The 72,089-nt window shown below is 40.6% G+C and overlaps 3 protein-coding genes across 3 annotated transcripts; 2 read left to right on the top strand and 1 right to left on the bottom strand.

Moving 5' to 3' along the window:
* Window positions 1-16,892: 16,892 nt before the first annotated feature.
* LOC124269984 (zinc finger protein 43-like) lies at window positions 16,893-25,742 on the bottom strand. Its single transcript, XM_046704992.1, has 7 exons — window positions 25,648-25,742; window positions 24,501-24,772; window positions 22,428-23,758; window positions 21,585-21,884; window positions 20,622-20,752; window positions 19,156-19,340; window positions 16,893-17,606 (listed from the first exon to the last, which is right to left on the bottom strand). Exons 2-7 carry the CDS (start codon window positions 24,724-24,726, stop codon window positions 17,107-17,109), a joined length of 2,673 nt encoding a protein of 890 aa, XP_046560948.1. The 5' UTR covers window positions 24,727-24,772; window positions 25,648-25,742; the 3' UTR covers window positions 16,893-17,106.
* Window positions 25,743-28,642: 2,900 nt separating this feature from the next.
* On the top strand, window positions 28,643-43,453 carry LOC124269989 (60S ribosomal export protein NMD3-like). Its single transcript, XM_046704999.1, has 15 exons — window positions 28,643-28,838; window positions 30,559-30,693; window positions 31,268-31,361; window positions 31,959-32,039; window positions 33,449-33,577; window positions 34,339-34,429; window positions 35,384-35,462; window positions 36,475-36,571; window positions 37,143-37,260; window positions 37,698-37,840; window positions 38,222-38,337; window positions 39,190-39,262; window positions 41,661-41,767; window positions 42,029-42,099; window positions 42,530-43,453. Exons 1-15 carry the CDS (start codon window positions 28,795-28,797, stop codon window positions 42,664-42,666), a joined length of 1,515 nt encoding a protein of 504 aa, XP_046560955.1. The 5' UTR covers window positions 28,643-28,794; the 3' UTR covers window positions 42,667-43,453.
* Window positions 43,454-46,977: 3,524 nt separating this feature from the next.
* LOC124269988 (nucleoporin NUP42-like) lies at window positions 46,978-54,147 on the top strand. The gene is made up of 8 exons (XM_046704998.1): window positions 46,978-47,163; window positions 48,243-48,411; window positions 48,964-49,058; window positions 49,887-49,963; window positions 50,853-50,939; window positions 51,398-51,438; window positions 52,442-52,464; window positions 53,070-54,147. The coding sequence occupies exons 1-8, from the start codon at window positions 47,091-47,093 to the stop codon at window positions 54,029-54,031; spliced, it is 1,527 nt and encodes a 508-aa protein (XP_046560954.1). The 5' UTR covers window positions 46,978-47,090; the 3' UTR covers window positions 54,032-54,147.
* The last annotated feature ends 17,942 nt before the right edge of the window (window positions 54,148-72,089 follow it).

Below are 72,089 nucleotides of genomic sequence, written 5' to 3'. Positions count from 1 at the left end.
AAGGGAGGCCCTAGCGATAAGGGTGACTGAACCTGTGGAAATAAAGACTTGCTTCATTTAGGGCTTTTGCACTGTAGAAAGGGCTGAGTGGGTGGAAATATAATGCGGTTCAGGGACTGTGAGACAGACTATAGCCACATGCGGTTGCCTCCCTTACAGAGTTCGTTTACACCGTTGGAACGCCGTGCAATAAGCGCCGTAGACTATTCAGGGTCTCCATTTCATCACTGTAACACATTTTCAACACAGTTTATGAATTGAGTTTTTCGTTAGAAACATAACTAAATATAAGTGACAAGATAATGGTTATGTGTAAAACATATTTACATGAATGTCCTCTACATTTACCATTAGACCCGCCTGGTCCAACGGGCGGTGGGGTAGCCTAGGGGTTAAAGCGTTCCCTCGTCACGCCGAAGACCTGTGTTCGATTTCCTCACAATGTGTGAAGCCCATTTCTGGTGTCCCTCATCGTGATATTGCTGGAATATTGCTAAAAGCGGCATAAAACCATACTCACTCACTCACTCATGGCCCAACTGATGCAGTACTATAAGAAATCATACTATATACGGCTGCATGGTCGCCGTGGAATATAATTTTGGACCGAGGGCAAAATGTATTTATTTAAATACCTGACACTTGATCTTATAAATATTTTTATTGGTCAGCAACCCTTTAACGACATTTTAAGTGATATTTCTGAAACATGATAAAATATTCGGTTAAACAATATTTGTTCTATCACTTAATCTGGCTTTTGTGTAACTCACTTACTATTGAGTGAAAAGTGTGAGTCGATTTTTTGCGAAGAGAGAATGAAGTTAACGGAAAGAGAACTTTCATGTCGACAACCCGTCACGTGTACCTCTTCAGTTCAATACACTCTATAGCGACTAACGGGATCGGGTGGTCAGGCTCGCCGCCATATGGCTGGAATATTGCTGAGTGCGGCGTAAAACTAAACTCACTCACTCAATACACTCTACAAAATAACTGGGTGCCGTTGTAGGAAGCGATCTTAACGCATTGGTGAAAGACTTTCTGCACTGGTAGGGCTGAAGTTGCTATGTATACAACGGCACATTTGTCTTACATTCTAGTATGTATTTCTTTATTATGATGAATAGTAATTATTTTATTAGTGTAACGTCTAGAAACGGCAGCAACCGTGTCTCTGTGTACGATTATGTTACACGGAACTGCAGACTGTCCCATATTTTCCTTATGAATAAATTGCCGAAACGGAACATATCACAATGTCAACCTATCCGAATAGAAACGTATAGATGGCAGAACCTTCCGCCGGAACAGAGGTTAACACTTTGCGTTTCTTAAAATTCACTTGAATATCAATAAATGTTTAGATGTCCACAGTGTTGGTACTAAACTACTTTAGTTAGTAGGTACTAAAAGGCGTTGAAAGATGATATTTGCTGTCACTTTGGTGACTATTGTAAACGGCCAAAATGGCCTATGTTACTGATATCACCATTCTTGTCTGTTTATGTAATATATGTATATTTGTATTCTTTTGTACCACCGTGGGTGGTTTTTGAGAAAGAAACTTTGATTGATAATTTGACATGAGAGAAGGTGCAGTGATTAAGTTAATCCTACCTTTGAGATGATAATCTGCACAACTAAATAAATATGTTAACTGTTTCTGAAAAAACCCACCCCAAACAATACCATTGAACGTGTCTTTATGTATCTTAATGGATTATAAGGTTCAAAATATGCCATACGTGTACATGTAGATACACAGACCAACCTCAGCTTTGAAACTTGCCTCTCAGTATCACCAATATCATCATGTGGTGTAACTGCACTGACAGGAGACTAACCGACAAGATGTAAGAAATGGGCGTTCTAACTTCAGGGGCTTGTAACGCAAAAAACTGTCATTGATGGGGTCTTAGTAACACTCCGTCAGTGACAGTATATACCTTAATTGATGTGAGATGTTTGCGGTTCAAGTCCCTGTGGTACTAAATATAACAACCCAATTAACATGTCAATACCGGGTTTGACCAACATATGTGTCGATACTGCAGGAGAGGCATGGAAGACACCATGTAACAGCCAAGAGGGTGTTCCAAATGTCAACGGCAGATATTCTAAACTGAGCTAGCGTTAACCGGCTGGTTCTGTTCCTATTGTAGGCGTCCACCCATTTCATCCCGGACTCGGACTATGTTCGGCACTGAAAGGGTCGGAGGTGCAGATACAGCCGACCATGCAGTGCAGCACTGTTATTGTTTGATCGGCATTCTAGAAGTTGGCGAGTCAGCAATGCAACATACAACTTTATGGATGACAACGTTTTATTTATTGCATCATCGAGTGACCTTTCGATGTCGATTGATAACGATGTAAGAATCTACATCGAAACGTCGCTCTCTGCAATGAACAAGAAGTTATCATCCATAAAGTTTTCTTTATGCACTATAATGTTTCAACATGTACAACCCCAAGGAGGTCATAATCTTGCTGCAAATTGAATTTACATCTATGCATTTGCCTAAATGCTGGAACATGATCTTTAACTGAAACGTCTCAGAAGCTATGCAAGTTGCCATAAACAACGAAACTGAGATGCCAACTCAAAACCATACAATTCCATCCTGGGGCTGGTGACTTTGTTTAACTTAAGTGTTGCTTGAACGTTGTCCTGAACATCCGTGGACCCTTGAAACCTTGCACGACCATCTGGGTTGTCCAGACGAAACCTGGCCTAATCTGGGAACAGTTAACAGCCCTAGTCTTTTCTCCTGAACTACAGATCTACATCAAGCTATGCCTGTTACCTTGAAGGGCCATTGGTGGGACATTGCTGGAGGTGGGACGTGTTGTGCTCCCACAAACATTCTGGTTATGCCACAAATCAGTCTCAACCCAGGAACTGTCCGAGCTGTTAATATGGCAGTTTGGTATGGATTCTGACCAACTGTATATGGTCACGTGGCCAGCCATGAGTGTGGCCCTGTCATAGATGGCGTGTAAGAGATGCTAGTGTGTTCCGAGGAACATAGACACGATATCGCAAAATTAAAACCCGGTGAGCATTAGCATATTCAGGCCACATACCAGACCGTCGCTTGAACCCTGAATATATATATATATATATAATTTTGATAAAGAACAAACAAGTCCTGGTAAGCCAAAGGGAGCCCTAGCGGTAGAATTTGACTGAACCTGTGGGAAATAAAGACTTGCTTCATTTAGGGCTTGCTGCACTGTAGAAGGGCTGAGTGGTTGGAAATATAATGCAGTTCAGGGACTGTAGGACAGACTATAGCCACATGCGGTTGCCTCCCTTACAGAGTTCGTTTGCACCGTTGGAACGCCGTGCAATAAGCGCCGCAGACTATTCAGGGTCTCCATTTCATCACTGTAACACATTTTTCAACACAGTTTATGAATTGGTTTTTCGTTAGAAACACTTAAACTAAATATAAGTGACAAGATAATGGTTATGTATAAAACATATTTACGCTTAGATGTCCTCTACATTTTACCATTAGACCAGCTGATCCAACGGGCGGTGGGGTAGCTTAGGGGGTTAAAGCGTTCCCTCGTCACGCTGAAGACCACCAATGTTCGATTTCCCTCACAATGTGTGAAGCCCATTTCTGGTGTCCCTCATCGTGATATTGCTGGAATATTGCTAAAGCGGCATAAAACCATACTCACTCACTCACTCCTCATCGCCGAACTGATGATGCAGTACTATAAGCATTCAGACTATATATTGCTGCATGGTCGCTTAGGAATATAATTTGTTTTGGACCGAGGAATGGTATTTATTTAAATACCTGACACTTGATCTTATAAATATTTTTATTGGTCAGCAACCCTTTAACGACATTTTAAGTGATATTTCTGAAACATGATAAAATATTCGGTTAAACAATATTTGTTCTATCACTTAATCTGGCTTTTGTGTAACTCACTTACTAGTAGGTGAAAAGTGTGATCCGATTTTTTGCGAAGAGAGAATGAAGTTAGCGGAAGAACTTTCATGTCGACAACCCGTCGTGTACCTCTTCCGGTTAATACACTCTATAGCGACTGTAACGGGATCGGGTGGTCAGGCTCGCCGCCATATATGGCTGGAATATTGCTGAGTGCAGCGTAAAACTAAACTCACTCACTCAATACACTCTACAAAATAACTAGGTGCCGTTGTAGGAAGCGATCTTAACGCATTGGTGAAGACTTTCACTGAGTAGGGCTGAAGTTGCTATGTATACAACGGCACGGTTGTCTTACATTCTGAGTATGTATTTCGTTATTATGATGAATAGTAATTATTTTTATTAGTGTAACACGTCTAGAAACAACGGCAGCAACCGTGTCTCTGTGTACGATTATGTTACGGAACTGCAGACTATCCCATATTTTCATATGAATAAATTGCCAGAGCAAGGACATATCACAATGTTAACCCTATCAGATAAAGCAATATGAATGTAGAACCTTCGTCGGAACAGAGGTTAACGTTTCTTAAAATTCACTTGAATATCAATAAATGTTTAGATGTCCACAGTATTGGTACTAAACCGCTTTAGTTGAAGAGTAGATTACTAAAGGCGTTGAAGATGATATTTGCTGTCACTTTGGTGACTATTGTAAACAGCCAAAGTGGCATATGTTACTGAAATATCACCATTCTTGTCTGTTTATGTAATATATGTATATTTGTATTCTTTTGTACCACCGTGGGTGGTTTTGAGAAAAGAAACTTTGATTGATAATTTGACATGAGAGAAGGTGCGGTGATTAAGTTAATCCTACCTTTGAGATGATGATGCAGCTAAATAAAATATGTTAACTGTTTCTGAAAAAACCCACTAAGGCAATACCATTGAACGTGTCTTTATGTATCTTAATGGATTATAAGGTTAAAATATGCCATACGTGTACATGTAGATACACAGACTGACCTAAGCTTTGACTTGCCTCCTCAATTATCACCAATATCATCATGTGGTGCTTAACTGCACTGACAGGAGACTAACCGACAAGATGTAAGAAATGGGCGTTGCTTCCAGGGGCTTGTAACGCAAAACTATCATTGATAGGTCTTAGTAACACTCCGTCAGTGACAGTATATATACCTTAATTGATGTGAGATGTTTGCGGGACAAGTCCCTGTGGTACTAAATATAACAACCCAATTAACGTAATGTCAATACCGGGTTTGACCCACAGCATGTCGATACTGCAGGAGGGCATAGGAAGACACCATGTAACAGCCAAGAGGGTGTTCCAAATGTACGGCGACGAGATATTCTAAACTAGGCTAGCGTTAACCGGCAGGTTTCTGTTCCTATTAGAGGCGTCCACCATTTCATCCCGGACTCGGACTATGTTCAGCACTGAAAGGGTCAGGTGCAGACAGCCGACCATGCAGTGCAGCACTGATATTGTTTGATCCGGCATTCCTAGAAGTTGGCGGAGTCAGCAATTACAACATACAACTTTATGGATGACAACGTTTTATTTATTGCATCATCGAAGGTGACCTTTCGATGTCGATTGATAACGATGTAAGTCCACATCAAAATCGCTCTCTGCAATAGACAAGAAGTTATCATCCATAAAGTTTTCTTTATACACTATAATGTTTCAACATGTAATACCAACCCAGGAGGTCCATAATCTTGCTGCAAATTGAATTTACATCTATACATTTGCCTAAATGCTGGAACAGCGATCTTTAGCACGGAAAATCATGGAAGCGGGATGCGAACAGTTGTCTGCGGACGGCGGTGACAAGACGTTGTCCTGAACGTCTTAGGACGCCGGAGGCAGAACCATCTGGGTTGTCGAATGACCAGAAACCTGGCCTAATCTGGGAACAGTTAACAGCCCTTGTCTTTTCTCCTGAACTACAGATCTACATCAAGCTATGCCTGTTACCTTGAAGGGGCCATTGAATTTGGGACATTGCTGGGAGGTGGGACGTGGTGTTGTCTCCACCGACATTCTGGTTATGCCACCAGTCTCAACCCAGGAACTGTCCGGGCTGTTAATATGGCAGTTTGGTATGGATTCTGACCAACTGTATATGGTCCGTGGCCAACCATGAGTGTAGCCCTGTCATAGATGGCGTGTAGAGATGCTAGTGTGTTCGAGGAACAGGCACTGTCACCGTGCATCGTTTAAGCGCCATTCCGCGCGACATAATCACTGAGTGGACGTTTTCTGCAAGTCGGTAAACCATGTGTGTGTGGATACCAGCGTTCCAGGTGCAAGTTTTCCTGCAAAGAAGTAAGCCCTCCCAAATGTTGTTGTTGTTCGAGTTTAGTTCAGACAGTCCGAAAATATGAGTGTATCTGCACTTTATACTCACCTATAATAACCTGTTTGCAGTGAGAGACAAATTGAATTTCTTTAAAGGTCACGTGCGTAACGTAAAACAATAACTTCTGTTAGATTCTGATACCTTCGGCATGGACTTACTGAAACAAATCATCAAAATGCAAATTCAACTTATAAAGTTGAAAATAACGCGATGAAAAAACCGAAATCGGAGTTCAAACGTTTCACTAATTTTCCCAGACTTTTCAAATTTTTCCCCGACTTTTCGGTGTGAAGGCTTTGGTGCGGAGCTTTATACTTCCTAATGTTTTGTTGATATCTCACAGGCGCCAGCTTTTATATGTTATGACAGTAAATTAACTGTTTATATAATTTCATTTGTCTATTTCACTACACGTTCTTCTTGGTATCGAGTCACTCTTCTCAGTTCGATACTTAAAAGTCATTATTTAGCGTTGACAGAAATTTAACTGCGATATAGATATGTTGCCGTCGCAGACAAAACTCATTGATTGCGAATGTTATACACAAAAAATGAGAATATATTTACAAAACCCAACATTTCTAGTATAAACAACCTTGACCAGCTATTAAGTTCGTGGTTTCATTCAAGAGAGACAACTCCGTCAATCCTTTTTCATTAGTTTGTGAAGAGTTATCCCCCTTTGTTTACTTGCTAGCAGACGACATTTTCAGTGAACCTCATTATGGATGATTTAGAGAAGAGGAAGTTGATTTTAGAGTATTATAACAAGGACGTCAGATCAGCTAACGTGATTTCTTAGATGCCTAGCAGTTAGAACAATTGAAAAAAATAATTATGAGACAATAAAGGTATAGTTTTTTGATGACGTAACAATTGAATGACGTTCTCCCGTCACTGCGCCATTCTAGTGTGCCCCCTCGTAATCGAATTATTTTACATTACGTCACAATGTAAGCGACGTCACGATGCATGTCAGTTGTCATCGCCTCGTACGGCCTCCTACAGTAAACTACTCCGTTGCATCTCGTTTCTTGGTTTGCAGTTGCTTCACGCAGCTAACATCACTGGTGGAAACATTACGTTTATGTTTTACGACGGTTAAAATGTGTCAATTCGACTCACAAGTTTTCAGCGACACGGTAACGTTCGCAATGTTTACTTTCCCACAATGCAATCGTGGAATGTCGCTTGACTACTCAGCTTCATCAGGATGTACTGATCTAAACTTACGTTGGTAGTAGAAATGCGACGTTCATATTGCCCCATATGGTTTACGTTAATGACAGATGTAATTAAAATAATTCAGAGAAGATATTTAATCCGAACGTAAACCGTCATCAAACTGTTATCATTTGTTTTTCTGGTAACGTTCGTCTTAACGTAGGGGGGCAGACACATCAATAGAACAGCGCACCAGTTAGCCCTGTGCGAGGATTCTTAATTTAGGTCACCGACACCGTCATTTGTTTTCTGCCTTAAATTAATCGTAATTATCCTTAGAAAGTATTAAATTTGGCATCTTAGAAAAGATGTAAAGTTCGTTCTACCCCAATGTGTTTGTAATAAAGTATAGTTTTGCCCTGAACTATTATAACATCAAATCACTCGGACTACCGTCCTCGTGCTTTAATTATAATAGTTCAGGGCTCTCACTTTATTACTAACACCTACGATAGTAAACAGGCCTATTTCCTAATTCCAAGTAGAACAGGCATCCCTTTGTCCACTGTTTATCGTGTTTTGAAAAATATTGGGCAAATGGATATGGCATTGAACACCAGGGAGGCGCAGGTAGGCCCAGAAAATTGATCACTGTCGGTGACAGGAGGCGGCTGGGTATTCTTGTTTCTAAAAACAAACGAAGGAGTTTAGAAAACTTAAGGCTGGATATGACTGACAGAGGAACTGTGACTGTCTGTAAGGAGACTATTCATACTGAGCTGCATGCAATGGGTTGGCAGAAAAGTCGAGGAATTCCATCACCGATCATGAAACCTGAACAAAAGGAGCAAAGGTTGAACTGGTGCTTACAGCATAGAAATTTTAACTGGGACAATGTGATTTTCTCAGATGAAAGTTCTATGTGGCTGTTTCCTAATACATGGAAATCTGGACCAAACAAACTGAAAAACCATTGTATCAGTCCGAAATTTAATGTGTGGGGTGGCATATCTGTGTTAGGGGCAACTCTCCTCTGTGTATTTGAAGGGAATATGAACAGTGAGCGGTACACAGATATTCTCGAGGGACATTTACTTCCATCTGCTCACGTGTTCTATAGAATTTTTTTGATTTTCCAGCAGGACAACGACCCAAAACATCGTTCAAAGCATTCACAGGCCTGGTTTCGGACCCAACATATGACATTATTAGATTGCCCAAGCTATAGCCCTGAACCTAAATCCAGTAAAAAATGTCTGGGGACTTATGAAGGAAAGTGTCAATAAGAAAATCTGACAAATATTGCTGAAATGAATGATATTGGGACAGCATGGACCACAACTTTCTAACTTCTTTGATCAATGGTATGCCCCGCCGCACTGAAGCCTGCATTGCTGCCCATGGTGACTTGACAAAATACTAACTGTTCACCTGTCTTTGAATCTGGAGTTATGTTCTGCGAATATTCACATTAATACGTGAGTAATGAGTGATAAAAATTACAATCTTTAAATTCTCAATAATTTCTGGTTGTACTGTAAGTGTTGCTTGAACGTTGTCCTGAACATCCGTGGACCCTTGAAACCTTGCACGACCATCTGGGTTGTCCAGACGAAACCTGGCCTAATCTGGGAACAGTTAACAGCCCTAGTCTTTTCCCTTGAACTACAGATCTACATCAAGCTAGGCCTGTTACCTTGAAGGGCCATTGGTGGGACATTGCTAGAGGTGGGACGTGTTGTGCTTCCACAAACATTCTGGTTATGCCACAAATCAGTCTCAACCCAGGAACTGTCCGAGCTGTTAATATGGCAGTTTGGTATCGATTCTGACCAACTGTATATGGTCACGTGGCCAGCCATGAGTGTGGCCCTGTCATAGATGGCGTGTAAGAGATGCTGGTGTGTTCAGAGGAACATTGAAATGTCTGGTAACATCATTTTGCGCCATTCCCACCTGCAGCATAATCACTGAGTGGACGTTTTCTGCAAGTCGTGGCAAAAACCATGTGTGTGGATACCAGCGTTCCAGGTGCCAAGTTTTTACTGCAAGAAATAGCCCCTCCCCCAAATGTTGTTGTTGTTCAGTGTATTTAGTTAAGACAGTCCGAAAATATGATGTATCTGCACTTTATGCTCACCCTATAACCTATTTGCAGTGAAAACGTACCGATGAATTTCACAAAAAAGTAAATCAAGTTAAGTGAAATTAAGATTGCGAATCCTCATAAGTTTACCTTGCCAAATGAACATTTAAATCTCAGAAATTTTTTCAACGTATGATAAAAGTTGTTTAACAAACGATCATAGATTCCAATCGCTATTATTGGTTTGTATTACAAGGGGGTCAGCGCAGTAGATGGAACAGTGAAACAAATCCACGTGCGGTACGTGATGAGCGTTAACTTAAACCAACACTACTTGTTCTCGATGTTTCATTTAAAGTGCATACCCCATTGTAATACAAACCAATAACAGCGATTTGAAACTATGATCATTTGTTAAACAACTTTAATCCTAAGTTGAATAAAATTCTGAGATTTGAATGTTCAATTGGCAAGGTAAAATTATGAGGATTCGCAATCTTAATTTCACTTTATTCGATTTACCTTTTTGTTTAGAGTGAAATTTATCCGTACGTTTTCACTGCAAACAGACTATAATTTCCACCGACAATTTACTTGATGTGAAACTAAAACCAGGGATAATCTACAGTCGTTATATAGTCTCCCCGCTAAAACAAACACAGAAATAACATCATTTTTGTTCTGTTTATTACTTGCTTACATGCATGACATTGGTGAAAAGCGCCATGCACGTGTAACGGATAAAATCACATTTTTCAGAATATATTCAGGAAGTAAAAAATCATACATTTATTTCCTGACAGCACTTGACCTGTTTTGAGAGCAAAACGTTCCAACAATCTCACCAGGTACATATATAACCCTGACCCATAACATCCAATGGAAACAATGACATATTGGAGTGTGACTGAACGCGAACGTGAGTATGGGTTTTACACCGACTTTAGAAAATATTCCAGCTATATCACAGCAGGCAACACCAGAAGTGGGCTTCACTCATTATTACCATGTGAGGAATCAAACCCAGACTTTCAGCAAATGCTTCAACCATAGGGCTTCCTCACCAACCCAGACTGTTGAACTCCTGCAGAATGTAATGACTGATGAATACATAGTTACTGTCACAGGATATGTGAAACTTGACTGAATCAAAATGTGGGATGGTTTGATTGATTGTTTGTTGTTTAAGGAAGCACTCAGCAATATTCCAGCTATATGGCGGTGGTCTGTAAATAAGTGAGTCTGGACCAGACAATCCAATGATCAACATCATGAGCATCGATCTACACAAATGGGATACAATGGCATGTGTCAACCATGCCAGCGAGCCTGACCACCCGATCCTGTTAGTCGCCTCTTACAACAAGCATAAACAACAAACAAACAGATTGGCTCTTACACAAATTCAATATGTAGGTGATCCAGTTGATGCATACTGTATATGAAGATAGGAATGTGAATATGGCTCTTGCTGACCTGTCTGTTAACTGGACTGAGGATTTATATAGGTTGGATCATCAGTTAACAACAATTTGAGGAGCCAGTCAAGATCCAATACAAACAATAATCCTTCACACACATTGTATACATTTGTAGTTATATTGTTTGCAGGAGAGGCACTTTAGTCTTGCTGGAAACTATCTGGCCCTTACCATGGTCAACAGAGGTAAATAAGAACAATTTAATTAAGCAAACACACATAAAACAAATTCCTGTTTAAATACTGTGTTAGACTGTCTGGTTATATCTGCTGTCCAGCTGCTAATACAAAGAGCTGACCAATGAAAGATAGCCTCATATTATATACCACAATTAATTATCTGATACTCTCAAGTGCCAAAACTTGGTATTCAACTCCAAGAACTTTTAGCACTGCATTTGATGCATTGCAGCCTTTTCCCTTGGTCTTCTGATAAATGACATGCAACTCAACTAAAACATAATAGGGTATCATTGAAGATTAACTAAATGATGAACTGAACTTGGAACATGTATATTCAAGCTTATCTGCCAGAAGGGAACATACATACCGGTACACTTAAACTGTGTGTATGGTTACGTCATATACAATGAAAGTAATTCTCTTCACAGACACATGCAAATATAGTTGGAATGATCAAATCCAAGTTTTGTACTGATACAACTTGTCTGCTAAATCAGGCCTTCTCTTCAGGCAATCTTGTTCTGGCAATATCATTTGTCACTGTTGACAAATGTTTAGAAATGACTTGGACATACCGGACACCAAACCCATACTCACAGGGATTTGTTGACATGAACACCTATTGGAGATGACAGTGAGCAGTATTCTGCATGAACAAACAAGCTGTGTAGTAACACTTTTACAGTAAATATAAACCTGTAAACAACAAAGAAACAATTCTGGGTTCTGAATAACCAAGTCCTCTCCTAGTTATACAAGGGACTATTCATAATTTATGGCTGGGGGAGTGGTGATGATTTTTATGGAGAAGCATGTACAACGTGAATGACCTCCCCCTAAAAAAAAATATGAACAAAGTAAGTCCCCCCCCTTGCATGTCATGTACAAAACCAATTACCCCCACCCCCTTCCCATAATTTTAAGCATAATTTTTTTATTTATTTTATGTACAAGACTGCTGACCCCCCTAGTACATGTTTACAGAGTTGATGACCCCTCCTACCTCCCAAGAACAAAATGGGTGACCCCCCCTTCAAAATCATCATCAACAACACCCCCATCCCCAAATCCATAACTTATGTACGGTCCCTAATCTTAGTATCCTATAAGTTGAAAATTGAGCAATGTATGGTTTCTTCATACTCTGGTCATGACCTTTACAATGTATAAAACATTAAATTAACAACAATAAATTAACTGTGTGTTAACAAATAACACTGTATCTCTAGATATTATTGACCTTGCTATCCTTTCATCATCCTCAATAATCTCCTGGGTATACGTTACGATCACTCTCCACTATACCCTGGATGCATCCACGGCTTAGCCCTATGATTTATTAACTCCCTTGGCTGGCTTTTTACCCAATCAGGTGTCTACGCTGGGAAGTTGAGCGAACCAATCACAACTCACTTTCGCTTCTTAAATTATCTAACCGTTTAAACTTGGCAACACAATTGATGCAGAGGTACTCTGAAAGAGGTAGAAGGAGTTCTTTCATATATTTTTTGTAAGTTTCAGATCTGTCAATTTGTCTGTAGGATTGACTCTGTAGGAGTGGCACTGCGAACAAACCTTCGCAACTGAGACCGCTATCTTTGTCGACACTGGCAAGACCGGATGTAACGGCAGCTTAGCTGATTGGCTACTGTGAGAATGTGGAGCCAGCAAAGGGAGGTAATATAATTAGTCGGCTGATTTTAATAAATGACATCTACACATTTGTTTGGAAGAGGCTGAAGATTACTTACTGTGAGTGTGGTGAAAATGGAAGGGAGAGAGACTATCACACTGTAATGGTAGGGTTATTTTGGTCTTTTTGTAATTAGGCTTGTTTTAGGGTGGGGACAGGTTATCATATAGGCTAGGCTAGTCAAAAATAACACCTGAAATTTTAGGCCTTCAGTGGGCTGGTCCATTTAGCTCTTGAGGTAAGGACCCATAGGCACAGTGCCTAGTATGCTTCTTCCCCATTGTTATGCAATGAGATGGGCCAGTGCATGAGCATCTCTCATGAGCAGAGGATCAGTCCACTGAACTTTTCTTTGTAGGCATTTATTGGGTAATTTTCAGAGCATAGTTTTTTATTGGGTAAGAGTTATAGGTTAGGGGTATAAAAGGGCAGATTATTTTTCCTCTGCACCTGGGGTTTTACAGAGAAATTCACTCATTGTTTCTGTAGACTAGTGCAAACAGAGTTTTAAGTTTTCTTAAGTTTTAGTTTAAAGAAGAAATAAAAGTTTTTGGTTAGATAATGTTAGGTGAGTTAATGGTTTTTGTTTTATTTTGCAGGGAACATTATTTTGGGGAATTAACCTGGTAATAAAGGGCAATAGTATAGGTATGGTATTTAATAGGGTTTTCACTTTCACAGGATCCTTGGAGGCATTATTATTTTTGTTGTTTATTTAACTTAGTTTATTGTTGATTTTATGATATATATTAATTGAGTTGGAAATAAATTTATTTGGTTTGCAAAATCTTGTGTTTGGTTGTCATTATGACTTTAAACCCCTGAATCCTCCGGACCTGAGGACCGGAAACAGCATCCTCCTGTTACAACACAGTAAATCACAGAAACAGAAGACTACAAAGTTTAATCATGCTAATCAGTCTCATCATTCTACTCCATCGGGTTCAGGGAACAATGCTGAACAGAATTTATCAGCTGATGGTCATTCTGGTGACACAGGAGCAAATCAACAGAATCTTACAGACACATCCACAGATTCACCGGATCAGTCACAATCTAACACCAGTGAGAAAGATGATATCCCATCAAGTTTGCCTAGTGGCAAAAGCTCACATACTGAACAACAGTCATCGGCAGTTGAGAAGCCAGGCCTTTCACAACGGAACCAGCCATTTGATACATGGATAGGAGGTCTAGTTGAGTTTACAGAGACAGAGTTGCCTTCAAATTTGAATAATATGTTCATTGCTGAGGCTCTATTTAAGTTGGAAGCCAGCAAAGACATTCCAGCTGTGACCCTGGGGATGTTTGATGGAAACCCTCTGGAGTATATGAACTTTATTGAGAAGTTCAAAATTCCTATTCATAATAAACCTCATCTGTCAGATGATATGAGGATGATGTAGCTGAGAATGCATGTATCAGGTGATGCAGAGAGGGCTATATCTGGACTCGGTTCAAGTGGAACAATGTATGCCACAGCCTTGCAACCCTACAATGCATAAAGTACTATGCAGATGTGAATGCCAATGATAATCTATGGAAGATTGTGATCCGGCTGCCATCACACCTCCTAGGGAAGTGGAAATTTATTGCTACAGATCTTAGAGAGAAGGGTGAAGTGCCTTCAGTGACTCATATTAGTGACTTTGTCAGAAAAAGGATCAAAGTTGAGTTTGATCCTGATTATGGTGACATTGAAAAGGGCAAGACAGATTGGAAATTAAATTTTCCAAACCCTAGGGATAGAAAAAGGGATGTATATTCACAGCAGCAAATTAAGAGAGCACCAAAGTGTTACATGTGTGAAGACGAACACCGAGTTTCTGAGTGTCGGAAATTTGTTAATTCATCTGTATCAGAACGTGTCCAAAAGGTCAAGGATCTCAGACTATGTTTCAGTTGTCTGGTGAGAGGACACTTAGCTAGAGAGTGCAAGTCAAGGAAACAGTGTGTTACAAATGGCTGCAAAAGGACTCACCATAAACTGCTCCACATGGATCCACCAATAGCAAGCTCAGTCACGATACCTCTGGATTGTGATAGCATATTACCAGTAGTGAGAGTAATGTTCAAAGCACAGAATGGCAGAACACGAGAAGGGAATGTCTTAGTGGATGGTGGTGCAGGGACCACAGTCATAAGAAAGGATTTTGCAAAGGCTCTTGGACTCCAAGGCAAACCCAAAAGAGACTTTATTTGTCATTATAGTCCATTTGGCTCAAAAGCGGACCGAAGAATTGCAATCTAACTGGAAAACTAATAAACATATAATACTCAATGAAACGCTGATCATAATCAAAACATCAGACCAACTCTGTGATTTGTTTGCAGAAATTTATGTTCTAAAATTAAAAAATTTGTTTAACAAACTATCATTAAATTTTGACACAGTTCACTATTTGTTACGAGGGAGGAGTGCAGAGAAAGGGACAGCCACGTGTTAGAGAGGCATGTGCACAAGTGCCGACAAAGTGATTCATTAACCTATGCTGTGCCGTCTGCATTCTATCGCACACCTTGAATTAATGCAAGCATCTTGTGTCAAGCAGGGAGATAGATATGAGATAGGTATTCCATGGAAAAGGGATCCATCATCATTGCCAAACAACCACTTTCTTGCCGAGAAGCGCCTCTGTTCTCTGGAACGCAGTCTCCAGAAAGACGAAGCAAAGGCGAAGATGTACAATGACGCCATTCATGAATATGAACAGAATGACTGGGCTGAGAAAGTTGATATGAGTAAATCACATTGTGATCAGGGACCTGGTGAGTGTATTATCTTGAATGTTGAAGTTTCAGAGACGGTCAGGATGCACTCTTCAGGTACAAATATCAGTCTTACAATATATCCATTTTTGTGGCAGTGTACTATACTATTTTCACATTATTTTTGCAATTACAGGAATGTTCAATTATTTGGTCACGTGCAAAAGTGTATCCTATTTTCGTGGTAATGGTGCGCTCTGATACATTGTGTTTTGTAACTATATGGCAGATTTCTGTTATAATGTCAGGATTTTAGAGTCAGTTTGTAGTTTTAGAATCAATATAAAGTCAACATGCTCAGTGTTAATTCATGGAATTTACTATATGTAGTTTTGCTAGACTTTTTCGTGAAACTAGGGAGCAGTCATTGCATGACAGTGTCATGTATTGTGAACTTATTGCTGCAGTTTCATTATAATGGGATATTTATAAATGTTGTTTCATGATAATAAGTGCTAGATACAAGTTGATACATTGTATCATTCTGTTATTTCAGAACCTGGAAGTAAACATCGTTGTTAGAAGAATATCTCGACCAGTGTTTTATGGTTCTTTCTATATAATTCCTACCAGGCCAAGCCGTGGATGCATCCAGGATATAGTGGAGAGTGATCGTAACGTATACCCTGGAGATTATCGAGGATGTCCTTTCATGGAAATCAGCATTTAAATACATATTTCATATCAGTTATATATAACATTGGTTATCACATATATATTTCACATGTATATATATATATATATGTTAATATATGTTATTTCATTATACTTCAATAGACTTGCAAAAATTAAACATTGAGCACAATAACACCGGTAGTATTTGGTGGATATTCTCTTGCTGGTTAAAGAGATACCAGAAAACAAAAACAAAAACATAACAGGGTTTAAGTCACTACAGTCACCTCAAATATCTCATCAGCCAAAGTATTGTTCCAAAAACAATCTGACTTATGTGAACTTTGTGTGTGTTAGAAGTCCTCCATTATCATCTGCATATTGCACGGGTGGACAAAATGTCACAAAGCCAAAATTCATTATGAAGAAATCTGTCACTCAGCAGAGCACTCATACTCAGTTACAGGAGCTACACCACAATAACAATGTCATTTACAGCTTTCCTCAACTCAAGTGAGGATACAGCCTTTTGGAAATGAAGGGATGTATTTTCTCACCCGGTAACAAAAAAATCACTTTGGTAGTCTTGTTATGTTACTTGAAAACATATCATGAGTGATATATAGTGTTGAAGTTAGTTTCAATTTGTAATCCTAATCAAATATGAAACTTCCAATTCAACAAATAGATGTGGTCCATCCCACCACCCCTTGTGTATGCAACAGTAAACCAACATGTCAGGCTAGTGGCATTTAAGCCAACTCACCAGGTGAAATTCTCCCGTGTCAAACTCACTCACTCCCTCACTGAGTCAAACCTATGTTTTTCAGGGGATCGGCTGCAGCTTCCTTCTTCCTCATGTCTTTCATGTATCCCAGAACCTCCAGGTTCTTCACGTACCTCACTTCCTGCGTGGGATGCTTCTTCTTCACGTGTTTGCGGGTATTGCCGCCTGTCGCACATGTGAACGGGCAGTAGGGACACTGGAACGGCTTCAGCCCCTTAAACATGTGCTGAATGGATATATGCTCTTGAAGCCGCTTTGACGTCTTGGTGATATATGGACACTGGTTGCAGGAGTACTTCGCTTCAGAGTGCAGCCACTCTTTGTGGCTACGCAGAGTGTCACAGTTGACAAAGGTCTTCCCGCACTCGTCACATGCATAGTTTCGAGTATTTGTATGTTTGTTGACGTGGGCCTTGAGTCTGCTCTTCATCAGCGTCTTGTAGTCACAGAAAGGACAGGCGAACTCCTTCCTCTTGTCGAAGTCAGCCCTGACGCCATGAATTCTGAACAGGTGAACTGGAATACAATACCATCCTTTGTAACAGCTGACATTCTCATTGCACTGACCACGCTCACTCCAATTAGACAATTGTAACACTTATGCTTTAAAACAGAATTAAAAGTCATAGCACTGAGATCGCTTCGTACAACAGCACCCTGGGCCCTGTTCCACAAAGACAATCGTAACTCACACTTTAATATAGACCTTAGACAGTCATAGCACAAGATCAATTTGCACAATAGCTTCATGGAACCCATTCCGCTAAGACAGTCACAGTGCTAAGATCACTTTGTGAAACAGAGGCCTTAATAATCTACATTAGTCCAGAGACAGTTCCTCTAACATTACTGCTACAGCTCCCAAACATGAGGGCTGGTAGAATTTCAAGCTTTCCAGATTGTGTCGTTATATGTCACCTAACCCAAGGGGTTTCTTGGTAAGAGTATATCACCAGAGCAACCTTTGTTTGATGTTTGATTAGTGAGTGAGTGAGTGAATGAATGAGTATGGTTTTACGCTGCTTTTAGCAATATTCCAGCATATATCATGGGGGACACAGGAAATGGGCTTCACAAATTGTACCCATGTGGGGAAATGAACGCAGGTCTATGCTGTGACAAGCAAATGCTTTAACCACTAGGCTACTCCACTTCCCCTGACGTTAAGAAGCAATGGGGTGGTCAGACTCAGTGAGTGAGTGAGTGAGTTTGGTTTTACGCCCTCTTTTCGCAATATTCCAGCAATATCACAGCGGGGGACACCAGAAATGAGCTTCACACATTTTACCCATGTGGGGAATCGAACCTGGGTCTTCGGTGTGACGAGCGAACGCTTTAACCACTAGGCTACCCTACCGCCCCCAGACTCAGTGACTTGGTGAAGTGTTAAATAACAACTACATGTCAATTATGTTAGTTATGGTTTCAGGTTAAGTATTTTCTGTTTCTGCCCAATTAATATTTATACACAGGCTGGATTGTGAAGTTACACAGAAGCAGACATGATGATCTGATATCCACATTAAATATAGGTCTAGATGTAATTAATGACATCTGAAACCACTAACATTAATAATTAATCCAAGACAAGTGAAATACATGTCCAATTAGTGTAAGTGAGAGTTTGTACATGTTTGATGCCTGCACATAACAAGTAAATAAAGAGATGTAAAGATATACAGGTACAGTAGTTGAAAAGGAAACATTGGTTATCATTGAGAGTGTTTTTGTAAGGGAGCGGTGGGGTAGCCTAGTGGTTAAAGCATTCACTTGTCATGACGAAGACCCTGGTTCAATTCCCCACATGGGTACAATGTGTGAAGCCCATTTCTGGTGTCCCCCACCGTGATATTCCTGGAATATTGCTAACATCGGCGTAAAACTAAACTCACTCCCCCTTATCAGTTTTTGTATGCTAGGTTTTTTTCAATTTGTCATACATATTTCTACGCAAACATTTGAAATTTCACCAAAGACAAATCAAAACCAAGTACACCTGGTAACTGGATGCAAAATAATTAGACAAACTATGAAGTAAACATCACTGCATGAAATATGACCTTACTGGCAAACTGGGCCTTGACATTGGTGCCATAGGGACAGTGTGTGCACTTGAACTCTTTCTCTGTCACATGCTTGTTAACGATGTGTGACTGAAGGTTGTGGTAGTCGCCAAATGAGTGGCCACACATCTGACACAGGTAGGGTCGGATGCCCAGGTGGACTTTGTTGATGTGGCGTTGAAGGGTTCTGGAACCAAACCATCAGCATTACACATTACGTACTCATGGATATATATGTACCTACTCAAGCAGATATTTCAGCCCCTCGTCTGCAGACAAAGTCATTAAAATTTCCAAATTGGAATTAAAAAGTCCTTTTTTATCTTATTACAGTAATAACATACCAATAATAATAATAATAATAATGTCATGGCTTAGACATCCATACTGTCAACAAATACAACATTAATATACAAGTCTCTGGTTGCAATATTACATAAATTGTTATGAATAAAGTTTCTAAGTTTCTAATCAAGGTATATCTTTGCTTTTGAATAATGGAACTCAAACCACACAAGAAATAAAAAAGAACTCTGATACATCACATAGGTATGAAAAATTAGAATCCAAATGAAACAAAGAACAGTGTTTCCCCAATAATAAATGACAACATTCACAGTTAGATCAGTTTATACCATTGAGTAGGACAGAAACACAAATTATTATATTATTATATGATATTTATATAGCGCACATATCCAGGCAACTAGTGCTTGCTCAAGGCGCTGGTATTTTTTCCCTCGATCATTGGATGTCAGTCTCAACGGCACATCGTGTTATCAATCTCAACTCCCTGGGGAGCATACAACTCTTGCAGCCACTAGGCGCACCGAGTTATTGTGGCCTTCTCATCCTAACGAGGTACCCATTCACAGCTGGGTGGACTGGGACACATAGTCACAGTACTTTGTCCAAGTTCACTGCATGTGGCTGTACCCGCAACTTGGTGTTTGCATGTATTCATGTGGCCACCATCTGGTCATATACCAACGGATTCGTGGGTTCTTTTAAGTGCACAGGGATGTGTACTGTACACTAGGGGTTGTGACAACACTGAAAGAGTCTGCACACAAAGTTGACTCTGAGGTTTTTTTACACCCGGTCACAGGTGGGCTCAATCCCGACACCTCAAGCTCGCTGGATCACTAGCCTGGCACCTTAGCCAGCTCGCCCACCTCGCCCCATGCAAATGCAATGCACAGCATAAAAATGAGTTGTACAACACATTTACATATTACCTTAATACTAGTACACCCAACGTGCGAAATTATATACATGTTGCAACTACAGCAGACCTTGCAGACATCGCCATTGTGGCAGAGCGACATTTGGAAGATTATTGTTGTGTGTAATTAAGGTGCTTGAAATCAGACAAATCTGAAAGCTCGGGGGGTTCAAATCTAGTGCTCAATTTTTGGACTGACTGAAAGACAACAGTGATGAGCTTACAAAAAGCCTGGAAACTTACGCTGTTGTCTTGAGCTTGATACTGCAGTACTGACAGTCATACCGTTTGTCTGTATGGACATTGCGGTGTGCGTCAAGGTTCGACTTGGAACAGGTCTCGAAACTACAGTCCTCAACAGGACACTTATACCTCTGCAACAAGAAATATTTACTGCATTTTGTTACAGATATAGGCATCAGGCTGTGTTGAAAGGCAACATGACTTACATAGCAGTGACACACATATAAAAGGCATTGTATGTTCATGACACACTTCAAGCTATCAAAAAGACTGGTGGTATTTTCATGCATACATAATTTGGTTATGCATTTCATTTTCAAATTGTTGGAAACATTTGGATTTGTTGGCATTGTTATTACTTGGCTTTAGTAATGGATCTTCAAAAAAATATAAAGTTAAAAATCGACAGGTAGCTAGATAACAATAAGAGAAACCTAGAAGCCTCCAAACCATTCTCTAATTCCTACATAGCCTAGTTCGGTACTGTATGGATAAGGCAATTGTTTTGGATTGATTTAGAAGACATTTTCTGAAAAAATTCATATCTATTACTTTCATCATGTTCATTTTTATAACTTTTAAACACTCTTCAAGTCCCTGGAATATTCCCCAACATTCCTTGTTCCAGGAAATATAGGAAAAGAGTACCCTTACACAGTGTATGAAATAAGGCCCGTTCGACCGCCCAAGATGGGTTAGATTTCTAACGGACGGTCTAGATTTACAGCTAGTCAGCCTGATGGTCTGGTAAAAATTTGAGATGTTCCATACATCTTGCTTGGTGTCTGGTCTGGTTAAATCCATTTTGGGCTGGTAACATTTTCTAGTTACCATACACTGCCTTACATAATCAAAGATGAAGCAGTGACCAATAAAATGATGCATGCTACCATGGTAACAAAACTTCCAGCCCCACCCACTGAATATAAAATGGTGTGTCCCAACTCATCCTCGATGTCCTACCTTGATGTCATGGTCAATTCCGTGTTTCCACTGCTCGTGCACCTTCTGATGGAAACCCTTAGGAAATCTCTTGCCACAGACCGAGCACACAAACCTCATCCTCTCGGGGAACAGGTGTTTGCGAGCAATGTGATTGTCCATCACACACTTCAAGTAGAAGGTAAAGTTACAGTGAGGGCACTTGTGTTCCACCGCTGGGTGGGCCTCCTTCACATGGCGCTCAACAGTCTTTGTCATCTTGTGGGAGAAGTCACAGCCCTCAACATCACAGCAAACCAGGAAAGACTTGTGCATGCTTATCTGACAGGGAATGTCATAAGTATTACATAGCTTACAGATATGACAACTTTGGCTCTTGATAATCAAATCACATCTTCAAACATCAATGGTAAATACTTAGCATAATTTGTTTTACAAGAAGCTCATTTTCATGACAGAAATTAAGTTCTTCCAATATTGTAACTCCCTTTTCACAGTGATTCATAAATGTTGAGAGGAGTAATGCAAACAAAACTGCATAGACTTTAAAATCTCGCACAGACAAAAGAGGCATTGGGCATCATATGCACACTGTATGTTTATTTTAGAGAAAGCAGGTTAGAGTTACCTGCCCTTGATATAAAATTTGGGAAATATGAAAGCTCGATACAGTGAGTTGTAAATGATACTGGATGGGGCTTGAATTCCATACTTTTGTGTTTGACCTCACTTTGACTTTGACAAGGGTCTGTCATAACAGCCTTTGTACAACAAAACAAGCACCTATTGCCAGTAAAACAAGCACTTGATGTGACAGGATTAGTACAAGCACCTATCATGGGAACTAGTCCCAGTAAAACGTACCTGTTCTGGTGTTAGCTGATGAACATTCTCCAGATGGACTTTTAAGGAATACCTGGATGACAAAACAGATCCACAATCTGCACACTTTGGACCACTAAAAGGACTTGGCATTGCTTTCGTAGCTTTACTCCTTGGTCGTGAACTTGATTGTGGTAATTCTAATTTCGTATTAACTAATTTGTTCATATTTTGCTTCATCTGAATCCTCAATAAGGTGGATTCTTGATTCATAGTGAGCAAGATCTTGGCCCTATTTGCCATTTGGCAAATGGACTTATTTCTGATATGTTTTTTGAGCACATGGTTCCTACAGATACTAATTAAACTGAACTCCTTGCCACAAACATTACACAAGTGCAATTTAGGGCTTGAGGTTGAAGTAGTCGGAGAGTCATTGCCACTTTGCTCAATATCTACTCTCACTGGGTGTGAAGATATGAAGTTGGAACTACAAATAAATGGATAATATTTCTTGTGAATCCATCTTGCTACCATCCTACAGGAGAGGAAGCTTGATCTTTTCATCTTGGGAATATTCAAAATGTGTGACATTGTTTTCGTGTGTTTGTTCATTGTCTTTCTTTTAAGGGAATGTGACTTGGATTTTCTTTTTCCTCTGGATTTAGATGGCTTGAATGTGTAATCGCTGTCATTGTCATCATCATCAACAAAGTCTACATCCTCTTTTCCAAAATTGATAGAAAATCCGGAAAATTCTTCATCAGAGTCCACTACTGTTCTAGAAGAGGGGTCAGTAAGAGAGCAACGTTGCAAACCCTGTGATTCTGTGGACACACATTCACTTTCACCTTGTGCGCTTTCTGATGGTTTGAATTTGGTTTCCAGTGTCTCTGTACCATGCTGCAGAGCGTCATGATTATGACTGGACCAATCTTTAGATCCCTCCATTTCACCAGTATGTGCCTGCTTGTGTCTGACAAAGGCGGACATAGATACTTTCAGTAACTCATCAACCTGGTCATAATCTTGGGACGTTATGCTGTACCCTGTGATCTGCTGTAGATCCTTCTGGTCAGCTTCTGAACAGCCTCGAAGTCCAGATTTACCCAGTGATTGGCCTCTTGGTCGTGACTTGCGTCTTGCAGTACTTTGTGGGGAAATCACTTCCTGCTTCACAGCAGGTTCTGGTTGATCAAGAGTCTCCATGCTCACCCCAAGGAGTTCCCTGTTGTCATCAATAAGTTGGACAATGTCCTGCAGCTTAAGAAGCTTGGCTGCTTTCCAGATCTTCCCTTGATTCTCTGGGCCTATTGCAAATTCTCCCTTGTAAATGTAATCCAGCAATATGGAAAGGATACAAGCTTCGACATCTGAAAAATATACAGAAAAGCGTTAGGCCATGTTACATATGGCCTTTTGTATTTGTTGGTTTTCTGACTACGCTTATGTGTGTATGTGTGTGTGTGTGTGTGTGTGTGTGTGTGCACTAGTTTGAACTAGAGCTGGTCACCTGAAACTACAAGTCACAGTTTCACATCGACTCCCTACTGTGATATTTTATACTGACTGAAAGATGCACAGTCTCCTTAATGCTGAGTACCAGACAGGGTAATAACAAGTACCATCTTTTGTTATACTTTGGTATAATAGCGGATTAAACAACCAACCTTTACGCTCTACAGGTAGACTCTGTCCATTGCACTGTGGAGGCTCATAAGTATGCTAACTCCTCAAAACTTTCAGCTTTGTACTGGCTTTGACTTTTCTGATGAGGTAGCTAAGTTCACTGTGGATGATGGAGGTGGTGGGGAGTCTAGTGGTTAAAGTGTTCACTCGTCATGTCAAAGACCCAGGTTCGAGTCCCCACATGGGTACAATGTGTGACGCCCATTTCTGGTTTTCCCAACCGTGATGTGGCTGGAATATTGCTGACAGCGGCATAAAACTAAACTCACTCACTACTATGTATGGACGAACTGATAAGTCAACTTTCTTTGATGTGAGCAAAAACCTGACCCTGGTAGTAACAATTTCCAGTTTACCCTACTAATTTGCTGGATTCCAAATGTCATGAGATCATAACTACAGCATTATGTTTTTGAGATATAATACCTAAGTTGACAACTTCTGTGGATGAACGAGAACCAATGGGTCCTTTCTTGAGGGATGCAAACTGTCTGAAATAGTCAGAATACAATGCCAACACAAGCCTGTGTGTGCGGAATAGTGTTCCATCTGAGCTGCAAAGGTGGAGGTCACAAAACGATTTTTTCCGGAACAAGTTCAGAAGTCTATTTTTTTGTGTGATCGGATGCCGGACATCTCTCAGTATCTGCATTGTGGTGGAATGGTTAGCACCCCTTGGTTCATTCAACAAGGTATACCTGAAAACAAATTAAACTAAGCATTGTGTATTCAAAAATTACAATTTAATTCAGTACATGTGGTTGAACATTGTGCTCGATTTATGTTAAAATTTAAATATCCAGACATATCTTGTTCCAGTTCAATTTCTAAATAATTCCTTTGTTTGTTGTTTAACACTGCACTCGGCAGTATTCTAGCCATATGGCTGCAGTCTGCAAATAATCAAGTCTAGACCACACAATCCAGTGATCAACATCATGAACATTGATCCACGCAAGAGTAAGAAGTAACTGATTGCTCTATCTACTTTTCTCAAAAGATATTACAAATGTCCAAGACCCATAGAATGAGGACAATCACTGGTAGACATAAATTGAATTAATACCATTTCAATTTATCTATGACATGACAGAGTGATAAATATTAATCATTGTTGTTAAGATTCAACAGAGACCATAAAATATTTATATCATGATCTGCGATTATAAAAAATATACAGCACCGAAAGAAAACAAATATGATTTGTCTGTGAATTTCCAAAATTTACTGAAATGATGAAGATATTAATTTTGTAAAAAATATTAAACTATATGTTATTCATGACTTGACTTAAAATGTTTTCTACTCAGAAATTATTTTCATGATAAAATAACATTAGAAAACATCATTCACAGATTTGACATTACACTTGTCCTGTCCACACAGCATTTATACTCTCTCAGTAGTGTTACACGCGTGCTACAGTACCATGCACATATATCTACACTTCATGGAAACTGCATATGGGTGACCTACTTCGGTGCACTTCGTTGAACATGTATTGAGAATGATGTAATTCCGCTGGGAAGTCTCAAAATATTTATGAAACATCAACAGATATAAGCGCACACACCTTACGTGGAGAATACCCGTATGTGCTTACATGTCGCATGAATTATGTATAAAGAATAATGAAGTGAAAAGGTACAGTCCACGTTCGATGTTAGATCGTCGCCGCAAGTGACGTAATGGTGTTTTCGTAATATAAACCACTTCATTTTATTTTAGGAGATATAATATCGCCAAACAAACTAACTTTATTAGTCATAAAAATATTTTAATTATATGTCTGCATGTTGATGTTAAGATTTCATAGCCACAGCACAAATGCACGCCTCTAACGTTACACTGGTGTTGTTGCCGTAATGCGCTGCCGATTTCATATAAACAGACAGACTCCCGTCTCACATGGACCAATGTGCTACTCTCTGTACGACAAAATACAGTGTTTTCTTATTCCATTATGTATTTTGCCGTCTGGTTTGACTAACGGCCTTGTTTAAGGTTGTACGTTATGCGATCAGTTAACTTCGCATAGGAAGATAAACTAAACTGAAAAATGTATTCGCTTACAATCACCACGGTGAGTCTGCCAGGTCGCTAAAACGACACGTGAGATTGGAAATAAAAGGATATTTGCCAAATGTACTATTTTTTCTGATTTTGTTTATCGCTTTATAGGTTTTAAAGTGGGAATTAGCTCGTACCTTGGCATATTGACTTTCAAAATGGTGTTATAATTACTTCCTTCGTGAAAACAAAAACATAAAGACTGCTGGTCGACCTCTACGATTTGTTTGTTTATTTTATAACGCCGCACTCAGCAATACTCCTGCTTTAGGACGGCGGTCTCTAAATTATCAAGTCTAGATTCAACATTCCAGTGAAAGAGCATCGATCTATGGACATTAGGATACGATGTCATGTCGACCTCAACCAACACTGTGACGTCATTTCATTGATGTAACGTCAATTGTTTATCGCGTCACAATGTGATTCGTTCTCTGGGTACTTTTTCGAGTAACTTCTTTGAGTGGCATTTTAGAAGTTGGTGTGATGAACAACGGGAAAAGTTCAATGCATGTACAACTATAATATGTTTTTATATTGTAAGCAACGTTTCGGTGTAGCTCGCCGCCATATAGCTGGAATATTGCTGAGTGCGGCGTAAAACTAAACTCACTCGGTGTAGCTGCTAACTTCGTTATCAATCAAGTGTACGACGCTACACCGAAACGTTGATTACATTTGAATAAAGTGGTTGTATATCCATAGAACTTTCCCGTTGTATTGTTTAGAGATCAAGTACACACACGTCCTCCTGTTTGAGCTGTTGGACAGTGCAGATAGTGCGATAAAAACTTCACCACCTTGCCACGTGGATATAATAAACCCTCTCTCCCTGTATCTCTCTCACACACGCGCGCACACACTATCCCTGCTATGTGACGACACTCCTTGACTGATACAGAGCAATGATCCACGCCATGGGTGTGATAAAAAATTATGAATCAAGTGCCGAATTTAAGTGATTCCCGTCAAATACCAAAAATTTCAACGTGGGAATACGTCCAAAGTAAACCGACGGTGCTTCAAATGATTTGAATATGTACTAAATACAAACTGTATGGGCCGAAGAACAAAAGGGCCGAAAAAAAGTCAAATGGGCCGAAATCAAAAGTAAAAAAGGCCGAAAAAGGGCCGAAAAATTAAAATGTAATAAATTACATAATAAAATTTATTATTAATGATTCTTAATTAGATCAATTAACCTTGTTGTTATAGGTGAAGAAGGCTGCAACACACGACCTGTTCAACTTCTGCCAGGTCCATAGCTGGGTAACCGGACAAAATCCCCCCAATATTGCATCGTAGGAACCCCACCCCAAGGCAAACAGTCCTGAGTTTAAGATATCCATTTATTTATTTGTCAGCAGGGGGTGGTGGGGTAACCTAGTGGTTAAAGCGTTTGCTCGTCACGCCGAAGACCCGGGTTCGATTCCCCACATGGGTACAATGTGTGAAGCCCATTTCTGGTGTCCCCCGCCGTAATATTGCTGGAATATTGCTAAAAGCGGCGTAAAACCAAACTCAGTCAGTCAGTCAGTTATTTGTCAGTGGCACACCATTTCATCAAACATCACTTCAAACATCAGTTCGCATACAGCGGCCAATGCCTGGCAAGAAATCTGTAGGCCAGTCAAATTAGCAAAAAGGTCGGAAAAAATGATGAAGAAATGAAACTTGGCAGATATGTTCTACAAACCTTCCTACATATCATACTAAAAGTCCCCTAAAATCCCACTCAAACACTATTTACAGGTTATGTAACAGGGCATCTTCAAACACGTATGATTAAAGATTTAAAAAAGATAATTTTCTTTTCCTATCTGGGAGCGTCTTCTCACCAGCCACATAACACAGCTAAAACAATCTTGTCAAACTCTTCTGCAATTGTTAGTGAAGCTGTTCTATCAAAACATGATAACAAGGATTAAAGGATTGAGTTAATTAAACCAATCAGTCCCTGCTCAGCCAATTAATCATCAGGGAAACATCAAAGGGGATTAAGTGTTGATCAAAGACCAGCAGAACCTTAATCTAAAGCTAAAGATGAGTAGGGAGGATTTTGTCCGTTTTTATGTAAAGGATTTGTGGGTGGGGTGTGTGTGTGTGTGTGTGTGTGTGTGCGTGTCCGTTTTCTTTGTTTGTTTGGTGCTTTTTTTCTTTTTTTTTTTTGGGGGATTAGTCCATGTTATGATAGTATGTTTTAATGCTATATGTCAATAAAAAATGAAAAACATTTGTAAACCTTTTTTTGGTCGGCCCATATGACTAAAAATTAAGGCCCTTTTAACATTTTTTCACGGCCCATTTGACTTTCACCACGGTCCATTTGACTTCATCACGGCCTTTTTGTCCTTCGGACCATTTGAATAGATCCCGTTTTGATTTCCATGACAAAACTGGCAGTCGCTTCTGTTGTACATATAACCGTCATTCAGAGGATGTTCTTGAGAATAAAACATGTTATTTGTTGTAAAGCAAATAATATTCAAGGGAGATAATGCAGCAGGTTCCCGTGATGTCACAACCTTGCTCAACACATGGCAGGCAGAATGTGCAAGAGTGCTTATTGATATAGTTGTCAGTTTAGCAACTCATTCCTTCAGAATCTAAACCACAAAGCGACGTGATAAGGGCACTGTTTTGAGCAATCATGGAGTACATGACAGACAACCAAGAGAAGTCCCTAAACACTATGTAAGTTTACTAACCTGTGGGCCAGTGTGGCACTCAGATGGCCGTTCATAATTATCATCATGATCATGTTCGTTTAAGGACCGTTCATAATTTATGACGTGTGTGTGTGTGTGTGTGTGTGTGTGTGTGTGTGTGTGTGTGTGTGTGTGTGTGTGTGTGTGTGTGTGTGTGTGTGTGTGTACAATGTGCAATGGGAATGACCCCCTAAAATGTATGTACAACCCCCCACCCCACCCCCATCCCTTGTATGTCATGTACAGAGTCAATGACCCCCTGCCCTTCCCATAATTTTTTAATATTACATTGAGCAAAATTGATGACAAAACACACACACACCCTTTAGTACGTATGTACAAAATTGATGACACCCCTACTGTACCTCCCCAGAACAAAATGGGTGACCCCCCTTAAAATCATCATCACCACCTCTAGCCCTAAATTATGAACGGTCCCTTATTTGGAAGTGATAGAAAGTTTTAGTCATACTGTTATTACTTGTAACCACTTCAGTAGATTTTGTCCTACTCTATTATCTTCAGCATATTTTGGAGTTATTTTTAAAATACATTTAAGATATATAAGAAATATGTAAGATATATATAAGAAATATAAGATATATAAGATAATATATATATATATATATAAGATATTGGGATATATATACAGTGAAGCCTCGTTAATCCGGATCCGGTTCGTTTCTCAGTAAATTAAAGTCAGTTAGCGAATGAATCGGACTACTGAATCAAGACCCAAGTTGCTTCCCTAAAATTCACAGCGACCACGAATCTGGATAAAACAAATAAGCATTTAATGTAAAGCCTAATTCATCACATCAATAATTTTACCGAGTGACATCCATGTTGATCGGCGTGTCTGATCCGTCCTTCCTCAACACAGGTGAGGTAATGTCTAACTCAGCGATCTATTGTAGTATGCCTTGAATGTCGAATTATTCCTGCATCCATCGGTTGAATATGATCGTGGTATTTGGTCACATTTCGCAAAGTTAGCGAAGGACACTTGTGACTTGCAGCATTGTCGTAAAGCAAAATCACTTTTAGTCCACATGACCGGATCTGTCTGTCAAAGTACATTAACCAATCAGAAAACAGCTAACTTGTCATCCACGCGTAAATGTACAGTATCTTCAGTCGGGAGCTTTTTATGTGTAATTAAAACAACAACCCAGCTGGCCAGTTAATTAAGTAAATATCGCCGGGAGGTGTTGTTACGGTTTGTGAACATGACTTACAGCGTCCGGACTGTGAAGCAATTTACTGTTTATTTTACTGATTGGTGACAGCTACTTACCGTCCGGTTCCGGGAACCGAATTTCCGGATTATCGAGGCAAATTATATAGGCATAGATTGGTAACAAGCTGAAATCGCCCGGGAGGCGAGACATCCGGATTATCGGAGTCCGGACTAACGGGGCTTCACTGTAAAATATATGATGCATGCCTGCTTGGTTACCCAGCAGTCATTGGTATCAGCGCAGAACCTATATGATCTGTATCACCATGATATTAACAGAAATTATGTTCAAAGCTTTGTACAATCATTAACCAAGGTGTACCTCCACCAGGTCTCTATTGGTCTCTCACTTTGTAGCTTGAAGTATAAGAGATAGTACCCGAGGCCAGAGTGACCATGACGCCTGTGAAACAGGCTTCCTAAGTTGCATGAACCTAAAACTAGACATACATGTTTTGTTGTTCAGACTTTGCTGTCAGTGTGGAACCCCAATAGAGCCAAACCCAACAAATACATGTGTAGCATGTCTCCGAGGACAGATTGACATCACAGAGGGAATCCCCAAACAGGCAGTGCTCTATTTCTGTCGTAAATGTGAAAGGTAAGCTTTATGTTTGACAAAGCAGCTACTGTATCTTAAATCACTAGGTACAAGTTTCTATAGTTAGCAGTCCTTGGTTCCTGGAGATCTGTCGCCTAAGCATTTGAATCCAGGGACCCCATCATGCTTCAACTTTAACACGAGGCAATGACAAGGACTCCTTGACTTATGTGCTTTAATTTGAACTCTTTGTTGCTCTTTCATAATGATACCCTGGGCATTTAGAACATTGATAAGGGTGGATGCTTACTATTTATTTTCAGAGATTGTCTTCAAGAACATGATCTTGTACTATTCATGCTAATGAATATGATGTTTTATTGTAGGTACTAACTACTTGTTTCTTGCTTAAAAACAGTGCTAGTACCTACACCAAAATATGCCATTCATTGTAAAAAGTAGTTTTATGTCAGTATAATTACCTCCCTTGGTTAAGAAGGTAAGATTTGTTCAGCAGACTTATTTAAGGCAAATGTACAAGTATGTGAAAGATTTGTCTCTATCTGGGTAAGGACTTGTACACTTTGTGGACCAAGAAACCAACACAAGAACTATATTATACATGTACTGTCAGGTATCTGCAGCCTCCAGCCACATGGATATCTGCCCAGCTGGAGTCCAGGGAGCTTCTGTCAGTGTGTCTCAAGAGGCTTAAAGGACTGGCAAAGGTAGGGCATGTTGAAGAAAGCCTCTTGACTTTAAAGTAGCAATGTCCTTGGGCTAGTTGCAGCCCTTGCAAATATCATTGAAGTCGTTCAAAACCTATGATGTGTGACTGTATTCTTTGTGACACACTTTTTTAGATTTATCAGTCAAACTGTTGAGATGTTTATCAATCAAAACGATGAGCCTTATTACTTACAGGAAAATTTTAATTTTGACAGTCAAAACTTGCAGCATGCCAGCATACCATGACACATGGTTCATTGTTAATGTTCTTGCAAAGTTTTGGTCATGTTTAGATTGGAACAGTTATGTTCCTAATATTATCATACTATATGAAGTTGTTATGCATAAAAATTAAAGTGATAATGATGTGTGGTGTCTTTTACTGGTACCTAATGAGTACTCTCCCTTGACAAAGAGCTTTGGATTGAGTGCTCCAACACAGTTCTTTTGAAAATGGACAAAAGATCATAACTGAAAATATTGAAGCATTAAAACAAAAGCCATCTGAAGTAACATTGTTTCTTTTACAATATGATGCTTTATTCATGAACCCATATGTGAATTCTCCAGTGTTTGAGTTTGACATATTTCTTCAGGTCAACCTGGTTGATGCGGGATTCATCTGGACGGAACCCCATTCACAGAGAGTCAAAGTCAAACTCTCTGTACAGAAAGAGGTGCACAATAACATTCACAATTTGTCATTTTTGTCATGAAAGTTGTTAGGGACCGTTCATAATTTATGGCTAGGGGGTGATGATGATTTTTATGGAGAAGTGTACAGTGTTGATGTTTCCCCCCCCTAAAATTCATGTACAAAATAGGTGACCCCCTGCATGTCATGTACAAAGTCAATGACCTCCCTCCCCTTCCCATAATTTCTAAGCATAATATTAAACATATTTTTATGTACCAAATTGCTGACACCCCTACCCCAGTACCCAAAATTGCTGACCCCCTCCCCACATTGCGCAGCACACACACAAAAGTTATGAACGGTCCCTCAGATTGAAAGGGAATTGTGTCCAAAACCCAAATACATATTTGATGGTTAAATATATTTCTTAAGTGTTAGATCCTTGTTTGTTTGTTGGGGCAATCACATACTCCTCAATATTCCATCTGTTTGTCCATGATCTGTTAGTACTTCGAGTCTGACAAGCATCTTGAGTGTAGATGGGTAGATGGGTCAAAGGATACAAATACATGCACTTAGACACTTCATGGATGAAATCAAGGAAAGTAACTTACAGTAATCTTTATGAGTGGAAATTGATTGTGTGAGACAACAGCAAGACCTATTTTTCTGTAATACATCTCTGTATTTCTCACTGATATGTGTATTTTTTAAACTTATCCTATCTCACGGTATGCAACCATCAGTATTCACCGAACTGCCAGCATTCGCCGAACCATCCTTTCCTCGGACCTTGCTTTCCAGCTATACTGATTCACTGAATCAGTTCGATTCGGCCATTATCTTCAGTCACATGATGTTACTTCCAACACGGCGTTTCTTCAGAACACACTGTGAGGTTGGTAAATCGACCTACGCAGACTTTCGGACAACAGCCGCCTTTAAGATACAGCAAATTTATATACTTATCCTATCTCATGCGATGGATTCCTGCCCAACCTCCCTGCTATGCAGATTATCCAAGACCAAGATTATCCTAGTGGCTCCAAGAACGAGAATAATGATCCAAAGGTGACAATTGGGTAGATAGTGGGGCGTGCTGCATGCTTTGGTTGACGGCTGGGAAGCTGTCTGATAAGGGGGGCAGCATGGAGTGCATGGGCGAATGTACAAGAGATGCCCTGGGAGAAAAGTTTACATCGTTCCACTCAGTGTGCAAGGCGATTGGGGTAACCTAGTGGTTAAAAGCGTTGGCTCGTCGCGAAGAGACCGGGTTCGACACATGGGCACAATGTGTTTAGCCCATGATATTGCTGGAATATATAAAAGCGGTAAAACTAAACTCAAGTCAGTCAGTCAGTGTCGAAGCAAGAGAGAGAAGTGCATACCATGAGATAGGATAAGTATATAAATATACAATTTATAGTTAAAATTTTCAATTTTGTACAGGTGATGAATGGTGCAGTGTTGCAGCAGGTGTTTGTGGTGGAGTTTGTTGTTAACAGTCAGATCTGTGAAGATTGTCAGCGTGTGGAGGCCAAAGACTACTGGAAGGCAGTGGTTCAAGTTAGACAGAAGGTACTCGTCTCCTTCCAGATTACAGCCATGTCAATCTCATTAAAAATCAAATCTTTTGCTTCCATATGATACTTCTCTGTGTGAAGATATTACGAATCCTATTCAAGACAACTTTCTACCTGACTAATCAGTTTCAAGAATTATGAATTCTTGGTATGAGTGAGTAAAGCATTCAGAGTAACTGATAAGTGTGTCTCATAAAATGAAGAAAAGTGAGTGATTCTGAATGAAAGATAATAAATGTTGTGATAGTATATTGTTGTGGATATTTTATACAGCATGGCATCTAAAAGGGCTTCACTGTAACTAGGATATATTTGTTCAGTGGTGTTTTCTGTCAAGACCGTTAAGAAATAAAGCTCATTTTTTAGAAACTTGCTTACTTACTCTTTCTCAATCAAGAATCCACATGTTCTTCATTTAGATTGAGTGATCAGATTTCACTCAAGGTTCACCCTATACAAGCTATTGAGGATTTGTCAGATCTTATAAACATACATAGTTATGATGGAATAAAAGATTTATTTTAGCAACATTCTTAGTAAAGTTGGAAAGTTGTTACCGTCATTTCCCTATGAAGCCGAGACTTGTGATCATGAATATGTGCAGCTAACATGAAACATAGGTCACTCGTTAAGCCACGTAGATAAGTCACAAAATTCCTTATATAGGGAGTATTAGTACTTTTAATAAAGCATGAAAAGTTTCATACTAGAACATTTGACTTTTGTTTGTTTTAATTTGATTTTCTTTGACTGTAGACTGATCACAAGAAGACCTTCTTTTACCTGGAGCAGCTGATCCTGAAGCACAAGGCCCACTCCAACACTGTCAACATCAAGCCAATATATGGTGAGGGCCTCTCTCATTCACCTCATGAAGGAGTTAGAATACATTCCATTGTGTTCCTCATAATGAAGAAATTGACATGTATATATTTGTCCTTCAGAATGCCATTCAAAAACCTCTCTAAAAGGGTTTTCCTTGTCAGCACACTTGCAATTACAACACATTTACTACTGACATTTCAGAAGTAATTGTTATTAGATGTTTCCCTTCAAATTTATCTTTAAATGAGTGAAAAATGATATCGTTGTCATCAGTAAAGTCTTTTGGAGTCATTTAGAGTCAGCAGTTTTGTACTTAAAAAATATTAAAAAGATATGGTTAAAAATTATGGAGGGGTTGTCATTAATTTTGCACATGCTTCTCCATAAAAATCATCATCATCCCTCTTGCCATAAATTTTGAACGGTCCCTAACAATAATAATGATTATTTCTGTAAGGGGGAACTGGTGGCTGATTTAAGGTGCAGCAATCTTCTGTGCAGAGTTGCCTCCCTTAGGCTAGCTAATAACCTGTGAATTGTGTATATTGAATCCTGGTTCATCTACATTGTGTTCCTAGGTTTGTTACCACCAAACTTAGGTTTCATCATAGAAGCAATGTCTGAGACATGCGGGCGGTGGGGTAGCCTAGTGGTTAAAGCGTTTGCTCGTCATGCTGAAGACCCAGGTTCGATTTCCCACATGGTTTCAATGTGAGAAGCCCATTTCTGGTGTCCCCGCCGTGACATTGCTGGAATATTGCTAAAAGCGGCCTAAAACCATACTCACTCACTCACTCACTCACTCACAAAGACATGCATTACTTCAAGCCTTCGACAGCCATCAACCTGAAATGCTATGATATAAATGAAATGCTGTTGAAAGTGTTGTAAAGTCAAATTCACTACATATATTGCTGAAAGTCGACTGAAACATGACATGACATGCTATATACATGACATTTTCCCTCCATGTCAGGTGGTTTGGACTTCTTCTATGCCAGTCAACAGGATGCCAGGAAGCTGACAGACTTTCTTTCAACATATGTGCCTTGCAAGTGAGAATACCAGTTTATATAGCTTTTTGACAAACATAAACAAATATTTTGAAGATGAATTTATTTCTTCATGGTTTTAGTTCCTTGAAGAATTTCAGTTCCAAGATAATGTTTCATGTGTTGTTGAGATGTGGGGTGAGGTGAGGTGAAATTCGGTTTAACGTCGTGCTTGAGAATATTTCGCTCATATGACGACGTGCATGCGTGTGTATGTGTATGTGTGGCTGCTTGTACTAGCCCAGACTTAAGCTGGTTTTATAGTGCTAGCCCACTGAGATACCATGCCGCAGTGAAGCATGAACACCCCACTCAGACACATTATACTGACTCCAAGCTGACCAGTCTCAGTGGTATGACACGGTTGGGGATCGAACCCGCGACAATTCCAGTCTCCGGGCAGAGGCTCTAACCACTACATCACGGAGGCGGTCTGTTGAGATGTGATTTTGTCTCAGGTTGTAACTGAACTGTTATGTTGTTTCGGGTGTCATTACCAAAATAATGTTGTTTCAGGTGTCAGTACAGTAATAATGTTGTTTCAGGTGTCAGTACAAAAATAATGTTGTTTCAGGTGTCAGTACAGTAATAATGTTTCAGGTGTCAGTACAAAAATAATGTTGTTTCAGGTGTCAGTACAGTAATAATGTTGATTCAGGTGTGAGTACAAAAAATAATGTTTCAGGTGTCAGTACAATAATAATGTTGTTTCAGGTGTCATGTTCAGGTGTGTGAGTACAAAAATGTCAATAATAATGTTGTTTCAGGTGTCAATACAATAATAATGTTGTTTCAGGTGTCAGTACAATAATAATGTTTCAGGTGTCAGTACAAAAAAATGTTTCTGGTGTCAGTACAATGATAATGTTGTTTCAGGTGTCAGTACAAAAATGTTTCAGGTGTCAGTACAATAATAATGTTGTTTCAGGTGTCAGTACAATAATAATGTTGTTTCAGGTGTCAGTACAATAATAATAATGTTTCAGGTGTCAGTACAATACTAATGTTGTTTCAGGTGTCAGCTGGCCAAGGAGCTCGTGTCACATGACCCACACAACAACACATACAACTACAAGTACACCTTCTCTGTGGAGATTGTTCCTCTCTGCAAGGTAGGTACTCATGTCATATTTGTCTGCTTCTGTCCTTTGCCTGTCCTATTGATGTTGCTTATTCTAGGAACAGTGGCCAGGTAGATAGTATGTGTGTATTTTGTGCTGACAGACAGTGCTGCAGTAGGCAATGTCCCCTCTGTGTGATAGGCTCCTTAATTGTTGACAGCTCCATAAAATACTTGTTCCAGACTGACTTGTTTGTCATTTCTAGAGCTGTGTGTGCTGATGTTACATCAGTATTGTAGAGTATTAGACTTCCTCCATGGTCTGGTGGATAGTGTTTGTCTGATGAGTGAACATTTGGTGTTTCTAAAGTACACCCCTTTGGCTAAAGCTGAGGAATGAAGAAAGCATAAGATATCCACAAGATTATGATCGTGTGGCATGTACTGTGATGTACTGTGATGTGCTGCTCTGACTTCCTCACTAGCTTTTACTGGGAATTAAGAAGCCTTAGTGTTGATCAGCTGATGAACAAGTTCACCTCCACATGGTGTCCTATAGAGAGTTCAGGTGTTTATGCAGAGAGTAGTATATTTAATGAGGTGTTTCTTTCTGCTGTATGCAGGACAACATTGTGTGTCTCCCAAAGAAGGTGGCCCAGTCACTGGGCAACATCAACCGCCTGTGCCTCGTCTACAAGGTGACACAGACCATTCACCTCATAGACCCCAACACTCTGCAAGGTGGGTAGATAATTTCATAATGACATTTGGGTGGATAGTTGTATTAGAGCAGAGGTGGCTGTTGGTCGTCTGAAGGTGGAAGTGTCTATTCAGACGCGCAAGCGTTACGTGGAACCCTTCCTTTTGTCCCCTGCTGTGAAATTGCTGGTATATTTCTTGAAGCATCAAGGGCGATGGGGTAGCCTAATGGTTAAAGCATCTGCTCATCTCACTGAGGACCTGGGTTCGATTCCCCACATGGTTGCAATCTGTGAAGCCCATTTGTGGTGTTCCCCTGCTGTGATATTGCTGGAATAATGCTAAAAGTGGCGTAAAATCTCACTCACTCACTCACTCATTAAATGGTTGTTGCATTCTGGTTTCAAATGTTTATATATTTTGTGATGTAACTCAAGAAATGACTTTAGTCCTTAGATTTAGTTTTGTTTTGTCCTCAGTGGCTGAACTGAGTGGCACAGTGTTCTGGAGAACACCTTTCCGGATTCTGTGTGGCCCAAAACAGCTCATTGAGTACATGGTGATGCAGGTCGACTACATCCCTGACAAGGACAGACCTCACAGAGTCCCAGCCTCTAACAAGGTAGGAGTCCACCCTCTGTGGGCATCTCTGCATTCTACATCAATCTACATGAGTTTTTAAGATTTATATTATGAGCTAAACTTAGCAAAGACTGATCCAGTTGAGCTTGACTTCAGTACAATTGATTATTTTGTTAAATGGATGGTATGTAAACATGTGCATGTTTACAGTATGGGATCATCTGCTTGATATTCTCCTTGATGATTTATTTAAAACAATACATACCAGAAGTATAGTTTGTTTGCTGCATATGGTGGCTGTCTAGAGCAGGGTTGTTTGACGCCTTTTTCAGGGAAACAAATTGCTTTCTCCGAAGCAGACACACATTTTTTAGATGGGCTTTTACCACAGGAATTGTATCAGTTTATTTTGTGTTTGTAGCATGTGTTGGCTGATCTCTGGGTAGCCAGGATGAGCGACCTCGGGGTCAATGACCAGCAGTTCCACTGCCGCACCCATCTTGGCCACCTTCTGAATGTTGGGGACTCTGTCATGGGGTAAGTTCCATCATGCGACAGAAACCAGCTTCTCATGTTGATTGTGTTGTTTTTGTGAATGTTATCTTTATCTGTGGTCTAAAGGATAGAGTATCTGCCTGGAAAGCAGAAGGTCAGTAGTCTGATTCCCTGGCCACATCTTACCAAAATATGTTAAAATATGTCAAAATATGTTGAAAAATTGTACTTGCTGTAGCTTCACCTTGGCGTTAAGGAGGTAAAACAGCTAGGCTTGGAGTCAGTATGCAGTGTCTTAGCGGGGACACATGTTACACTGTGACTGGTAGGCACTAGCACTGTAACATGGAGATGAGTCCAGGCTAGTATAAGCAGCCATACACAACTTGCTATATAAGTGCAATAACCTTGAACATGACATTTGACGCTCGGGGACAGATAATCTTTCATTCCTTTCATTCCTCTTTATTCTAAGAAACTGTAGAAATTGTGTGTTTGTTCTGTGCTCAAGTGGAAACATCAGCCAGTCCCGTGAATTGTCTATTCATCACGAGCTATGACTGGCATCTGTATTGCTTTGATACGAACCCATTTCATTTCATTGGACCATTTTATAGACACTGAAACCAGTGGAACAATTGAATGGGATAGATAATCAGCATGAAGCGAAGATTATAATGCTCAGTGAGGATTATTGAAAATTATTCCAACAATACCGTTGTCCCTAAGGATGTCTTGTTCTTCACTCTTGATGTAAGTAGTTATTGGGATACAGTATATAGTTCTTAGATTTTGTTAATTTTATATCAGTAGCGTTTTGTGTTTGGTTCATTGTGTCGCTTTGATAGATATGTATCTTTGAAGCATTACGATGACTGACGGTTTTCTTTCCAGGTTTGACTTTACAAATGCCAATCTGAATCACAAGGAATTTGATCAGATCAGTTCGGAGAAAACCCCTGATGTGGTAGGTTGGTAGGACATGGGACTCAAGACATAAGGCTGGGAAACTGTGGGCAGGAGAGTGATCTCATGACATAAGACTGGGAAACTGTGTGCAGGAGAATGATCTCATGACAAGACTGGGAAACTGTGGACACGAGAGTGATCTCATGACAAGACTGGGAAACTGTGGACAGGGGAGTGATTTCATGACATAAGGCTGGGAAACTGGGGAAGAGAGTGATCTTATGACATAAGGCTGGGAAACTGTGGACAGGGGCATGATCTCATGACATAAGGCTGGGAAACTGTGGACAGGGGCGTGATCTCATGACATAAGACTGGAAAAAAGCTGTGGACATAAGCCTGGGAAACTGGGCAGGAGAGTGATCTCATGACAAGACTGGGAAACTGTGGACAGGAGAATGATCTCATGACATAAGACTGGGAAACTGTGTGCAGGAGAGTGATCTCATGACATAAGCCTGGGAAACTGTGTGCAGGAGAATGATCTCATGACAAGACTGGGAAACTGTGGACAGGGGAGTGATTTCATGACATAAGGCTGGGAAACTGTGGGGAAGATAAGTGATCTCATGACATAAGGCTGGGAAACTGTGGACAGAGTGATCTCATGACATAAGGCTGGGAAACTGTGGACAGAGTGATCTCATGACATAAGACTGGGAAACTGTGGACAGGGAAGTGATCTCATGACATAAGACTGGAAAAAACTGTGGACAGGGGCGTGATCTCATGACATAAGCCTGGGAAACTGTGGGCAGGAGAGTGATCTCATGACAAGACTGGGAAACTGTGGACAGGGGAGTGATTTCATGACATAAGGCTGGGAAACTGGGGGGAAGAGAGTGATCTCATGACAAGACTGGGAAACTGTGGACAGGGGTGTGATCTCATGACATAAGGCTGGGAAACTGGGGAAGAGAGTGATCTTATGACATAAGGCTGGGAAACTGTGGACAGGGGCATGATCTCATGACATAAGGCTGGGAAACTGTGGACAGGGGCGTGATCTCATGACATAAGACTGGAAAAAAGCTGTGGACATAAGCCTGGGAAACTGGGCAGGAGAGTGATCTCATGACAAGACTGGGAAACTGTGGACAGGAGAATGATCTCATGACATAAGACTGGGAAACTGTGTGCAGGAGAGTGATCTCATGACACAAGCCTGGGAAACTGTGTGCAGGAGAATGATCTCATGACAAGACTGGGAAACTGTGGACAGGGGAGTGATTTCATGACATAAGGCTGGGAAACTGTGGGGAAGAGAGTGATCTCATGACATAAGGCTGGGAAACTGTGGACAGGGGCGTGATCTCATGACATAAGGCTGGGAAACTGTGGACAGGGGCGTGATCTCATGACATAAGACTGGGAAACTGTGGACAGGGGCGTGATCTCATGACATAAGACTGGAAAAAACTGTGGACAGGGGCGTGATCTCATGACATCAGCCTGGGAAACTGTGGGCAGGAGAGTGATCTCATGACAAGACTGGGAAACTGTGGACAGGGGAGTGATTTCATGACATAAGGCTGGGAAACTGTGGGAAGAGAGTGATCTCATGACAAGACTGGGAAACTGTGGACAGGGGTGTGATCTCATGACAAGACTGGGAAACTGTGGACAGGGGCGTGATCTCATGACATAAGGCTGGGAAACTGTGGACAGGGGAGTGATCTCATGACATAAGACTGGGAAAAACTGTGGACAGGGGCGTGATCTCATGACATAAGCCTGGGAAACTGTGGGCAGGAGAGTGATCTCATGACATAAGGCTGGGAAACTAGACAGGGGCGTGATCTCATGACATAAGGCTGGGAAACTGCGTGCAGGAGAATGATCTCATGACATAAGGCTGGGAAACTGTGGGCAGGAGAGTGATCTCATGACATAAGACTGGGAAACTGTGGACAGGGGCATGATCTCATGACATAAGACTGGGAAACTGTGGACAGGGGCATGATCTCATGACATAAGACTGGGAAACTGTCTCAAGACCTAAGTGTGGGCGAGAGGGGAGGAGGAGTGGAAGGGAATGTGAGTGAAACCGGTATGAAAACATGTTTTACCTGTTTAGACTTACAAGGATAGCACCCTCAGTTAACCCATAACCCAGAAGGAGATTTTTGTCGACCTTTTAACAGTGGAAACAACATTTATTGATACATGTTTAATATTTCGTACAAAAGTATGTTAAAACAGCCTTAAGTACAGCTCTTATGGAACCACCTATCTTCAACCATTTCTGTAGTCCAGTGGCCAGAGTGCCTGACTACTACTGATCATAAAGTTCTGGGTTTAATTCCTGTCTCACGTAATGATAGTATATGGAGCATGAACACCAGTGTCCATCCAATGTCTTGTGTAGAAGCTGTTACGCTTTGTGTTGTTTTCAGATCGTGGTTAAGAAGGTGTTTGACTCTTCAAAGAGAATCAGGAAGAGGAAGTGGAAACTAAAGCACCTGAGTGACAATGCTGCCATGGAAACAGCAAGCACAGAAAGGTAATGGAGATCTGGGCATACTGGATGTAAATCTGCTCCATCTTAGAGAGCTGCAGAAATCTCTCATAGATTAGTACTGTTGCCCATGGAGAAAGTAAGGAACAATTCAATTTAATGACTGAGCATTTATTTTTAATGTTGATATATTGTTTTATGATTTGTGTTGTAAACTATGTAACAAAGTGTTGTAACTGGCTTGTGTCCGTGGTGCAGCCTCCAGTGTGTGATGGTTAGTGTTACAATACATTGTTCTCTCTGCAGGGACTACAATGAGTTCCTTGAAGATCTGGAGGAAGATCCCTCTGTCAGACAAAATGTCAACATTTACCTAGGTGAGTCTCCCCATGCAGCTTGGACTAATGTGGTACATTGTGTCTGTCCTTCCTTATCCTATAGTCAGTGATGCTTTGTTGCACTGCTTCATATCGGCCTGTAAACTGATTTAGTATGTTATGTAAAACATTCCTGATTCACTGCAATTTGAGTTACTGTTAATGCAATACCATATCAGCAGATACCTTCAAGCTGCTGGTATGCGTTGACTATAAGTATTGATAGGGGAATATATCAAGGTCGAACTGACAGAACAAGTAGGTTCTCGGATGATTACAAACCTTATCAAACCAGCATCATATAAGCATTAGTTACCATAGCACCACTGTAGGATAATCTCAAGTTAGTTGTACCCATCAAGATGAGCTCTGTTACTGAGAAAGATGCTGACTCGACTGGTATATACTTTACCCTTGCATGTTTCTTCAGACCGGAACAAGCTGGCTGTTGACACGGACGACACGGATGATGAGGGTGTGCCGCAGATCTCACTGCAGGAGATGCTCGAGGATCTCCACATTGCTGAGGATGCAACCGGGGAAGATGGGGCAGACATGATGGAATAAATCTGTCAGTGATGCAGTGTGGCGAGGAGAGAAACTGTCTATTGATTATGGCACATAACAAAACCTACCATGACTTATAGGATTCATTTGATTGAAATTTTTGGATATTTTGTTTTCAAGTTAAGGGAAGAAATTTTGAATATTGGAAAACAACAACAATTATCCTCAATTGTAAATATGCATGTATTGACATTTGTTATATTTGTTGTTGGGATGTTTTAATCTCAGTTATTTTTTATGCTCTTCCAAACATTTGTCATGAAATGTAATAATTTATCCTGATCACTGCTTATTAAGTGCCAGTAGTGAATAAAAACAACAACCCAAATGAACTAACTTTCTCATTATTCCCTTGACATGCTTGCAAAGACTTGGGGCTTACACTTTTCATTCACTCAGAGATGTATCTATGGGGCGGTGGGATAGCCTAGTGGTTAAAGCAATTGCTCGTCACGCTGAAGACCGGGTTTGATTCACCACATGGGTACAGTGTTTGAAGCCCATTCCAGGTGTCCCCCGCTGTGATATTGCTGGAATATTGCTAAAAGCGGCGTAAAACTGAACTCAGAAATGTATGACCCACAATTCCTGGTAACTTGTTAGATATTCTCTAATTATTTCACACAAGGGTGGTGACAGGGCTCCTTATTAGACCTTCTTTTCCAACCACATCAATTGCTGACAGTGGTGTTTATATTGGTTTTCAGTGTTTTGTGCATTTGTACATATGTGAACTGAATACTATGTACAGCTATGTCTTGATAACAATAAAATACTGTTCTAACCAGATGATTGGTCTGTTATGAGCCATATTGGTGTTTGTTGACAATTGTGCTTGCTCATTGGTCAATTGACAACTTAGAACACTGGAAAATTAACAGACATGTGATTTTCATGGAGATAGGACAAAATTTGTGTTTGATAAAAACACTTTCAAAGGTAGATAGCACTAGTACAAAGTTTATTAGAGTAAACCAGTTATGCTCTAAAACCTACCTTGAGCATACTAACTCTAATTTTGTCAAAAGTGGACTTAGAACACTCTGGTTTTCAGGCGACGAACTGGTTAGACCTTGAGTGGACAGGTGTGTATTCAGACCTTTCACTCAAATCAGTACCATTTTGAATGGAGATTAGAGACATCTCCATAGCAGGTCACATAGGAGAACACTCAGCAGACTTGGACACCCCATCTGAATGAAGGGGCCAATCTTGAGCTTATTGGGTGTCAGCTTTCTAAAATGATTTTTTAGCTTCATGTGAAGATTTTGATTTATACAAATGAAAACACACCTCCAATGCTTCATCTGTGTTGCTTCCTTTTGGGTGTGGTTGCCTCCATGTGCAGAGAACCATCATGAACCAACAATTTAAAAGCCTTGATGTTGATTGGCAGATTAGATGAATAGTTCAGGTGTCCTTCTTCACACAAGGTATTGTACTGGAGTAATATGTGTTATGAACTTGGACATATGACTGTTTGTCTCTGCAGTTAAAATCAGATAATTCAACATATTTCCCAGAGTGAGCCCAGTCATAGGATAATGCAAGAGAGGTGTCTATCTTTCAGGATCTCCCAGCAGCAGTAAAAGTGTTATCCAGTAATTAGTGTGACACCTATCGCCTTCCAGAAATTCTGTTCCATATAGAACTAGCAACAGAATGTGTCATGGTTCTTTTGCTTTCATCCATCCCACCTGACAGGACATGATGTGTAACTGAAGTAACAGAAACAGTATGAGATCCAACTCCCTCCCTGTATTCCTGATTCCACCATTCCACTTCAGTAGTGGCAAAAACAGCACGAGACCAAATTAACACCCTGGATTCCTGATTCCACCATTCCACTTCAGTAGTGGCAAAAACAGCACGAGACCAAGTTCCCTCCCTGGATTCCTGATTCCACCATTCCACTGGAGTAGTGTCAAAAACAGCACGAGACCAAGTTAACTCCCTGGATTCCTGATTCCACCATTCCACTGGAGTAGTGTCAAAAACAGCACGAGACCAAGTTAACTCCCTGGATTCCTGATTCCACCATTCCACTGGAGTACTCGTACATGATTATAAATGATTGGTTGAAGAATGTGTCTAATGTGATTCTGACTCGGACACAAACCTGCCAGATTGATAACGCGTTCACCCTCGTGATAAACAAATGACGAACTGGTAGATACGGTTCTTACTGAATTGTTGTGGATTGTGTACCTTTGTCTTCGTAAGATGTTTCAGTGAACCTTGAACCTCACATGACCAGTATGACCGCGGCTTTTGCTGGCAACCAAGTTTTGTGGGCATAGAAAGGAACACAAAAGTCGATGTTGCAGCTAAGGCAACCCTAACACAAACCATTATCTCCATTCCTTGTGAAAGCCATTTCAAATCCACTATCAAGATTTATACACGGGCTTTTATGCACAAGAGAGTAGGACACCCAGGTAAGAACCAGACTTCACGAATTATGACCAACAATTGGTCATACATACTTGGGTTGTCAGTAAAGACGTGACGATGTTGTATTAACCACGGTCGGTTTACACATTCAAGAACATCTGAAAACAAATGGAGGGCGAACCTCCTGCGTGTATCCTTGGGATGACATGTTCACCATATCGCATATTTTGCTTGATTGTGTGAAGTTTGCAATCGCAAGGGATTCTTATCACCAAGCAGTAAACGGAAAGATCTGTTTACCCGTGTGAGGGGGCATCAAATTATAAACCACTTGAGAGAAACTGGCCTGTCATAAATTATAAATATGAGGCACTCTACACTGTCTATGATCTTGAAGTACTCTAATAAATAATTGTCCCCCTGTGTGACTTGTAATTCCTGCCATAATGGGATATTAGGATAAGATATTATATTTGCTGGTACTTCGTGTAACCACCAATTGTAATGTTAAAACGTTCTTTCGTTTGTTGTTAAACCACAGCACTCGTGTGGGCGGGCAATATCCAAACTATATGGCGGCTGTGTGGTCTGTAAATTAATCGAGTCTGCACTCAGCAATATACAAACTATATGGCGGCGGTCTGTAATTAATCGAGTCTGGACCAGACACTCAAGTGATCAACAGCGTGAGCATCGATCTACGTAATTGGGATACGATGGCATGTGTCAACCAAGTCAGCGTGCCTGACAACTCGATCCCGTTAGTCGCCTCTTACGACCAATTCTAACCCGGATCTTCACGGGTAGTTTTTAAATGTCTTTGACAAATTTCTTTTGAATCTGACCGTGAATTCATGATTCATATGTGCACACAAAACTTGTTCTCTTCGCTATATAGCTGAAACAAAGCCGATGCGACGTTAAATCTTAACTCTCTGAAATGTATTTCTGTGGTGACGAGTAATTACTTCCACTGCTGTCATGGGGAATAAGGTTATCGTTTTACACGTGAGCCAGTCTGTGTGCTCATGGTCATGGTGAACCAAACTGGCCTGACTTTAGGTAGCTGTACCCATTATACATTCTCTTGGGCCATTTTTTGTATATTTGTCTGAACATATCTTTTCGGACAGAGTCAGACGAAGGCAATAAAAATCTTTTTGCTCAAAGTATAAGAGTAGATTTGTTATGTGGGAAAATGGCTAGAACTAAGGAACTATTGGCGTTGTTAATGACTATAATTAGTATATATCATCCCCAAAAATAATTTTGTGTGTGGCATCTTGATATTAAAATTGTGTTATTCTGGAGAAAAAAGAAAGAATTCAGTTCAGAATGAGGTTGGCTGAGTCAACAAATCCTAAAATATCAGCACAAATGGCATTCTGTACATGTGTAACTCGAACATACTGCAAAGGAATAAACCATTCAAACTACTTAAAGGGGCGGTGGGGGGGGGCCTAGTGGTTAAAGCGTTCGCTCACCACGCCAAGGACCCGGGTTCGATTCCCCATATGTGTGTGAAGCCCATTTCTGGTGTCCCCCGCCGTGATATTGCTGGATTATTGCTAAAAGCGGCCTAAAGCTAAACTCACTCATTCACTCAAACTACTCAAAAAAGATACCAGTACTTGGTACATTTAAACTGATTGAAGGAGATATACTTGTCAGACCCGTTTTCAGTTCTGTTCTGTCAAGAATTTTAAAAGTGCCGTATGTATCAGCTTAATTCTGTTTATACAAACTGCGTCATTGGACTTATGTGAACCCCTAATGTGATTCTTTTCATAACAAAAGACCATCAAAGAATTTAACAATTTTCCATGTCATTAAAAGAAAAATCGAAAGGCATTTCATCCAAGAGTGAATTTCCTTCGTTCAACCTTCACAGGGCCCGAGGATTCAAGGGCAGGTAACTCTAAAGTACTAACTGGTGTGAAACTGAAACTGAAAGTGTTTTGTAAACATGCACATGTCCATTTAGTTTATTTGATGTCAGAGAATCCGTAGTTTCCATAACTGCAGTGAAAATGTCTGTCTGCAAATTCTTTTTGGAAGGAAGGTGTAAATTCGGCGACAAATGTAGATTTGAACATCCAAGGGGTAAGATTAAACATTACTTTGTTCAGTTTTCGATCAGTTTCATGTTCTGATATATGCGTTGCATAATATATGTCTCAGCATCAATAAGTATCACCACGTTCCATGTTTTATCGGTTTTATGTTTATATTGATAGTCTGATTTTACGTTGCATAAATGTGAATGAGGAATCTATCTTAGAATCTGAGTCATTTACATTTTTAAAATCTACACAATGTTTGGATAATAATGTTGAACATTGGTTTCTCAATGTATTTTACACTTACCTTTATATACGCACCATCTCAATGTTTAAAATCACATTAATAACTGAAAGAGAGAACATACTTTTCTATCAAAGTGTCCAATATATTTCTGTTTATCTATATGACACAAGTATTGCCAAACCTGAAATACTGTTGAAATCTGCATAAAACCAAATTTTACTCTTCTGCCATTACTGAAAAAGTTCGGATCACTTTTAGTAAAAACTACTCTGGAAATTTTGTGTGTGTTTTTTTCCTGAGTAAGATGGATTTTATACTGTGTTTAACAGTATTCCGTCGATCTCATAGTTGGGGGCACCATAAATGGGTTTCACACGTTGTACCCATGTGGAGAAAAGAACCCAGGTCTTTAACATGATGAGCTAACACTTTGACCATAAGGCCTACACACTGCTCCAGTTACATATAAATTGGACCGCCGTGGTGTAGTGGTTAGAGCGTCTGCCCGGAGAGCGGAAGGTCGCGGGTTCGATCCCCGACCGCGTCATACCAAAAGACGTTAAAATATGGTACTTGTTGATCCCTGCCTGGCGCTCGACATTAATGGGTACAACAAGGACTGGTCGGCTCGGAGTCAGTATAATGTGTCTGAGTGGGGTATTCATGCTTCACTGCGGCATGTCATCTCAGTGGGCTAGCACTATAAAACCAGCTTCAGTCTGGGCTAGTACAAGCAGCCGCACATACACATACACACGCATGCACGTCGTCATATGAGCGAAATATTCTCAAGCACGACGTTAAACCCAATTTCACCTCACCTCACAAATAAATTGATCTGTATGAAACTTGAAACTCACTTCCTGTATTCGCAGGGGGACAGAATCAAGGAGTACAACGACAACTGTTTGGTGGGGGAGGTGGAGGAGGGAATCGTGTGACCTTCCGGGACAGTTTTGGGTCGAGTCAGAACACAAGCCAGTACAAGTGGACAGCACAGGACAACAAACAACAAACAGGAAGCACTGCTAGTGCTGATGTTATGTATGTAGCCTATTATGAAATTATGTCTTTATCTGATGTAACATATGTTATATTTGGGAAACATATGTTTCTAAATGGCATTGTGTAATCGTTATCTCATGTCTTGAGATTATAAATCCAAAGATGGGACGTATGTCAAACATTGGAAGACAACTAAAACCTCAAGGAGACTTTCACTAAGACCAGCTTCATTGAGTCTCTATTGGATGGGAACAGACAACTCCAACCTGCTTAAGATTTCATCTTATCATTCTAATATTGAAAATATTAGAAGGGCAAGTAGATTCACACCTTAAATCACATCTTACAGGCAATGCAGTTTACTTTTGAATCATAATATTATGTAACACTTTAGATACTCATGATGACAAGATTACCAGGTTGAAATTACTGAATAAACCTCTCAGAATAAAGGTGCTAACAGATAATCACTGTTTGACAGTCCTGTAAAGGTGAATTACTGGTAAATACGCTATTGTCCATTTGAAAGTTGCTGCATTTATTTGTTTGTATCTTTGCAAAATACTCAATTCAGTTTTTTGGTCCTACCAGCAATGCTCTCCAGGCTGAGATTGAAGTATGGCTGCAATCCAAACAATGGCCTTTCTCCTGCATCTCCCCCGAGAAGGATCTCCCTTGCCTCCCAGGTAACCATGGTTTCCATACAGCGTAAGACCCATGTATCATAGACTATACATTACCAGGCCCAATTCTACAATGTTAGTAGCACCACAATTATCATAATGCTAAGAACGCTGTGTAGATCTTAGTATGCACTGATTGTTACAGGAAGCCTTTGTGTACCTGGCTCAGAACAGGTGTGTAGCACTCTTGTCCTTGGCATAAGAGGTGGCTAAATTTGATCGGTGGTCACCAGTCAGGTCTGATGACTTGGTTCATGATGATGATGATGATGATGATCATCATCATCATATATAACCAGGCTATTTGGAATTAAAATTGCTTATCTTTGAGTAGCCATCTCAGCTACATCATCCCCAGAAAAGAACAGTGGTCAGAAGGGCATAACACCCGGACACCCTGAGGTAAAACATAACCGTAAACCCACTGATAACCCAAGGCCACTGGTTGGTGGAGAACACAGCCAATTATTCCACATACTCAGGATTCCACAAGACTTTCAGGATTGTGTGTATATATGTGCATGGATTTGGTTTTACTTTGTCTTAGCGCCAGTGAGCACCTGTTGATGGATGCTAGACACTTTAGAAATCAATTATTATCATTATTTACATCTCTGTGATATTGCTGCAACATTGTAGTCTAACTGCTGCATGAAGCAATGTCTTCTCTCATCCCCAAATGAATCTGAGACTTCAAATGATAATGAATAAGAAACAGTAATATTTCAAATGGTGTCTTGGTGCTGAACTAATGATGCAGGTATCGACTTGTTGTTGCTGTTGTGCAACTTGTGATCTGTCATGTTTATAGTACTCGTTTTTTGTCTCTAGACTTTGAAGACATCTCTCCGGAGGAGCTGAGATTCGAGGCCTATGCAGCTATCAAAGCAGGAAACATCCAACCCTATGTGAGTTGATGATTTGAGTTGATTGTTAAGCTATTGTTGTCAGTTTCTACCAATTAAATAACTGGAAACGAAATATACAATCACGAGGATGAAGCAGTTTCATGAATTATGTTATAGTCCTTTAAATCAGTCTTAAATAACATTGAACTATTGATCATGAATTTTCATTTCGTTTAAATGTAGAAATGTATGTACTTTCTTTAATGAGACATTATATATTTACAATCGTCAGCCTGACACCCATATTGAAAATCAGAAAATTTAGTTGTTGCCCAATTCCACTTTTATCAACATGGAATCTGACAAGCACTATGTGTTTGATGATGTTTATGAGAAATTATTACACATACTTATAATATATATGTTCCTCCAGCTGCGACCTTGTCCTTGAGCCCCTCTAATTTTACTGCATTTCGGTTTCAAAACTTCACAAGATCTGTTAAATTTTGTTTTGGAAGATACCAGCAGTGGAGTTATTTGATGGTGAAAGTTTAGATTGCATTTTGACATGAAATGAACCTGAAAAGTCATTCAAAACAACGAAACACTTGTTCACCATAAAATGTTTCATGTTCTTCCAATTTCTAAATGCCAGCAAAAGACTGTAATATTTGTTTCTGTCTGAAAAAAATAATGTTTGAATGTGCTTGAGTGTGAGAGACTATATTTTTAATTTGGATACAGATGAAGTCACTAAATGTACACGATTGTTAAAACTGTTTACAAATACATGATATATACTGAAATATGATGATAACATGTATGCACTTTCTGCTGAGTTTACTATACATATAACCCACACAGTGTATTCATGTTACAGGTATCAGGGAATATTGGTCAACTGTTTGGGGAGTACAATTTTATTGGTCATTATGTTTTCTATTTACAGGTTGAAAAGGTTCGATTGCTGTCAGCAGATTACAACAACAAAAAGAATCACCTTAAAAATGCCAACCCATCCCTCAAGCAGAAACTGGTAAGAAACCCAAATATTGCATGGCAACCAAGTTTAAACTGATTTAATACTGACTGTTAAGCAAAATTCTACCTGGAGAACACTGACCTTGGTTTGACATTCCCTTACCTTAATGTCCGTGTTTGATGGTGATATGGTTATGAAAATCAAGGGCAGGTAATTTGTAATCACATGAACCATGGGAATGGGTCTGGTAGTGTATTTTTACTGGATAAAATAATAATAATAATGAAATTTATATAGCTAAATTCAACTGTCAAAATGTTTTCTTTACAGTTTAGCTCTACACTGTTTATATTATTATACTTTGTATCATTGCTCATGCATGTGTTTTGCTCATGACATTGACAAGTGCTTTCTATGGTCAAATGTCCATTATGACATAGCTATCACATGGCAGTATCATTCACTTACTCTGATATTTAATAAGGGTGATAATGTCTTCTTGGTAATTACAGATGCAGTTTATTGAAGAGCACCGGAACAAGAAATCTCCAGGGTAAGACTGGAGGCCTATTTTCAGTAATCATGACACACTTAGTCCTGACAACTTATATATTATGATACTAACTCCTTGTCTTTCTTGTGCCTACCCCCTTGCTTCATGTGGCCCAAGGTTGTGCTGTCAGCCATTATGTGTTTCCATCAGACCCTAACTGGTTAACCTAGGGTGGTAATATCAGATTGAGTATTCTTGTTTGTGTGAGTCTGTAGTGAGTGAGTATTGTTTTACGACACTTTTAGCAATATTCCAGCAATATCATGGGACACCAGAAATGGGCTTCACATACTGTACCCATGCTGGGACTCGAACCTGGGTCTTCAACATGAAGAGCGAACACTTTAACCATGAGGCTACCCCACTGCCCCTTGTGAGTCTGTAGCATGAGTAGATATGTTAACATCGACAGGTTACTGTTTGAAAATTGAATCAGAATGCAAATGGGAAACCCACAAGTACAAGTATGGTGTTGACAAACCTAGAAACATAAACCAGGATTTGAACCAGCAATCAGAGGTTCCTGGCATGGCCAAGGGACACAACTCTGTATAGCGAAGACCCTTTAGACAACAGGTTTGACTTGATTGTGTTTCAAGGTTTGTCTGCACCACATTCGTGCTGAGTGTTCCACCAAAGAGGCAAGTGCCTGAGACTTCATTAAACCCAACTCACTCACCCATTTCCACACTTAAAAATGTGGCTTAAATATATTTGTCATAATTACAAGACTGTTGACCCAGACAGGTATCAAGTGATTTAGACTGGGTTAGAATTGGTCAGTAGCAACCCATGATTGCTGTAAGAAGCGACTAACTGGATTTTGTGGTCAGGCTCGCTGTCATCCTATCTCAATTGCGTAGATCGGTGCCCATGCTGTTGATCACTTGATTGTCTGGTCCATACTCATTTATTTACAGACTGTTGCCATTTAGATGGAACAACAACAAACAAATCAAGTGATTTAAGTTACATTAATGTACGAGTAAAACATATTTTTCAGGGCACAGCCGTCATCATTTGTGGGTGAGTATTATGACAGCTATAACAGTAAAAGGATCATGTTTCAATGCTTATAGGTCAGTGTCTTATCTTTAGACAATGACTAATTCTAAAGCTGCATGACAGGTAAATATGGAAACAGCCCAGAATGAGTATACAGTTTGAGACACCTCAGTAAATGATGGTTTAAGAACACATTTAAGTGTATCATTCTAATTTAATGGGATTTAAATAAGCCAAGGTCCCAGTAACTTCTACTTCAATGTAGGTTACACATGAGAGTTACCTCCCTTGTCTGGATGTACACAGGAATGACATCACTTGTCTTAGTTTCAGTTGCACTCGCCAACAATAGCTGTTTTTGTATCCAGCAGTACAAAATATCTGTTTGACTGCAGTGTAATTTGTCAGGATGTCTTTAAATAAGTAACTAGGTATAAAATGTCTAAATATGCAGTGTCACCAGTCTAGATATTTGTGTTGGATAAGAACAAGGTAGATGTCATGAAAGTCTGAACTCCTTTACTTTCTTTCTGATGCGGTTTGAGCTGCTCAAGGAAATTTCATATCCAAAAAAGAAAACAATTAATTTTAAAAAATAAAAAGCTGAAAGTATGCTTCTTTTACAGGCAACAGCACTTTTGGTGGAGGAGGAGGGTTTGGTGGTGGAGCTGGTGGCGTCTTCGGTGCTCCGTCTGGGAAGTCCAGCAATTCTTTTGGGCAGTCAGCCAACTCCTCTAGTATATTTGGTGGTGGATCATCATCTGGATCAGGAAATGTCTTCGGAAAACCCACAGCTTCCCCCTCGGCAGGTGGAATGTTTGGTCAGAGTAGTGCTGGCTCCTCCTCAATATTTGGATCAGCTCCCTTTGGTTCTAGTTCCAATTCCTCAACATCTGTTTTTGGTGGAGCAACAGGTGCAGGAACTACTTCCACAGGGGCGTTTGGTGGGTCGGGCAGAACGGGGGCGTTTACTGGCAACACACAGACTGCGCAAACTGGTGGGTTTGGTGGCAGTAGTGGTACTGGGTTTGGATCTACTGGAGCTTTTGGCGCAGGGAGAACAGGGGGAGGATTTGGGAGCAGTGCAACCACCGGTGCGTTTGGGAGTTCAGGTGCACCATTTGCCAGTAGCTCAGCAGGTAGTGGTTTTGGTAGTGGGGCTACGACCTCCTCGGGTGCTTTTGGTGGTGGGGCTACTGCAACTTCAGGTGGTTTTGGTGGTGCTACAGCTGGTGGTGGCATGTTTGGGGGAAGTGGATTTAGTGCTCAACAAACTGGGACATCAAGTTTTGGAGGAACCAGTGCAGGAGCATCTGCTTTTGGTTCTACACAGCCAGCAAGTGGGGCATTTGGCACTCCAACAACACAATCTACTGTGCCACCTAGTGGATTCTTTAGTAGTTCAGGGCAGACAACGCCCTCTGCACCAGTATCTGCACCAACACCAACAAATAACAAAATATATACGCCGTTAGCAGACTTAACTGAGGAAGAAAAGGCTCAGTTTTCTGCACCATCATTTGTGCTGGGCAAAATCCCAACCCGACCACCACCACAAGAACTTGTCAATGGAACTGCGGGACGGTAACATCTGTGTACTAGTGGTGGTCCGATTAATTGAAATAATCGAAGATTGGTCATAGTGACTAAACGACCAAGCAATCGATCATAATTTCTCATAATCGAACACAAACAATTCTGGAACACTTGTTTTCATTAACAATATTTTTTACATGGTTGGTTTTGTCTGTTACATTTTGTAAGCACTACAAGCTCGTTTCAAGTCATGATTGAATTTATCTTAAAGATTCCAAGAAATTTATGTTCCTAACATACTAGTCATCCTTTAAAGATGTGAAATTTTGCCAAAAACCCCAGAAGAACTACATTTTTTTCCCCTTATTTTAATGTGCATTAACAAATTTCATAAATGACGCTAACCAATTATTTTCGATGATTGATCGGTAGTAATGAACCAATCATCAATTATGAGATTTTAACCAACAACACTACTGTGTACATGGGTGTTTTTGTAGCAGCAGATTCTTTGTTGACAACATTTGTGAATATTTCACTCTGAATCAAATTGTTCATTGTACATATCATGCTTTTAATAAATTCTTTACATTGCACTGACCAATTTGTTATATCTAAAATACAAGGCAAGTAGCTGGACCTCTAACTTGAGAGTTACAGGGCGGAAATGTACAAGAGGTTTGTCATCAAAAGGCAACAAGAAACTATATGTTCCTGGTGGTTGTCATTGTATGAATTGATTAGAATGTATGCTCAGCAGCCCAGCAGCCCAGCAGCCCAGCAGCCCAGCATCATGCTATTGGTTCACACACTAGCCTCTGTCTGGTGGATTCACTGCTAGAATAGGTCCCCCGCAACGTATGGAGGTAGTGAGAGGTACACTACCGTGGATCACGTGGCCAGCCTCAGTCACTTTGTTTGAATGTGTGTCATTGGACCGTTAGTAAATCCTCTGATTAGTGAGTGAGGGAGTGAATGAGTGTGGTTTTAGCTTTTGGCAATATTCAGGTAATGTCACGGTGGGGACACAGTGTATCCATGCGGGAAATCGAACCTAGGTTTTCGGCGTGACCAGCAAACACTTTAATTGCTAGCTGTGAAGAACCTGAAATGAAACTGAATACCACCATCCTTGTTTTAGGGCAAATCGAAAACTTAGCACAGTTAATGTTGTTGTCTCTGTCACAGCGTCATCATAGTGAATATATTCACTGCTGCGAAGCCTCTAGACATTATTTCGTAATATGCAGATAATGATAAGTGGCTACAGAGAGACACTGGATGACGTCGTCTGTCGGTGTTCATGCTATCATCCTCTAGTCTGCCGGGTCTAGACATTTACAGTCATTATTGCTATCACAGGACAGACGGTTATCTACTTCAGCCTACTTAAGGAATTGTTTGGCTTAGTTATGTAAACATTTGTATTTCACTTATCCTTGGTGTTGGTCCAGCTAGACGAGTTGTAAAATCAAAATAAGGAGAACTTGTGAAATATGTTACTACTCAGTGAAGACTGTCGTCATTGGAGTTGAAAACTGCTCAGCTCCATTTAAGACATCTGCAGATACGTTATCGTGTTGATGTACTTATTATTCTTGTTTACATAACCAAGGTGTTCCGCAAATATATATGGGGCGGTGGGGTAGCCTAGTGGTTAAAGCGTTGGCTCGTCACGCCGAAGACCCGGGTTCGAATCCCCACATGGGTCTAATGTGAGAATCCATTTCTGGTGTCTCCCGCCGTGATGTTGCTGGAATATTGCTGAAAGCGGCGTAAAACCAAACTCAGTCAGTCCGCAAATATATGCAGAGTGAAGAGTGATCAGGCCAATAACAACTTGATATATTCCCGGAATTGATGCAAACAAGACGTATTGATGGTGATAGTAACGTGATGTTTAAAGGAACTGTTTTGGAATGCATGTCCAAATAAAACTAAAGAGCATTAACTTGCATAAAAATGTTACATTAAGATGTCATAAACAAACCATGAAACAAATGCGTACCTCCTCGTTCCATGTAATACATGTAATACACCCTTTACCATATTCATAGTAAGGGCCAGTGGTTACGTTGTTCCCGTCCCTAATGAAGGACTTTGTATCACCAACTGGTCACATGATAATACTGTTGGTTAATAATTCGGCCTTTCACAACTGCCGGATTACCACGTCCATTATTTACAGTGACAGTGGGGTAACAGTGGAATTATCGGTATTTGTTATGGACACTCTGTTGATAGCGCAGAAAAAACACAGCTTTGTTGATAGGGCGGACACATTTGTAAACAACTGCCCTCGAGGAGCCGTTGAGTACATTCCTTCAATGAAACCTTTATCGCAATCGACGCGGTACTTCCTTTTGTTCACTGATCTCATTTATCGATTAACACAATCTCTAAACTGTCTTTTGAAATGCACTGATACAAGTAGCCTTCTTTGAGTGTTATATGTGAGTTGGGTGTGGCGTATGTTAAATGGCCATGTACATCCCAAGCACTGAGCTCGTAAAACGATGTAGGGACGTACACGAATTTTCAGCTTGAAAGTTCTTGTATCCCAATGATATGCACTTGTAACGACTGGTATGACGAGTTCATACGGTGCAAAGACGTGTCATGTGGTATAATATTTCTGCCTGGCAGTTGCTGTTATTGTTTCACAATAAGGTTAGTGTTAATGCAAGCAGTGTAGAGAACGGTCATTTTACCTGCGAACATCTATATTGAATATTTATCATCACCAGCCGTTACGAATCATCTGTTTCCTGTGAATGATTTATGCATTTAATGAGTATCTAATCAAGGAAGGGGCGGTGGGGTAGCCTCGTGGTTAAAGCGTTCGCTCGTCACGCCGAAGACCCGGGTTCGATTCCTCACATGAGTACAATGTGTGATGTCCATTTCTGGTGACACCCGCCGTGATATTGCTGGAATATTGCTAAAAGCGGCGTAAAACCATACTCACTCACTCCAATCAAGGACCAGTGGCAGCATACCAAAAGACGTTAATAGATGGCACTTGTAACCCAACGTAGCACTGTGTAGAGGGATAGAACAAGGACTGGTCGGCTCGGAGGCAGAATACTGTGTCAGAGTATGCTTGTGTGTTAAACTGCAATGTGGAACCCAAGTCGGCTAGCACTATGAAACCAACGTCCGTCCTGAGTAGTTCTAGACACGCACCCACGTACACAAGCAGGCATGTAGCTATAAAAGGGCAATGACCTTGAATGAGACGTTAAACCCATCTTCACCTGTCAACTCCACTTATTCACTCAGTGGGGACAAGAAATAATTTCAACGTAGCTTGTTGCTTCTTCGCTTTATACGTATGGGTCCAATGATCGGATCAATTAAATTGCACAGGAAGCACACGCGCAAAAAATCATTTTACTTACACGCTCTACATGTGGCGTAGTGCAGGTCATTGTTTACGCTCTGGTAGTGTTTAGGGGCGTTACAGACAGTGATATCTTCTCGTTGTTCCACATCCTCGGTCACTCACAGTATCATACCATCATGCATGACTAGAATGGCGTAGTGACGTCAATTCAGTGTGACGTAATACAAAAGGATGTACTCTATCGCTTGATAAAGTGCTGTCGACGTCTTTATTCGTTTAGGGAAGAATATTTGAATACCTTTTATCATTCAAAACTAGCCTCCATTGGGGTGACAGCGAAGAGTGAGTGAGTGTGTTAGGCTTTACGCCCCTTATAGCAATATTCCAGCAATATCATGGCGGGGGACACAAGAAGTGTGCGAGAAGATAGCAAAGCAGTGTAAATGCATCACGAGACCATTGTGACGTTTTCAGTTAACATGGCGCCAAAACCTTAGAGGGTCTCGTGACGTGAAGACATCATATTTTCACTCGTTCTTCATTTCACGAGATGTCAGAGACCTCATATTTCACAGGGCACATAAAATATTCTATTTTGTATATGCTTACAATTTTGTTTAACTAAATTTAAACATTATTAATCCGATTTATTTCTATCAACGAAATCCTCATTGAAAACTAAAGACTGTTCACTTCTTTGTTCAGGCACACAGATAAGACATAGATGGGTATTCGAAATACAATAAAAATCGAGACAACATATATCTGTATCAGTTGCTATCTTTTTGTTTATTGTCTTTGTTTATTGAATTAAAATCAGCACGATCCCTTTGGTCTTAGCGTGAACATTCTAAACACGGTGCTGGCGCACGAATACATAAGGACAAACAAACATGGCGTGAAGAAAGAGAGGGAAGAGTGTGAATGAGAAACACTTCAACTATTCACAATGAGCTTAAATACAGGTAATAACCGCTGTCAGTCGAGTGAAATAAAGTCACTTGTACATAAAATGTCAGTTTTAAACGCTAACAACACGTAACTATAGTGTTATGAACAGAGGTAAACAGACACGAAGCGTAGAGTAGTCTTAACACAACACACTCACTCACCGTCGGATGCACTGAATGAATCGACGATCAGCAGATTGGTAAATTAATAAATATAACATCACACAGATAAGTTGGTAACTGTTCACAAACTGAAAACTGGTTGAAGAACGATATATCATGTTGCATAAAATCTTCTCATGTCTACTGATATCCTTTATATCCACATTCGATAAATATTAACTAAGATATATTTGATAATCAAAAGACAATTTGATGAGGTTCTTTTTAGAGCTCTTTGTCATCATTTATTATCAAGAAGCTAAACTGCTTTCGTTTGATCAAAAGTTTGATCATATTTTTCACTGTAGCTACGCCTCTTATACAAGAGAAGTGGAAGCATAAAATTACCTGTTTGATAAATGCAAATAATGAGACGAAATCCACTGTAATCAGGGTTTTATTTGTGAAGTAGTCATCAGGGTATTATTGTATTGAAGTAGTCATCAGGGTATTATTGGTGAAGTAGTAATCAGGGTATTATTGGTGAAGTAGTCATCAGGGTACTATTGGTGAAGTGGCAATCAGGGTACTATTGGTGAAGTAGTAATCAGGATATTATTGGTGAGGCAGTTATCAGGGTCCCGTTTCACAAAGCGACCATAGCGCTACGACTGTCGTAAGTCTATGTTATAGTATGGGAGTTCCGATCACCTTAGCGCTACGGTCGCTTTTTGAAACGGGACCCAGGGTATTATGCAGTTAACATAATTAGGCTTCGTCTATATTGTTGTCAGAGTTAAAATGATATTTTGATCAAACGCTCATTACATGCTGGCTGCTTTATAGACCTGCAATTTATACTTCTTGGTAAAATTAAGCATACACTTGAAAGTTGGATTTGACCGTAACATCACAAACCCTATGAAAAGGTTTTACTATACCTGAATACCAAGTCTGAAGGCAGTCGCCTGAATATGCAAACTTTGGATATTTATTTTCTGGTAAACTGAGCACATAATTTCCAGTATATATATATATATACTGAACCACAAAAGAAACGTCGCTTTTCAAAGCCAAATGCAAAATTTGTTCTTGCAAGGTTACGTTTTTATTATGATTCTACTGTTTTCTTAATATGTTTTTCAATCCAAATTGACAATTATTACCAACATCAGTGTGTTTTCTGATGGAAAAGCATATCGACCAAACGCACCTAAAAAGTCAGACATGGTAAAAGGCTCCGTATGACATTCGTGAAAATGAAAATGCACGTGCATGTCGTCACAACCCTACCAATGAAAGCGAGCCTGAAACCATTTTTGTTTTGACACAACCACTATGCCACGTCTTACGAGAGATCAGAGGAACCAAGTCGTGGGACGACTGGAACTTGTCCAGACTGCACGGAGGGTGGCCAATCATTTTAATGTTCATGTTAGGACAATGTACCGACTGCAGGAATGGCATCAGGTCACTAGCGGCATCCAAGACCGTCCACGCAGTCGGCGACCTTCAGTAACATCGCAACGTCAAGACCGACAGATTGTGCGCCACCATCTGCAGGATCGCTTCCCCAGAGCGACGGAAACAGCACGCCATACTATGGGGACTAACAACAGACCCATCAGTGCCGGAACAGTGTGTCGACGTTTGCTCGGAAGAAACCTCTGCTGTCACAGACTCTATCGTAGTCCTGTCCTCACCGCCAAAACCGACTGCAATGGGCAACTGACCATCGAAATTGGCGTTAACGACAATGGAGAACTGTGCTGCTATGTCATGAAAGCCGACATTGTGTTATTGACAGTCGATGGTAGAGTGAGAGTATGGCGAAGGCGTGGTGAACTGTTTTCCAATGAGTGTATTCTTGAAAGAGACTCGTGGGGTGCAGTCAGTCTGAACCAGTTAGTTGACACCGTGGTATTTCAGAATCTTGGTCCAGGATGAGGAAATGACGTGACAGCTGCTCGCTATATTGATTAAGTCATAAGACCCCACGTTGTACCACATTTTGGACGTTACAGGAATCACATCTTCCAGCAAGACAACGGTCGTGCCCACACTGCCAGAGCAACGTATGAATTCCTAAGACAACATGGCATGCAAACCCTACAATAGCTTGCACTCAGCCCGGATTTAAGTCCAATACAACAATTTTGGGACGAGATTCAAAGAAGACTGAATGACCTCCAACCAAGGCCGACAACTGCGGCTGGACTCGATCAGGCATTTTGCAGACTATGAACCCAAGTGCCTATGGCCTTCATTGCCTGGCTGACCCGTGAAGATCCGGGGTAGAATAGGTCTTCAGCAACCCATGTGCTTGCCATAAAAGGCGACTATGCTTGTCGTAAGAGGCGACTAACGGGATCGGGTGGTCAGTTTCGCTGACTTGGTTGACACATGTCATCGGTTCCCAATTGCGCAGATCGATGATCATGCTGTTGATCACTGGATTGTCTGGTTCAGACTCGATTATTTACAGTCCGCCGCCATATAGCTGGAATATTGCTGAGTGCGGCGTAAAACTAAACTCACTCACTCATTGCCTGACTAATTCATTCCATGTACAGACGATGCAACGATTTCATCTATGCCAAAAGGGGGCCACACACGATACTGACTTTGGGGTATCTTAATGGTACCATTTTTGGTGATTTTGTCTGTGTGAGCTGTAAATGTGATTCCCGAAAATGTGTTAATCATAATTGTCAAGTTTGAACTCAATCCTCCGTTTTGATTGTTAATTAGAGTGAATTAAAGTGTGTGTTGCAAGAAACCGCTATCTTTTGTGGTTCAGTATATTTTGACGAAGTCGCACAGGAATTCATCTTGGCAGTTATTGACTATATCCCATAAGGTCGATCGACATGCATTAGTTAGATCAATATGAGACCGTGACGTGGCAGACATTGTCGTCTTGCATAACACGTCAACACTCCATCATGATCATTGTGGAGCCAACAAACGGCTGCGTTTCCGAGATTGCTCGATTACAGAGATGGAATCAAATTGACATAATTAGGGAATGGAAAACTAATATCATAAACGTTAATGCGTATATACTTTTAAGCCGATTTAAGCAATATTCCGGCATAATCAGACCCGTGAAGATCCGGGGTAGAATAGGTCTTCAGCAACCCATGTGCTTGCCATAAAAAGGCGACTATCTTGTCGTAAGAGGCGACTAACGGGATCGGGTGGTCAGTTTCGCTGACTTGGTTGACACATGTCATCGGTTCCCAATTGCGCAGATCGATGCTCATGCTGTTGATGACTGGATTGTCTGGTCCAGACTCGATTATTTACAGACCGACGCCATATAGCTGGAATATTGCTGAGTGCGGCGTAAAACTAAACTCACTCCGGCATAATCACGGCTAGGGACACCAGACATGGGCTTCTCGAGTTGTACCGATAAAGGGAATCAAACCCGATTCTTGAGCGAGACGAGCGAACTCCTTAACGTTTAGGCTACCCCACTGTCACAGTACAAAATAACTGTCCATATATACTCATGCCAATAATGGTTGTCACCCCCTTCAATTGTTTTAATTGGAGAGGGGGTGTGGGGTTGGGTGGGGAGGGGGTGACAACCATTATTGGCATGAGTATATATAGGGTTGGTAAATGTTATACACTTTATCGAGGTTGTTTTCTGAGCACAAGTTAAGGGCAACGAGTATCTTGTGTAATACGTAACGTTTAGTCTCACATTTGAGCACATTTAGATAAATTATCTGTTTACCATGGACGAGTTTCCCTCGACGTATACACTTCTTTGACAGATCCAGACACTTCCGTCCTGGCGTCGTTGTGGCTGAACTAGAGTGCACATATATATGTATAATTAAAATAATTATATTATTTGAAGAAACATTGTATGTAAAGCACAGACAGTGCTTTAAAGCACTACATGTAGATGTTGTGATCAATCACCTTTGTACTATGGTATGTATTGTGTATTGTGATGTCATGTAACCACACAAACTGTGACACTTAGCAACCACATTAAAACAGCTGTACAACATACTGATTTTGTGATAAATCACCTTTTTACTGTGGAATGGAGTGCTAACTGTTCTGTCGTGTATTGGTTGGCACACATACTGTAACACGTGAAACAACTCAACACAACAGGCGGCAGCCCAGATAGCATTCGGACGTTGGCCCAACGTTGACAATGTTGGCAAAACCATTGCCAACGTTGGGCTAACGTCTGAATGCTATCTGGGAGGTGTTTACCGCAGTTGGTAGATGTTATGGGATTTCGAAACAAATAATGTCTGTGTCAACTACAGGCGAAACTTTCATAGTTAAGATACTTATCACACGTCCATCGAAACAACAAATATATCAACCTACACGCGGTACATTCCGATTACCCGTGCACGAGTTGGTTATGAATAAGTTCATCTTGACACTAAATGCCCATTTCGGACATATGTATAATATGTCCCGAGGGTCGACGTCTGCCTTCCGCGTGTTTGAACGTAGGGACGACTTTGTAAACAGTTCCATTGACGGTGGTTTTGAGTGTATGGTGTGAAGAATCATGTATGAAACTAGTCTTGCCATTACTCAGTTGCTAACAGCCGTGGACCCAGTCAGCCCGAACTCACTCCACTCGGTATATGGTCTCTGCCACAAATAACCACTACGCCACTGTACTGGGATCGATATTTACGAGTGACACGTACACTTGTCCTCCGGTCGATTATTTCTGCACAGCTTACCACGTAAGCTGTACTTTGGCATAAGCTGGCAGGGGACTGAGAGCCACTGCTGTTGAAAAATGAGGCCGTGAATCAACAAACAGCGCTTTGTCACCCATACATACAGGTGTCAATAATGCTAGTGGAGAGCCCGTCGTAGGGTGTTCGTTTCGTGAGAACTTCAGTTGATCACATGAAGTGTATACATCCACGTACATTGGTAACGGGATATGTTTTGCACAGGTTTCGGGTATCTGTATTAATTTCAGCGTTAAGTGTTCAGACGCGACATACAGATCTGTAAAATGTGTAACTGTACAATTACGCAAGCATGAGCACAAATCAGTGACACATATGGGTAGTAAAATGTTTTAAATTTATATATATATATATATATATATATACATAATATATTATTAAAACAAATCGGGGGCGGTAGAGGGAGGCTTTAGCCTAGAGGTTTAAGTATTCGGTCATCACGCCGGAGACCCGGGTTCGGTTCCCCACATGGATATCTGTGTGAAGCCCATTTCTGTGTCCACCGCTGTGATATTGCTGGAATAATGCTAAAAGCGGCGTAAAACTACAATCACGTACTCACGTTTCAGGTTGTTACACTCGGTACAGTACATGCCTCAGATTAACACACGTACTCCGCTCAGACACATTATCGTGACACAGTCTACCTGTACTAAGGTACATTAGACAGACCTGGGCCAGCCAGTTCTATCCCCTTAATGCCAATCGCCAGGCATTGTAGTAACAAGGAGTTACATGTGTCATAAGCATGGTGTATGAGATTTAACGAGGTGAAAAGGCTCGTACGCCACGAGACCCAAGGTCGAGGGGTGTAAAAGAACGTTCTGGTCATAAAATCCCATACACCGCTGGCGGCAGACGTACCGGCGTCATCATGACGTGTCCATGGCGTACAGAGACTTCTTATACCAGAAATGTGTTTGTGTGACATTGCGAGGTCTACCACACGACCTACTAGTGGATACAGCATGGCAACTCGAAGCATGAACAAGGTGTATTATATATGATGTATTATTACTCACCCGTTGAAGAGATCACTGTTTAATGATTTTACAATGTTACTACACATTGTGTAATAACATCACGTGATGCCGTACGTATGACGTCAAAGTGGTTTACAGTTATGACGTCACAATGCTAATACCGCTGTCACAATAATAATAGACCTTGCTTGACTCGCGGAAAGTTGAGAGTCATCACACTCGTTGAATTCTTAGGAAAGAAGTACTTTGCTCGATATTATTTTGCTAATGTTGCGTGAGTAATAAATAAAATACTAAACGATGTCCCGTGTAATACCATATTTATGAAACTCGTGAATAGTATTGGTATCTAACTCGCTTTCGCTCGTTAGATACCAAACCATAACTTGTTTCATAAATATGGTATTACACGGGACATCGTTTAGTATTCTTTATATACGCACCTGACGTCACATGACTTGCTATGACGTCATGATGTTCACCAATCGACTGTTTTTGTCACAAGACAGCTACTGGCCATTCAGATATCTATTAACGTCTTTTGGCATGACGCGGCCTGGCATTGCCCATCCGTTCTCCGGTCAGGCACAGTATCCATATCACAACGGATGGGTCTCCTTTTTAGGTCATGGGAACATTAAAGTACATTTATACAGTTGTTTTCTTTATCATCAATACCCAAGCCATATCACTGTAAATTAAGGGAGAGAAAGAACAAACACATTGGTTGATGTTATGAACAACGTCTCAAGCCAAAGCCACAATCATGCCAGTGATACAGAACCATTTAACCATTTATCGTGGGCCAGTTCTGAATGAGGGTGGACACTTGAGGAGTATGCAAACCAAGCAGTTTCTGAGGAGCTAACATTCACCGCCTCAACCAATCAGGGCCCCGTTCCTCAAAGCGACCGTAGCGCTATAACAGTCGCAAGACTTTTTAAATCTATGTTAAAGTATGGGAGTTACGATCATCTTAGTGCTACGATTGTGTTGACGAACAGGAGCCAAGTATCCATTCAGTGCTGGGTTAACAGAAGCATATTTCTTACAAAGTAACCTGCCTAGGACAACACAGACCGAGTGAGTGAGTTAGTTTGGTTTTACGCCGCTTGCAGCAATATTCCAGCAATATCACGGGGGATACCAGAAACAGAAAAGGGCTTCACATATTGCACCCATGTGAACCTCTGCATTTGGCGTAATAAGCGAGCGTTTTAACTACTAGGCTAGCACACACCCCTACACAGACCAGAGCTCTATAAACTGTCAGGAGGTACTAAACTGAGTCAAAAAAGAAACTTCACATTCTTTCTTCAGGGCACTATAAAAGAACAAGAGATGGCAAGATGGTTAAATTGTTATTATTTCATTGCTGAGATCTGTGTGATGTACTCGATACACTGACAGTGCCATAATCAGTTCCATTAGGCTACACCGCCGTTCCAAAACATGGGTATACAGAATGTCAAGTCACAAGAATAAAAATGCGAAATTTCTCAGTTCAATATCGTGTATGGCCGCCCCGCGCATTCACCACTGCCAAACACCGTCTCCTCATCGACTGTCTGATGCTTGTGAACACGTGGTTGGGGATTCTGTGCCATTGCTCTTGCAAGGCAGCGCCAAGTTCCTGTAAATTCTGAGGTTGGTTCCTAAGACCACGAAACCTTCTCCCAAGTGCATCCCAAACGTGCTCTATTGGATTAAGGTCAGGGGACCTCGATGGCCAGTCCATGACGTTGATACCAGCGTTTTGAAGGAAATTTCGTGTCAACATCGCGGTATGCGGCCGAGCATTATCATGCTGGAACTGTAGACCTGGGCCGAGCCGCCATGAAAGGAACGAGTTCAGGGGTGAGCACCTGGTTGCGGTAAGCAGCAGCTGTGAGGTTTCCACGGATGACCAGAAGTCGGGAACGGTTGTTCCCACAGAAAGCACCCCACACCATGCAACTTCCGCCCCCGAATCTGTCGACTTCCTGTACACAACATTGGGCATACCGTTCACGACGTCGTCTCCAGACTCTATGCCTGCCGTCCGCGAATCTGAGGGTAAACCTGGATTCATCGCTAAAGACGACTCGATTCCAGTCTCTCTGGGTCCATCGGAGGTGACGTTGGGCCCACAGCAGACGTTGACGTTGATGAAACGGCGTCAATATTGGCCCACGATATGGACGTCGAGAATGGAGACTGGCAGCCCACAACCGATTTCGAATGGTCTGTGGGACAGTCGACCTCTAAACATCTCAGCCCTGGTTCTCGTAGCCGGCAGAAATCTGTCAAATAGGTGACGTAGGACGATTTGACGGTCTTCTGCTCGTGACGCCACACGTGGACGACCCGACCTTGGGCGATCAGAAGTGGTGCCAGTTTGTTGTAGACGACCTCGCAAGTCATACACAGTACGACGGCTGCATCCCATTGCTCTTGCGACGTCAATAACTGATCTTCCCGCTTGCAACATGCCAACGGCACGTTCACGTTGCACATTTGACAATCGTGGCATTTCAAGTACCGTTAGAACTGTGGTTTAAAAGTGTTTTTTCAATTCTTGAGGCCAATGCAAACACGTGCATATGAAGACAACTTCGATGCGAAGATCACGTGATCGACTGCACGTGCAAAACCTGATTTGGCACTAACGTCATTTGCACGAGGAATGGATGGGTTTGAGTGGGTTTTGCTAACGGTTTTCTAGAGTCGAAAGATAGGGATCCCATTTCGGATACATAGATGTATCATCAGAGAAAAAATATTCATTATTTTTCAAATTACATTTTGTGAAGTTTCTGTTTTGACTCAGTATATGTTGCATACGGTTACCCATTAAAATACCCTTTCACGTTAGCTAACTTTACCCGATTGGCACCCTATGCAATATGTCGGCCACAAACACAAGAGATGTCATGGAAAACAATACAGTGAGTCCACGGGTCTTATTTCGGTCTTGTTCAGTCTGTATAATACCAGAGATAACTATGAAACAATCCCAACACGCACGTACGCACAGTGTCAGTGGTAGTGTAGCGGACAGTGTCAGTGATAGTGTAGGGGACAGTGGTAGTGTAGGGGACAGTGGTAGTGTAGGGGACAGGGTCAGTGGTAGTGTAGGGGACAGTGTCAGTGGTAGTGTAGGGGACAGTGTCAGTGTAGTGTAGGGGACAGTGGTAGTGGTATTGTAGGAGACAGTGTCAGTGGTAGTGTAGGGGACAGTGGTAGTGGTAGTGTAGGGGACAGTGCCAATGGTAGTGTACGGGACAGTGTCAATGTAGTGTAGGAGACAGTGGATAGTGTCAGTGGTATTTAGGAGACAGTGTCAGTGGTAGTGTAGGGGACAGTGTCAAGTGAAGAGTTCAAAGGTAGTGTAGGGGACAGTGGTACGAGGAGACAGTGTCAGTGGTAGTTGACAGTGGTAGTGGAGTGGTAGTGTAGGGGACACGTGACAGTGTCAGTGTAGGAGACATGCAGTGGTAGTGTAGGACATAAACTGTCAGTGTCAGTGATAGTGTATGGGGGATGGCAATCGTTCACTTGTTTTCTGAACAAAGCAGCTATGAATAGCCAAGGTTAATGAGAGATAACGTCAACAAGCCATTGGACGTCTAGACGCTGATCAACGTGCTCGAGTCATTGCTAATGATTTCAATTGCAGCGTACGAACGATAGAACGTCTTAGACAGCGATACAACGCCACCAACAGCACTGTTGACCGACCACGTAGTGGTCGACCACGTGTAACAACACGTCGCCAGGACCGCCATATCGTCCATCAACATCTCTCTTTAAAATAGCCATAGCTGCTGTGTTCAGAAAACAAGTGAACGATTGCCATTCAAGCCGCCAATTTATGCCTGAATGCAGACATGATGCACGTGCATCTCGATTTCAATGTTGTGTTTGTGCAAACTCTTCCCTTCCCACAAACAAAAACATTTCAAACCTCAATACAGGCTATACGACCACGATTCATGTTTTCCTCAAACCTGACTCCCGGTGTATATTTAAAAAAAATAGGTTCAAATACTCCATTGATACTTAAATGTCATTTCCAATATTACGCCGTTTCTTTTGCCTTTCAATATATATTTAGACAGTTCGTGGTACGCTAATATACACACCGACCTACGTGGTCGGTATGCGTGAATATCTTGTTAATTTCATTTGTTTAACATGTAACTTTGGATTAGTTTTATTGAAGACAGTAGTCATAGATGTCATACAACGAGACTGGCTCAAACTGAACGGGTAATCGGACGGGTACCTGAAAAGGAATTCAGAAAGCATTATATGTGTACAGGAGATAAGTGTTTGCGGATATAGCATGATTCCTTTTGTAAAGTCTAGTCACGATGAAGGTCAGGGTTAATGGCGATGTGTCTAAACATGTTTATTTACAAACCAAACACGATAGGGTGTATCATGCAAGATAGAGACTTTACACCCATCTATGTCAATTCTCTCGGAATTCTTATGAAAGAATGAACAGCACGTAACGTTTTAGACAAAGAAACATCAAAGAGTATAATAATCATTATTAATAAAAACAGCTGGATAATTGTTGTTGCGACGGGTACGTTTTGACAGCTCAAAAACATTAGCCTGAAGAGCTGCGCAATGTTGTGTGACGGTGTGCTATTTTTAGCTACATTATCCAGTCTCAACAGGTTGGCATGGCGCGTAGCAAACATGGGGAGCGGCGGGTGATACTCGTTGGCCGGGTTAGTAGTTGTGCCTGACAGACGATTGCACTCAATGTACAGTTATAACAAGACGTTTATTCGTCCTCGATGGGGGCATAAAATATTACAGGTTTTCAAACCCGGATCAAGAAAGTGTGACAGAAAAAGAATACATGCTGCTCAGTCAACGTTTTAATGTGTGAATTCTGTATTTAGTTAATTCACACAATTGTTCTTATTTCAATGTTATTTATTAAAAATACATAGTTTATGTAAAACAAACTTTAGAATTTCAATAAAAAAGAGATGTAAATGCAATTCAGTGATTGGGTATTATTATAAAAGGTAAGGCCATGAGTATTCTGTTTATCAACGATTATTAGCCGCGACGTGGGCCGGGGGATATATGTTGGCCACCCTCTGTCTTCCGACTTCAGTGGGTGAAAAAAGCTTTTACGTTAATATTTTATAAGATAAGATATTTATAAGATATTTTATAAATATTTGGCCTTCATTTGATCTTGTGGAAATGATACACGGTGCTTCCAATCAAGGACAAGTTTCTCGAACAATTATATTGACAAGAAATACACAATGCGATTTTAGAAAGAGGTCAAATGTAGCATATGTTATATTTGGGATTACACTTTCTTAGTAAAGTACAGATTCTAGTACTTTTTGGGGGGGTTGAGTCCCATCCGGGATTCGAACCCACACCCTCAGAGTCAGGCACCTAATCGCCAGCGTACAAAGTCAGACGCCTCTGTACTTTACTAAGAAAGTGTAATCCCAAATATAACATATGTTATATTGACAAGAGTTATAAAATGGTACACATCACCTGAGTAAAGTTTTCTCTGAAACCACAGTCTGAAATATTTCGAAAACATCAGTATGGCATGAAAATCTTATAAGGTTTGAAAACAGCCATCAGAATTATATTTTCCTGGGTTATGGAACTGCTTTTAATTACTTTTGTGTTTTATAATATAAGGGTAGGGTTAATGTAGACAGCTTAACTTGTAAATCAGAAATGATGTATTTGAATATGTTTACTTTATATATTTATTTCACCACGGCAACACAATCGATTAATTAGGATAGCTTTTGTCTTCGATGCCAAACCTTTCATTATACTAGTATCTTCATGAAGCTTTCAAAATATTATAGAAATAGTTAGGGTTTGAGTCTGTGGTGTTCAAAAACAAAGTTGCGATATTTATGTACAGTTGTAAGCTTGCAGGGTGGAGGGGGATATGTATCTATGATTTATCTGCTTCTGTGATTTATGAAAACCACCTCCAAGATAACTTTTGAGAGGAAAGGCAACAACGGAAAAAACAGTATATTGTAGATGAAGTTACACTATGATAAAAGAAGATGCAGTGTGTCCATTGAACTGCACTGTATAAACTGGTTTTCACAAACGAAAATGTGCTGCTGAATATCCTCAAGTACCATGTATCCGGTCAAATTGATTGATTGATTGTTTGAGCGAACGATTGTTTAAGCCCAATAAATATATATTATATATCACTGCAAACATGGGGCTCCCCAGGAAGTATAAGAACATTTATTCTATATGTACATTACCACCATCAAGATGATACTATGGGTCATTTTTGGACTTTGAAATGTAAAATGAGTGAGCATTCCATCAAGAAGTAACCCTTAGCTATCATTATTTAAATCCAATAGGGTTCAGGATTGTATAACCACCAGTAGTAAACCTCCCTTACAACAGCTTAAGACTATTGCACATCAACATCATCTCACCGAACACACTCAGTAAGAGGGACCGTGCGCATCTTTGGTGTCGCACCAGGAGAAATCTTTCGCTCATGCAAACTTCTTTGAGAGGCATTTTCTTTGAGGGGCATTTTAGAAGTTCTAAAGATGAAGGAAAACCAAGTTCTCTGGATAGTCGACTTCTTTATTGACTAACGTTTAGTCTCTGAATATATATAATTTTGATAGTAACAAACAAACCCATTTAAATTGAAAAGGAGCCCCAGGGAGACCAGCGAATCAGAACCCGAGGAAATCTAGACTTGCTTCATTTAGGGATTTAGCATGGCAGGGAGGGCGAGGCAGAGAGAGCGAGGCAGTATGGAACATAATGTGGTTCAGGGACTGTGAGCCAGACTAACTTCTATATTGCAATGATTGCGAAGTTTCGGTGCAAGCATGTCACGCAAACATATTACTGAATTATTAAGTTTGTGTGATACATATGATATTATGTACATATACCAGTATTTTCGATAATGTCCTGTGGACGTGGGCGGTCCAGGGAAGCGATAAATCTAGTATAACTATGTCTGATCAAACTTGACGCAGCCTGACGTCGGAACCATTTGTTGTTTAACGAAGCGGCTCCCTTTGATGTCTAAACGGTAGCTGTTAACAAAACGCCGATAACTCGCGGGATTAAGAAAGTTAATTACACAGACTTCGATCCGACGTTGGATGAACAATAGCTTGACAACTCCGACGCTAAACACTTGCCATATAAGTGCTAATTGACCTGCAGACAGACTTGAGTGACAGATGAAATGAAAGACTGTTTGGTTGTATTCATCCGCGACTGCGCTTCTCCACGTGTGTTCAGGAATTACGTATTCAATTAGTTTTATTGTGTTTGCCATGGGCCGTTGAATTGAATGATGCCCCGCCTTTGGTTATTTGGTTCATTGGTATTAGAAGAGGATCTCAGGGAGGAGGATTAATAAGACACATACATCTCATTCCACGCCGATCACTTATCACCTTCGTTCGACGGACTGGGATACCTGGAGAACCTCGCATCTGTTGATTGAATTACGTTCGATCACACGGTGAGTCGTTCCATCGGCCTGTATTATCGCTCGTATGGCTACTGTTTTGTCCAGTTTTGTTGACATTTGGAATGACAAGCCCTGGGATGGATTGCGGGTAAGTATTCATGTGCTCAGTTCTGATTTAGGGTAATCAATATAGAAATTGAAGAACATTGAACAACACGTGGGAAACAATAGTCACTTTTTATAATAAAACAGCATGTTGTCAACACGCCTTGGTGTCTTATCCATGATCATTAATTTCATTCATCTGACTTGTTTGCACTGAAGTATGCGTTTATATTAGGATGAAATTTAATGTAACGATCTATCACTATGTTGAGACTTAAAGAAAGAGTTCCTTCCGTTCCACCAACCCCAACCCCAACCCTAAGCCTAACCCTAACATAAATTTTGGACTTTTAGTCATTTTCTGAGTTCTCTAGTAATTGTTGTGTTAAGTTTTGTTAA

This window comes from Haliotis rubra, unplaced genomic scaffold (assembly GCF_003918875.1).
Source record: "Haliotis rubra isolate DU_JTF1 unplaced genomic scaffold, ASM391887v1 Scf149, whole genome shotgun sequence".
Classification (NCBI taxonomy): Eukaryota; Metazoa; Mollusca; class Gastropoda; order Lepetellida; family Haliotidae; genus Haliotis; species Haliotis rubra.
This window is presented reverse-complemented; position numbering and strand designations above follow the sequence as displayed.

Bases quoted from the DNA above. Each gene is read 5' to 3' on its own strand.
- LOC124269984 (XM_046704992.1), bottom strand. From the start codon at position 24,726: ATGCAGATACTGAGAGATGTCCGGCATCCGATCACACAAAAAAATAGA. The intron at 19,341-20,621 runs GTAAGTTTCCAG...GTTTGGTTCCAG, and splicing joins ATCAAGCTCAAGACAACAGC to AACCCTTCAACGCCACATCA. The intron at 17,607-19,155 runs GTAAGGTCATAT...ATTGTATTCCAG, and splicing joins TGTCAAGGCCCAGTTTGCCA to TTCACCTGTTCAGAATTCAT.
- LOC124269989 (XM_046704999.1), top strand. From the start codon at position 28,795: ATGGAGTACATGACAGACAACCAAGAGAAGTCCCTAAACACTAT. The intron at 31,362-31,958 runs GTAGGGCATGTT...ATATTTCTTCAG, and splicing joins GGCTTAAAGGACTGGCAAAG to GTCAACCTGGTTGATGCGGG. The intron at 42,100-42,529 runs GTGAGTCTCCCC...ATGTTTCTTCAG, and splicing joins AAATGTCAACATTTACCTAG to ACCGGAACAAGCTGGCTGTT.
- LOC124269988 (XM_046704998.1), top strand. From the start codon at position 47,091: ATGTCTGTCTGCAAATTCTTTTTGGAAGGAAGGTGTAAATTCGGCGAC. The intron at 50,940-51,397 runs GTAAGAAACCCA...TGGTAATTACAG, and splicing joins CATCCCTCAAGCAGAAACTG to ATGCAGTTTATTGAAGAGCA. The intron at 52,465-53,069 runs GTGAGTATTATG...CTTCTTTTACAG, and splicing joins ACAGCCGTCATCATTTGTGG to GCAACAGCACTTTTGGTGGA.